Below are 72,089 nucleotides of genomic sequence, written 5' to 3'. Positions count from 1 at the left end.
AGTATAGGATCTCTTAAACGTGTTAAACTGCTCATAAAGCCACGAGTTGAGGGAGGGCCAGGCGGTTCAGGAACACGTGTGTATTTTACTCACGAGAGAGGGAAGGGAAACTTTTACTGCTTCTTGAAAGCAAGGAAGGGAAACCTCATCTTTTTCTAGGTCTGGGTTCCAAAACTTGTGCAAAATACAGGACTTGTCTCTAAAGGTCTCTTGTCCACATGCCTAGTACCACTTCCGCTGCCCTCAAGTCTCCTGAAATGAAAGATCCTCGAGTGTAGATAAATGCAGAGCAGGCGGATCCTGAAGGTAATGTCAGATCCTTCGAAGTCTGTAGCTCCCTGCTCGACATTAACAGTCAGCAGGGGTTAGAACAACACCTGCTGGAGAGCCATGGGCAGTGCCTGGCAGTGTCAAACTCTTAGTCTCCCCTCCCCACATCCCCCTTTGAAACATTCTTAACCTAAGCTTGATCAGAGAGCATATTAATCAGGGTTCTCTAAGCAGAACCAAGACAGTGAGTATTGTTAAAAGTATCTTTAAAAGGAAAGTTTTGTTGGTTTGTTTTATAAAGACAGTTTCTACATAGTCCTGGCTGTCTTTATTATGTACATCAAGCTTGCCTTGAACTCACAGAGATCCCCTCCAGCTCTGCCTCTCAAGTGCTGGGATCAAAGTCATATGCCACCACAACTGGAAAAAAAAAAGGTTTCTCAGACTGGTTTACAGGATGTGATTCAGGCCAGGTAGTCCAAGAATGACTGACTGTCCCGCGACAAAAAGACAGAGAAAATGGTAGTTCCTGCCCATATGGTTATATCTTTTGCAGTCCCGCTCTGGAGTTGGAGACCTGAGGATTCCTGGAGAGCTGCAGGTCTTCACTCTAAGTTGACTCCAACACTGGCCAAAGCAACAGGAGCCACTTGCCAGCCAGAGTGAGGCAAGCAGGCAAAAAACAGTTTCCTTCTCCCCTGTCCTTTGTATCTGGGCTGCCAGCAGAGGCTGTGTCCAGGTATAGGGTGGCTCTCCCTCCTTCAAATAATCAGATTAAGAAAAATCCTTATGAGCTGGAGAGATGGCTCAGTGGAGGCAGAAGCAGGCAGATTTCTGAGTTCAAGGCCAGCCTGGTCTACAAAGTGAGTTCCAGGACAGCCAGGGCTACACAGAGAAACCCTGTCTTGAAAACAGAACAAAACAAAACAAAACAAACAAACAAACCAAAGAACACTGATTACTTTTCCAGAGGTCCTGAGTTCAATTCCCAGCAACCACATAGTGTCTCACAACCATCTGTAATGGGATCCAATGCCCTCTTCTGGTGTGTCTGAAGACAGCAACAATGTACTCATATGCATAAAATAAATGATAGAAAAACCCTTACAGGAGTGGCTAGCCTCTTGGGTTTTACTGAATTCCAAATACAGTCAAATTGACAACAAAGATCAATCATCACAGATAGCATAGCAACTTTTCTACATTGTCTTTGAGGTGGATGGCTCATTGGGTAAAGGTGCTCGCTACCAAGCAAGCCCTGAAACCTGTGTTTGATTTCCAGGCCCCACGTGGTAAAAGAGGAGAACTGACTCCTACGAGGTTTTCTCCATCTTCCACATGTGCTCTGTGACACACATAGTCACACATAGTTAGACACACACACAAGCAAATAGACATAAAAACAATTAAATAAAGATAGCAAATTTTGCTTTATAAACATTTAACACATATTTATTTATTTTGGTGGTGGTGGTTTTTTGTTCTGCTTTTTTTTTTTTGGTCGGGGTCTCTCTATGTGGTCCTAGCTCTCCTGGAACTTTCTGTGTAAACCAGGCTGGCTTCGAACTCATAGAGATCCACCTGCCTCTGCCTCCCAAATGCTGGGATTAAAAGCATGCAATACTACACCCTACCTTTACTTTATATACATTTTAGAAAGAACTAATGTTAGTGGACATGGTATCTGCGGTAGTTTGGATGAAATATCCTACATAGCCTTGGGCTTTTTTTTTTTTAAAGATTTATTTATTATATGTAAGTACACTGTAGCTGTCTTCAGACACTCCAGAAGAGGGACTCAGATCTCGTTAAGGATGGTTGTGAGCCACCATGTGGTTGCTGGGAATCAAACTCAGGACCTTCGGAAGAGCATTCAGTGCTCTTAACCGCTGAGCCCTCTCTCTCCAGCCCAGCCTTGGGCTTTTAACAACATAGTCTTTCCAGTTGGTGGTACTTTTTTTTTTTTTTTAGTTTTTCGAGACAGGGTTTCTCTGTGTAGCCCTAGCTGTCCTGGAACTCACTCTGTAGACCAGGCTGGCCTCGAACTCAGAAATCCGCCTACCTCTGCCTCCCAAGTGCTGGGATTAAAGGCGAGCGCCACCACTGCCCGGCTTGGTGGTACTTTTGGGGAATGTTTAGAAGGTATGGCTTTGTTAAAGGAAGTATGTCACTAGTGGGGGAGGGGGCTCTGAAGTAGACTCTAGACATCCCCCATATCACTGTCTCGGCTTTGTGCTTGCAGTTCAAGATGTGAGCCCATGCCTGCTGCCTGCTGCCTGCTGCCTCTGATCCACCGTGATGGACCCTAACCCTCTGAAACCAAATAAACTCCCTTCTATCAGTTGCCTTCCTCGTGGCATTATCACAGCAATAGAAAAGTAACTCGTAAGCCGGGCGTGGTGGCGCACGCCTTTAATCCCAGCACTCGGGAGGCAGAGGCAGGCGGATTTCTGAATTCGAGGCCAGCCTGGTCTACAAAGTGAGTTCCAGGACAGCCAAGGCTATACAGAGAAACCCTGTCTCGAAAAACCAAAAAAAAAAAAAAAAAAAAAAAAAGAAAAGTAACTCGTGCCGTGTCATGCACGTATACTGTTGGCACTTAGAGACTGAGTCAGAAGGGGTAGCAAGTTCCAGGACAGCCTTGCCTAGGTAGTAAGCTCAAGGCAAACCTGGGCTACATACTGAGACCCTGACTCCAAAAAACTTAAAATCATGTTACACTTCAAAAGAAAATGAATTGGCCAGGTGTAGTGGTCCATCCCTTTAAATCCCAGCACCCAGGCAGGAGGCAGATGGATCTCTGTGAGTTCAAGGCCAGCCAGGGCTTCACAGCAAGACCCTGTCTGGAAAAAAACAAAAACAAAAACAACTTCTTCTAAACTTTTGGTGGGGCTGAGAAATTGTTCCTGTTGTTTAATAGACTTAGTCACTTTTCCTTCCCAATGAATTACTGTGTATATCAAGTACAATAGAATCACCAGTGGCTGAAGGTTTGTAATAATACATCAGAGATTAATGCAAAGGAAATGCAACTCCATAAAACTAAGCATGGCGCGATGGTATGTACCTTAGAAGACAGAGGCAATAGAATCACAAGCTCAAGGTCATCACCAGCTACACAGCAGGTTTAAGGACAGCCTCCGCTCTACCAGACCTTGTCTCAGCCAAACACAAACAAACGAGAGGAGACAAACATCTGTTACAATTTTGATATAAAGTATCCAGGTGTTTAATATTAGTTATCTGTCTAGTGGCAGGAGAGACAAACATCTGTTACGATTTTGACATAAAGTAGCCAAGTATTTAATATTAGGATTCTATCTGCCATTATTGAAAGGTAACTGGGTCATGAGAGCACTAATTTCATTGAAGAGATTGCAGCTGTGGTGGTTTGAATGAGAATGGCCCGCATAGTCTCATAGACTCGAAAAATTGGTCACCAGGGAATGACATTGTTTGACAGGTTAAGAGGTATGTATGGTCTTGCTGGAAGAACTGTTTCACTGGGGGTGGGCTTTCAGCTTTCAAAAAGCCCATCCCAAGCCAGAGTTGCCATGGCTGCCTGCACCATGGCTGCCTGCATGCTACACTGCTTCCCACCATGATAATGGACCAAATGTCTGAAACTACAGTTTAGAATAATGCTAAACTACAGTTTAAAATAAATGCTTTCCTTTGTGAGAGTTGCCATGATCGTGATGTCTCTTCAGAACAGTAGAACACTGAGACAGTAGCTATATGGACTATAGGGAGATGGGAGCCTAGTTGGAGGAAGCAGTCACTGAGCTATTCCCTTTAAAGGACATATCATGGCTCTAGTCCCTTACCCTCACCTCTCCTGCTCCCTCCTCCTGTCTGCCATGAAGTAAAACACACTGTACTCTCTTGTACGATAGTCTTATGTCTCACATACACGAGCCCAGAAACAACAGAGCCAAGTAACCTCCAAGGACTGCAACCTTTAAACCCGTGAGCCAAAGCAAACCCTTCCTCCCTTAAGTAGTTCATCTTAGACAAAACACCAAGTGACACAAGATCCTTACCTAGAATGTGGCAGTGTGGCCAGACCAAAGTGAAAAATCACCAGGCGAAAAGGAAAGCCGGGCAGTGGGGGCATACGCCTTTAATCCCAGCTCTCGGGAGGCAGAGGCAGGTGGATTTCTGAGTTGGAGGCCAGTCTGGTCTACAAAGCGAGTTCCAGGACATCCAGGGCTATACAGAGAAACCCTGTCTCGAAAAAACAAAACAAAAGCTGGGCGTGGTGGAGGAGATGAGAGTTCTGCATCCAGATCAGGAGACAACTGGAAGAGAGAGTGACACTGGACCTGACATGAGCTTCTGAAACTTCAAAGCTCACACTCCAGTGACAGTGTTTTTTTTTTTTTTTTTCCAACAAGGCCACACCTTCTAATAGTGCCACTTCCTCAGAGCCTAGGGGGTCGATTTTCATTCAAACCACCATATGTAGCCTGACATGGTTGGTGGCACATACCTTTAGTCCTAGCATAAGGGAGGCAGAGGCAGGTGGATCTCTGAGTTGGAGGCCAGCCTGATCTACAGAGTGAATTCCAGGACAGTCAGGATTACAGAGAAACCATGTCTCAAAAACGTAAATAAATAAATTACTTAATTAATAAGAAAAGAAAAGATAAATAAAGTGAAGAGGATTGGAAAGATGTTGGTTAAGTGCACTGGCTACTCTTCCAGACAACGTAAGTTCAAGTCCCTATACCCACATAGCAGTTCACAGCAATCTATAACTCCAGTCCCTGGGAATCTGACTTCCTCTTCTGGTACCAGCGATGTTGCAGTGTACTTATATGCATGTAAGAAACACACACACATACACACACACACATCTCTGTGTGTGTATGTGTGTGTGTATAATTATAGCACTCTGGAGGCTGGGACAGGAAGATCACCAAGAGTTCAAAGTCAGCCTAGAGAATCTAACAAGTCCAAGGCCAGCCTGGGCTACATGGTGAGACCTTATCCCTGTCTCACAATTCAGGAAAAAAAAAAAAAAAAAAAACATTAAAAATGAGTAAATTAAAAGGCTACAGTGCATCAAGGGGCTAGAATTGGAGTTAAACACTTCCAGAATCGGAGAAAATCTTTTCAGCTATTTGTCAGACAGAGGGTGAATATCCAGAATACAGAAACAGCTCCAAAAATTAAATACTGGAAAGAAATAAAAATTCTTTTTAAAAAATTTTAGAGCCGGGCATGGTGGCGCACGCCTTTAATCCCAGCACTCGGGAGGCAGAGGCAGGCAGATTTCTGAGTTCGAGGCCAGCCTGGTCTACAAAGTGAGTGCCAGGACAGCCAGGGCTACACAGAGAAACCCTGTCTCGAAAAACCAAAAAAAAAAAAAAAAAATTTTTAAAAACATGGGATGAAGTATTCCTTAGCCATCAGAGGAACGTAGACTTCACTGAGAGCCCACCCTGGTCAGAAAGGCTATCATCAAGAAAATAACAAGCCGGGCGTGGTGGCGCACGCCTTTAATCCCAGCACTCGGGAGGCAGAGGCAGGCGGATTTCTGAGTTCGAGGCCAGCCTGGTCTACAAAGTGAGTTCCAGGACAGCCAGGGCTACACAGAGAAACCCTGTCTCGAAAAACCAAAAAAAAAAAAAAAAAAAAAAAAAGAAAATAACAAATCCTGGAGAGAATGAGAGGGATTCTGACATGGTTGGTGGGATGTAGGTTAGTGTAGCCACTTAGGAGTCAGTATGGTGATTCCTCAATAAACTAAGTACAAAAATACCATATGACCCAGCTACACCACTCCTGAGTACATACCTGAAGGAACCCAAGCCAATAAGCAGTAGTGAGTGATACCTTCACACCGTATTATCAAGGCCCTGTTCACCACTGACAAAAGGAATTAGCTTGGGTCCCATCAACCAGTAAACTAATGGCTAAAGAAGAAACCTGGGCTATGCAGAAAGTTCCAGAGCATCCTGAACTAGAGTTACACCCTGTCTCAACCAATCAATGGCTAAAGCAAATACAGACAGCTTTACTCAGCTCTGAAGGAGGGGGAAATCACTTTGTCTGAAGGAGAAAAGCTGGAAGTGAAAACCACACACATTAAGAAAGACAAATGAGGGCTGGTGAGATGGCTCAGTGGGTAAGAGCACCCGACTGCTCTTCCAAAGGTCCAGAGTTCAAATCCCAGCAACCACATGGTGGCTAACAACCATCCGTAACGAGATCTGGTGCCCTCTTCTGGAGTGTCTGAAGACAGCTACAGTGTACTTACATATAATAAATAAATAAATCTTTAAAAAAAAAAAAAAGACAAATGAGACTCAGAATGACAATATCCTAAGTTTTCTCTCACATGTGACTCTAGGACACAGGGGTAAGAAGGCATAAAGAAGAAGAAGTGGTCCATGCCTATGATCCTACGATCTGGGATGCTGAGGCCAGAGAATCAGAAGCCTTAGCTGCCTAGCAAGGTCAAGACCAGCCTGGGTTACACGCTCAAATAAGCAAACAGAAAAACTGGAGCAACAAAGAAAGAGAGGGGAGAACAACGGAGAGGGGAGAGAGATACACACACAGAGATTGACAGATAGATAGATGTTCATTGAGAAAGAGAAAACAAACACATTGTAAAAACAAAAGAACACTGGGCTATAGAGTGAGTTCTAGTATAGTCAGGGCTACACAGAGAAATCCTGTCTTAAAAACAAAACAAAACAAAACAAAACAACAAACAACAAGGAAAACAACTGGGGAGAAGAATTAAGAGAAGTTAAGAGGTGAGTAGAACCCAGCCATGCCATATGCATATATACATACATGTACAACGAAGCCAATTATTTTGTACAATTAATATATACTAATAAAAAGTTTAATTTTTTTCAGTCTGGAGTAAAGAATTCTAGGAGTCTCACAAATATTAAGTCCTTGAGAAAGGAGAAACTGCTTTCTATGTTCTCAGGGAGTGAAGAAACTTTATCACCTCAGACAGGCTCATCTCAGCCTTCCTGGTCTGCATCTCGGAGCTGCTTCGGCAGACATTAGGAGCCCAGGCAGCTGGTCTGGGACAGCCCTCTTCCTGCTGATGCCTTGTGAGACTTGTGACACAGCAGGTGTGCTGACCCCTTCTGCATTCCTGAGAGAGAATTTCCAGTCTGTCCAGTGACTCCTGAAAGTTGTTCTCTGACCTCCATATATGGACAATGGCATGTGTGTAACCGCCCCCTCCCATCCCCCACTCACACTTAGAGAAAGAAGGAAAAAAGACCAGCGTGCACTATGCAGAAAGTTCCAGAGCATCCTGGAGTACAGAGTTAGACCCTGTCTCAAAACAAACAGGAAATAAAGGGGGAAAAAAGGAAGCTAAGGAATTTACAGAGAAATGTTAGGACTGTTAACCTAGAGATTTCTTTCTGTTTGGGGTCTGGGTTGAGGAAAATCCATCCACTTCTCAGGAGACTACGAACTGTCACTAGAAGGCCATTCACCTTTTTTCTTTTTTCTTTTTAAGATTTACTTTATTATTTTATGTGTATGCGTGTTCGCACATATGTTTGTGCACTACGTGTGTGCCTGATGCCCTCAGAGGTCAGAAGAGGAGAGTCCTATTCCCTGCAATTGGAATTATTAGCCACCGTGTGGGTTCCAGGACTCAAACCCGGGTCCTTCACTCTTAACCACGGAGCCAGCTGCCTAGCCCCATCGTACAACATGAGTCAAATGACTCACCTTGGACTTAGTCATCAAACATGAACGCTCTTGCCTACCTATGCAGGAAGTAAAAGTCCTAAGTCACTGTGTGCCAGTGAGGTTAAAACAAACAAAACTTAAATAGAAGGAAACGGAGCAAAACCATTCCTAGAGCAGGCGGTGTCCTGTCTTGCCATAGTTCATGCTACAACAGCTCTGGTCTCGTAGGCTCTGGGGGAAGGTACTAGATGCTTGGTGCCCAGACTGGAGCAGGCAGCATCCTTTAAGTCCCTAATTCTAAAGTTCAGTTGAAAACAACCTTTCAGTTTTGCCTGATGTTCAGAGTTCGTCTTCAATTGAACTGGACTCTCAGCAACCTCCCTGCTGGCTGCTTTTTCAGAGTCTCTGTCATGAACGTTCCTACACTCCCCCAGCCCACTCCCAGAAGCAGCAGCGCTGGTCACTGGCACCTGAAAGTCTCCATCAGAGGATAGATGAGCATCAGGGACGTCTCTTATGGTCCTGTACTGGCTGGTTTTCTGTGTCAACTTGACACAAGCTAGAGTCATCACAGAGAAAGGAACCTCAACTGAGAAAATGTTTCCATTAGACCCAACTGTAGGACATTTTCTCAATTAGTGATCAATGGGGAAGGCCCAGCCCGTTGTGGGTGGTTCCGCCCCTGAACTGACTGTCAAAGGTTATATAAGAAAACAGGCTAAGCAAGCTATGGAAAACATGCCAGTAAACAGCACCCTCAGTGGCATCAGCTCCTGCCTCCAGGTTCCAGCCTGCTTGAGTTCCTGTCCTGACTTCCTCCATGATGGACTATGATTTGGAAGTGTGAACTAAATAAACCCTTGCCTCCCCAACTTGCTGTTTTGGTCACGGTGTTGCAGCAATAAAACCCTAAGACCAACAAAATGATCTAAAACTGAGGGCCTGTTGGGTACACTGATAGTGGAGATTTGGATGAGTCTGTAGCTAATCCTGTCACTGAATTCCACCCTCCCACTAACTTTTTGTTTACAAGAGCTTATAAGAACTTATAATTGTTTATAAGAACTCTGAAGAGAGAGTCTTGCCTAGCCTTGCTAGCCAAGAACTCACAAAGTAGACCAGCCTGACCTTAACCCCAAGCAGAGCTCTGCCTGTCCCTGCCTCCCTGATTAAAGGCATGCACCACCAGCCTAGCTCACTTTGAACTTTTGGTCCTTCCTCGACCCTCTCTCAGTACTGAGACTGTAAGCCTGCACCACTACATCTGGTTTCTATGGTGCTTTGTCTCAAATGCACACTTGTTAGGCAAGCACTCCACCAACTGAGCCGTCTCTCCTGCACCTTGTAAAAGGATTCTTATAAGGCCACGCTCTTCCTGTTCTGAGAGTTTCAAGCATCCCTTAGAGGTCCTTGAGACAATTCCAGTAAGTGAGTCTCACTGTCGGCTGAAATAGACAATCCCACTGTCCTGAAACAGTCCCTGAGAGTTTGGTACAATCAATCCTTGCATCTCTCACGTCCAGTGTCATGTCTGCTGTTCAGAGAGTCAATAAATATTTGTCAAATCAACATATCTTCTGTATTTTCCTACAAAATTTTTGTTCTCAGAGACAATGAAAGTCATGTTGACTTAAACTTTTAAATGTGACCCAAAACTGATCAAATTCATGTATGGAGAAGAGGCTTAAAGTCTGTCTCAGGAGGCTGGGAAGACAGCTCCGTTCACACAGTAATTTCTACACAATCGTGACAAGAGTTCGATGCCCCAGGAGCCATGTAAAAATTAAGGGCAGTGGTGTGACTCTGTAACCCCAGCTCTGAGGAGGTGAAGTTAGATATATTCTAGTAAAAGTGGAGAAAGCTTGCCAGCCAGCCAGTCTCATCTAGTCTAATCAATGGACTCTAGGTGCTGTGAGAGAACCTGTCTCAAAAACAACAATACTAACCAAGGTGGTGAATGACTGAGTTAGGCAGGTGGTGTCAGCCTCCATACAAGAGTACACATACACTATTGTGTGCACACACACACACACACACACAAAGTATATCTTAACATGGCATGTGGTAGATACTTGTAATTTCCATATATCCATGGTGGATATAAGAGGATTCATAGTAGTTGGAGGCCTCCCTAGCCTCCATGAGACATGAGCTCCTGTCCCAAGGAAGAAAACAAAAACAAACAAAACAAACAAAGGGCCACCTTAATACATATCTATCAAATTCAAGAAAATGTACTGTGTTGGGCTGGTGAGATGGCTCAGTGGGTAAGAGCACCCGACTGCTCTTCCAAAGGTCAGGAGTTCAAATTCCAGCAACCACATGGTGGCTCACAACCATCCGTAATGAGATCTGGCGCCCTCTTCTGGAGTGTCTGAAGATAGCTACAGTGTACTTACATATAATAAATAAATAAATCTTAAAAAAAAAAAAAAAAGAAAATGAACTGTGTTCAGCAAGCACACAAAAGTGTCAAATATAACTTGAATATAAAGAACCTTCGGTTACACTGTGAGAACTGAACAAGAAATCACAGCAAACAAACACGATGCAAAAACAAAACAAAACAAAAGCCAAAAACTTCAGGGGCTTTGTGCTTACAACCAGGAATGTATCCCCAAAGGAGAGGAAAAATTCACCCAGTAAGTTTCAGGAAGATGCCCTGAGCATGGGACTCTCGGATCTGAGGAGGGAGCCCTTGGATCTCGATGACTGCCCCTAACAGGACTCTAAGACACTTTATTCTTTTCAGTTGGTTAATGAGTCAAACCAAAACTGTCATGCAGTCTACCAGGGTTTCCCCTCTTTCTTTCTGTAACTAAGACAAGATCCTCTGTCTATTAAAGGGAGGTCAGATTATACCACAACAAACTTTACCATAAAGAATATTTTGAACTAAAGACCATTTAAAACAAAAACCAAAAAAAACAGGAAATGTCACCCATGTTCCTTCTGCCCCAAAGTAGGGCACAAACACCCCCTTGTGAACATACTCCCCTCATCTTTACTAGGAAGAAAAGACTGACTCTTGCATGCAAGGCACTTACTAAGCACCAGAATCTACTATGCTTTTTTTTTTTTTTTTTTTTTTTGGTTTTTTTTTTTTGGTTTTTCGAGACAGGGTTTCTCTGTGTAGCCCTGGCTGTCCTGGAACTCACTTTGTAGACCAGGCTGGCCTCGAACTCAGAAATCCACCTGCCTCTGCCTCCCAAGTGCTGGGATTAAAGGCGTGCACCACCACACCCGGTCCGTCTACTATGCATTTTTATGCACTTCCCTATACACAACAGCTTCTAGAAGCCCAGGCCCCTTTCCTCTTTGTTAAAATAATACATAAACTCCTGGATCTAACCAGCTCTTTCAATGTCTACTTCTTTTGCTTGAGGCCCATATGCACATAAAATGCTAACGTTGTCTTAGTCTCTTGTCTATTGCTATAACAATATCTGAGAATGGCATGTTATTTTTGGCACATGGATCTACAGTCTGGAAAGGCCAAGAGTTTAGCACCAGCATCTGGAGAGGGCTTTGTGCTGTTCCAAACCTGTGACAGGAACTCATGGTACAGTGAGCCATCCCTGCTGGAAAGGCATGATGTCACACTTGAGGGTTTGCTGCCACCATGCAAACAACGCCCACAGGAACCCACCTCTCACTACTGCTGTGCTAGGGATTTGGAATTCCACACATAAACTAGGGGTGGGGAGTGGATGAAGATGAGGATGTGACCACTCCTAGGTATGGTTCAGAAGACGGGTTGTTTCCTTTTGTGTTTTTAAAAACAGGGTTTCTCTGTGTAGTACTGGATATCCTGGAACTCACTCTGAGACCAGGCTGGCCTTGAAACTCACAGAGATGTGCCAGTCTGGGATTAGTGATGTGTGCCAACACTGTCTGGAAAAAAAAAGATTTTTTTTTTTTAATTGTAGGTATGAGGGAGAGAACAACCAGAAGCCCCTGGAAGGGTCCCAGTCTGAACCAAACCATGAGAGAAGTAAGAGAGAATGTTAGAGCAAGTGAAGAGAGAGGGGGCCAAGTGTGCAAAAGGCAGAGATGGTGCATAGCTAAAAAGATTGAGTTCTATAGAAAACAAAGCTCGGAGAAGGGAAGGCTAGCCCAGCCTCTGGGCTGGAGACAGTTACAGGGTAGGGTAAGAAGTGCTGGGAGGAGCAGCCAGTACTGAGTGAGGTTTGTCTTTGCTTACTATGAGGCCTGACATTCCTGAGTGCTGGGATTGAAGGCATGGGCCACCATGGTCAATGACACAGGCATCATATTAATTAACTTTCCAGAAGTTCAACCCTGACAGGATTGAAGTTGGGGTGGGGTGGCAGGGTATAGCACTTAAACCAGCGGTTCTCAAAGGTTTTCAACCTGTGCATCTCAACCATAAAGAAAAAAAAATAGATATGGAGCTGGCCAGATAGCTCAGTGGTTAAGAGCACTGACTACTCCTGAGTTCAAATCCCAGCAACCACATGGTGGCTCACAACCACCTGTAATGAGATCTGACCCCCTCTTCTGGGGTGTCTGAAGACAGCTACAGTGTATTTATGTGTAATAATAAATAAATCTAAAAAAAAAAACCCAGACATTTGCTTTATGATTCATAACAATAGCAAAATTACATAACAATTAATTCATAACAACTAGCAAAAGTTATGAAGCAGTAACAAAAATGATTTTAGGGTCACCACAACATGAGGAACTGTACTAAAGGGTTGCAACATTGAAAAAGTTGAGAATCACTGACTTATACCATAGCCAACATCAATCAAAGAGCAGGCTTTTGTCCTGACTCCTTCCACCGTCCTTCCTTCCTTCCCTCTCTCTTCTCTCATTTTGCCTTAGTGTTGGAAACTGAACTCTGTAAGCCTTGTGCTTCGAAGCTGAAGCCTCAGCTCGGCAGTCTGTAAACCTATAGATCCCAGACGACCTGGCTGGCAGCCAACAGGGGAAACCAACAGAAATCCAATCTCAGAAAACAGAAAAACAGTGCGGTTGGAGGAGTGACTTACTTGCTGTCTTTGGGAGTGGTCACTGAGGGGTTAACTCAGTTCCTCTTCTCCCCCAGGACCCTCTGGGAAGGGAGAGGGAGCTATGGGCATCCCTGCTTCACAGACTTCCTTGCATCATGCTCTGAAAATAACTCTTTATCTGGGACTCACATGGGAAAGGGGCCAATGGAATTTTACATGTAAGAGTGTGGCAGTTGTAATATGGAAACAGCTAGAATGGCAAGTGTTACCGAAATGTATACTTTAATTATGCTTTTTTTATTTGTTTGTTTGTTTATTGGTGTTTTAAGGCAGTTTATGTAGCAAAGGATAGCAATGAGTTCCTGGTACTCTTCATCCATCTCCCAAGTGCTATTTTATTTTATTTTTAAAGATTTATTCATTATATTAGTTAGATAATTATTAGTACACTGTAGTTGTTTTCAGGCACACCAGAAAAGGGGTCAGATCTCATTATGGATGGTTGTGAGCCACCATGTGGTTGCTGGGATTTGAACTCAGGACCTCTGGAAGAGCAGGTAGTGCTCTTTTTTTTTTTTTTTTTTTAAAGATTTATTTATTTATTACATGTAAGTACACTGTAGCTGTCTTCAGACACACCAGATGAGGGAGTCAGATCTTGTTCAGGATGGTTGGGAGCCACCATGTGGTTGCTGGGATTTGAACTAAGGACCTTTGGAAGAGCAGTCGGGTGCTCTTACCTGCTGAGCCATCTCACCAGCCCAGCAGGTAGTGCTCTTAACCATTGAGCCATCTCTCCAGCCCTTATTTTATTTTGTTTTTTGTTTTTTTTTTGTTTTTTTTTTTGAGACAGGGTTTCTTTGTGTAGCCCTGGCTGTCCTGGAATTCACTCTGTAGACCAGGCTGGCTTCGAACTCAGAAATCCACCTGCCTCTGCCTCCCAAGTGCTGGGATTAAAGGTATGTACTACCATGTCCATATCATTTGTATTACTGGTGCATGTGTGTGTGTGTGTGTGTGTGTGTGTGTGTGTGTGTGAGTGTGTGTGAGTGTGTGTGTGTGTGTGTGTGTGTGTGTGTGTGTGTAGATGACCAAGGAGAACAGTAGAGAATGTCTGATCCTCTGGAACTGGAGCTATAGGCTATTGTAAACTGCCCCATGTACGTGCCCAAACAAAACTCTGGTCTTCTGCAAGAACATCAGGTGCCCCTTATCGCTGAGCCATTTTTCCACACAAACACACACCACACTCCTGTAATTTAGTTTTTGACTTGATATAGACTTTCACTATGCAGACAGACTAGCCTAGAATTCACTAGCTAGACCAGGCTAGCCTTGAACTGATAGAGTTCAGCTCATCTTTGCCTCCTGGCTGCTGGGATAGAAGTTGTGCCTCATCCAGACCCACTGAAATGTATATTTTAAAATGATTAATTGATTTTATGGTGTGATAATTTTACACGAAGAAAACTTGACAAGCAATGAAGTGGCTGTCTCTGGAAGTCATACCTTAGTCATGAGATATGTCCATATCGCTTCGTGATTGTGAGTTGCTGGATAAAGCCTAGAGGGTTGAGAGCTCAAAGGAAAGGGTAAGCAGGGTCTGGGATTCACTCTTAACAATGCTACATCTTGCGAGTGCTATAATTTTTTTGTTTGCTTGTTTGTTTTTAAAGAGGACCAACCCCTTCTTCTTCTTCCTCTTCTCCTTCTTCCTATTCCTCCTCTTTTTTTTTCTTTTGTTTTGTTTTTTTTTTCAAGACAGGGTTTCTCTTTATAGCTCTGGCTGTCCTGGAGCTCACTTTGTAGACCAGGCTGGCCTCGAACTCAGAAATCCGCCTGCCTCTGCCTCCCGAGTGCTGGGATTAAAGGCGTGAGCCACCACGCCCGGCTCCTATTCCTCCTCTTATTCCTCTTCTTCATCTTCTTCCTCTTCCTTTTCTTCCTCCTCCTCCTCCTCCCCTTCTTCTTCTTCTTCTTCTTCTTCTTCTTCTTCTTCTTCTTCTTCTTCTTCTTCTTCTTCTTCTTCTTCTTCTTCTTCTTCTTCTTCTTCTTCTTCTTCTTCCTCTTTTCCGAGACAGGGTTTCTCTGTATCGCCTTGGCTGTCCTAAAACTCACTCTGTAGACCAGGCTGACCTCGAACTCAGAAATTCGCCTGCCTCTGCCTCCTGAGTACTGGGATTAAAGGTATGTGTCACCTCACCCGGCCCTCTTCCTCTTCTTCTTCCTCTTCCTTCTCTTTCTCTTCCTCTTCTTTCTCTTCCTCTTCTTCTTCATCTTCTTCCTCTTTTTCCTCTTCTTCCTCTTCCTCTTCAGATTTATTTATTCATTTCATGTATGTGGTTATACTGTTGCTGTCTGGTGTCAGACGCACCAGAAGACTGCATCGGATCCCATTACAGATGGTTGTGAGCCACCATGTGGTTGCTGGGAATTCAACTCAGGACCTCTGGAAGAGCAGCCAATGCTCTTAACAGATGAGCCATCTCTCCAGCCAGAGATTGCTATAATTTTAATTCCTGTTTGCATGTACTTATTCATTCACTTTCTTGTTTGGAAGGACCCATGATATCCACCCCTCCCCCCTTCCATATTCACATGCCTACAGTGCTGGACTTGTATAGACCTTGCTTAGGCAGCCATACTGTTGAGGTGTCTTGCATAAAGCTTTCTTGTCATTTCTTTCTTTAAAAAAAATAAACAAACAAAAAACCAAAAAAAAAAAAAAACCCTATTTTTATTTTATGTGCACTGTGTTTTGCTTGATTGTATGTATGTCTTTGTGAGGGTGTCAGATCCCCTGGAACTGGAGTCACAGGCAGTTATGAGCTGCCATGTGGGAACTGGGAATTGAACCCAGGTTCTCTGGAAGACTAGACAGTGCTCTTAGCCACTGAGCCATCCCTCTAGATCCCTTTTTGTCAATTCTTTTTTGTTTTTGTTTTTCGAGACAGAGTTTCTCTGTGTAACCCTGGCTATCCTGGAACTCACCTTGTAGACCAGGCTGGCCTTGAACTCAGAAATCTGCGTGCCTCTGCCTCCCAAGTGCTGGGATTAAAGGCATGTGCCACCACACCTGGCTCCATTGATGCTTTAAAGTGTAGGTTTAAAGTTTCATCTAAGTATATTAAAACCTTTTAATTAATTTCTTTAAAGATGTATTTATTTATTTTATGTATATGAGTACACCATTGCTCTCTTCAGACACACCAGAAGAGGGCATCAGATCCTATTACAGATTGTTGTGAGCTACCATGTGGTTGCTGGGAATTGAACTCAGGACCTCTGGAAGAGCATTCGGTGCTCTTAACCTTTGAACCATCTCTCCACCACCACCCCCTTTTAAAAAAGATTTATGAGCCGGGCGTGGTGGCGCACGCCTTTAATCCCAGCACTCGGGAGGCAGAGGCAGGCGGATTTCTGAGTTCGAGGCCAGCCTGGTCTACAAAGTGAGTGCCAGGACAGCCAGGGCTACACAGAGAAACCCTGTCTCGAAAAACCAAAATAAATAAATAAATAAATAAATAAATAAATAAATAAATAAATAAGATTTATAATTAAATCTTTAATTAATTTTTTTGAGACAAGGTCTCATGTAGGCCAGGCAGGCTTTAAATTGTCTATGTAGCCAAGGTTGGTCTTGAACTTTTGGCCCTCCTGCCTCCATCTCCCAGTTCCTGGAATTACAGATAGATTTGTTTGTTTGTTTTGTTTTGTTTTTTGAGTCAGGGTTTCTCTGTATAGCCCTGGCTGTCCTGGAACTCACTTTGTAGACTAGGCTGGCCTCGAACTCAGAAATCTGCCTGTCTCTGCCTCCCGAGTGCTGGGATTAAAGGTATGTGCCACCACCGCCCGGCTAGATTTTTTTTTTTTAATAATAATCTCTCTCTCTTAATACAAAATAAGTCATTTTAAAGAAATTTCAAGAGCAAAGGAAGATTCAGGAGACCCGGGACCTGCACCCTGTACCGCTCTGACCTCTTCTAAGCATCACCCCAAACGTGGGATTCTATGGCTCTTGGGAAGGTGACTCCTTCTTTCTGACTCCAGCATTTCATATTTCTCCCTGTCAGAAGGTTCTGCTTAGTGCCGGGCGTGGTGGCGCACGCCCTTGGGAGGCAGAGGCAGGCAGGCGAATTTCTGAGTTTGAGGCCAGCCTGGTCTACAAAGTGAGTTCCAGGACAGCCAGAGAAACCCTGTCTTGAAAAACCAAAAAAAAAAAAAAAAAAAAAAAAAAAGAAAAGAAAGAAAGAAAAAGAATACTATTTTGTTACATAGGCATGCTATGTTAGTAAGGGTTCTCTAAAAAAAATTCAGAATGACTAGAATGAATATATCATATTCATCATATATATGAATGATTTATTAGAGTGGTTTACAGGCTGTCTGAGTAGTGCAACAATGGTTGTCTCATGACAGAAAAGCCTAAAATCATGTAGTTGTTGAGGGGACTGGATGTCCTACCAGTCCCCTGGTGCTGGAGTCCCTGAGGATTCCTAGAGACCTGGTCCTCTACAGTCTATGTTGAAGTTCTGAAGAAGTCGGTTCTAATACCAGAGAAAGAATGCCTTAGCTACAGCATAGATAAGTTTGCTAGACAGAACAGGGCCAAGCAGGCAACAAGCAAGTGCTTTCTTCTTCCCTATGAGCCACCACCAGACTCTGTTACCTAGATTTATGGCGGGTCTTCCCAACTCAAATATCCAATCCAAAAACCCTTCACAGGTGCGCCCAGACGCTTGGGTTATAGTTGATTCTTGACTCAGTCAAGTTGACAGCCAAGATTAGCCATCACATGTGGCCTATATTTTCCCCATGAAAGAAAAATAAACTCTGGGCAGGGTATAGTGGCTCATGTCTGTAATCCTATCACTTGGGAGGCTGACCAGATTTGCTGGGAGTTTAAGGCCAGCCAGCTCGGGCTACCTGCTGGCTTCCAAACAAGTGTGCATCAAATACACACCACACACAAAATCACATACATGCGCTTGCGATGGATGTGCCAACAAGAGAGAGGGCCAGAGTGTGTGTGTGAGGGTGGAGGTTGGGGGAGAGGAGGCATAAAACCTGAGTCACTTTCCCTGAGAGCCCAAAGGGTGTAATTATGAACCCTGGAGCTGTAATGGCTCCATCCTCCACAGAAAAAAACCTAGGAGAAGTGGAGAACTGAAGGCATCTGGGTAGCCCCCCAGGGGGGGGGACGGTCATTAAGTACTGGAGATTCTCCCTAGCTAGCTGTGGGTAGATAGAAGCCTACACGTACGCACAGCAGGAGCCAGAGAGGTGTGCTCCAAACCAGCTGCTAAATCGCCTCAAGCGGGTGTTGGGAGATAGCGCGAAGGCAATGGAGTCAGGCTGCCGGAGGATAAGAGTGAGGAATGTCCGGATCGTGGGGCTCCGAGGCTCTGGGGGTAGAGCTTTTACAGTGTTCAGGAGGAACTGGGGTCAGCCCCCAGTAGGAGGAGTGAAGGGAAAAGACGTGAGTCGGTTTTAGATTCCCGGTAATTACCTAAAGCTAAGCTTTATATCCTGCTGATTTCAGAATATTTCGCAGTGGAACCTACAAGTTTAAGGTTGGGGACCAGATAAATTTAAGTCCGAGCATCTGGGAGAGCCCACAGAGTCAGTATTTGCCCAGTATAAAGTTCTTCAATTCCACCTGTTTGCTGGAATACCAAATCAAGGCAGTGTAGGGCAGGGGCCTTGACTGGGTTCATTTTCTCACCAGTTAAAGAATTAAAAGGAGTCCGGCAGTGGTGGCCCACGCCTTTAATCCCAGCACTCGGGAGGCAGAGGCAGGCGGATTTCTGAGTTCGAGGCCAGCCTGGTCTACAAAGTGAGTTCCAGAACAGCCAGGGCTATACAGAGAAACCCTGTCTTGAAACAAACAAAAAAGAATTAAAAGGAAGGAAAAATCTCTGGCTCAACAGGTAGCAGCTTGAAACACAGCAGACAGAATTAGCATGTTTGTGGTTTTTGGTTTGTTTATTTATTTATTTATTTAAATTGGGGTTGAGGAAACATACCCACAGAGCAGACACTGAGCAAGCCAAAACCACAGTCACTTCTTGAAGGCTGAGTTTTTTTTTTTAAACTTGCTGAAGGATCCTCCCACCCTAATTTATACAGTTGGTCAGTTTGAAGACAGGCCCAACGAGTACTGATCCGACTGGAACTTGTCCAGCCAGTCCACCAGCCGGGGCATTTCCGGGTAGAAGAAAAAAAAGCCCACTAGACCTTTGTTTTATGCTGCCTGGCTTTTGGCTCAGATCAGGAGGGGAGAGTCAGCCATTTTGGAAGTTTGTAATCTTTATTGCTTAGCCACCGCCCCTCTGTCTGTCTGCCTATCAGGGCATCTAAGGCATAGTCCTCCTGTGTGATAAATCCACGGGCACCTGGAATCACAGTACTTAGGCCTAGGGGAGAGGATTCCAGGTCTCACTGCCTGGTGAGACTCTGTCTCAGAAAAACAGAAAGCCGCCTGTGGAGACCTGAAATCCTGATTCTTTGGATCAGGCAAGAGGCAGGAGAATTGGGAGTTGAGGCCCGGCGGTGGTGGTGCACGCCTTTAATCCCAGCACTCCCAGCACTCGGGAGGCAGAGGCAGGCGGATTTCTGAGTTCGAGGCCAGCCTGGTCTACAAAGTGAGTTCCAGGACAGCCAGGGCTATACAGAGAAACCCTGTCTCGAAAAACAAAACAAAACAAAAAAAGAATCGGGAGTTGAAAGCCACCCTCAGCCTCTAAGCTAATTAAAGGCCAAGCTAGGAGTGGGTGAAGAAATGAATTTAACTAGGGATAAATAATATAGTATTTGTATTCTTTTAAAAAATATTTCTAGGCCGGGCGTGGTAGCGCTCGCCTTTAATCCCAGCACTTGGGTGGCAGACGCAGGCAGATTTCTGAGTTTGAGATCAGCCTGGTCTACAAAGTGAGTTCCAGGACAGCCGGGGCTACACAGAGAAACCCTGTCTCGAAACCCGCCCCCCCCCCAAAAAAGAGGGGTGTGTGTGGGGTGTTTTATAAAAAAGCCAGGATATGTATTGTAGGGCACAGTATGGTAAGGTGGGAGGGGTGCCTCGGAGGGCCCATGCTGAGGCATCCCTTCCCCATGAGGTACCAGCCATACAGCGGGTATAGCATAGAATAGAGTTTATTTGTGGGCATGGGAAAGGAAGTTGAGAAAGGAGTAGAGACAGAGAAAGAGAGGAGGACAGAGAAGGACGGGGAGAGAAAGAGGAAAGAGAGAGAGGAGAGGCCGGCTAGGAACACGTGGAGAAGGGGTGGGGGTGGGGACAAAGGGTCCGGGAGAGCAAAGGAAGTCAGAGAGAGAAAAGGAGCATAGAGATCGAGGAGGGGCCAAACAGCCCCTTGTATAGCAAGCCAGGCCTACCTATGGCCAGGTAACTGCTGGGCGGAGCCTAAGAAGGAATGCCTACATGGGGTACCTGGAGGGCTCATGCCAAGGGACCCCTGAGAAATCTCACCATGCAACAAATTTGGTATAAAGAGATTTAATTGCGGGGAAGGCTGGGGAGTGAGAGCCTGGAGAAGGGGTAGAAGCAGACAGATAGGAGCAGAGAGATGAGGGCGGTGAACCGGGAGGGAGGGGCAGAGAAGGCAGAAAAAGGGAGAGAAAGACCAGCCAGAAACACGTGGGAACAGAGAGCGCCAACTGAAGTGCTGGGCGATTGCTTTTATATGCTCGCACCTGGTGGCCAGCAATGGCGGCAGGTGATGATGATGATGATGTAACCATTGCTAGGATCCTGGGAGGAACCTAGTGGAATCGCCTGCAAGCTAAGATGTATGAATGAATAAAAGCCATGTGTGTGGGTGCTCGTGGGAGTCAAAAGAGAGCTGTTATAGGAATTAGAGGAGTTTGTGACCTGTCTGATGTGGGTCCTGGGAATTGAGTTCAGGCTGTGAGACGAAATCCGTAAAAGCATACCTTGAAAGTTAAGAGTTCTGTTTGCAGTTAAGACAGTTAAAAAAGAACTTCCTGTTTGTCCTACGTTAAGTCTTAGGACGTTAAGCTTTCTAATTATAATTAAGTTCCTGTGTGTCCTGGGCTAAATCCTACTTAAAGAATACATTTTTGTTTGTTCTGTGTTAAGTTCTTGCAGAGTAAGGCTTTGTTAATCCCACCAGGCAGGAATAAGACCACGACCTCAATTCTGAGCCAAATTTGAAGCAAGCTGTAATTACATACTGGCTAGGATGATGAACTCTGGCCAGGTCCACTCCTTGGGTTCCCAGAAAATGGCGACGGGCCACATTTTTGCAGAAGCTTAAAAAAGACAACCCCATAAGGCCACTGTATTTCCTGTCAGGTCCAATCAGGGACAAGCATACATCCTGACGTGTTTCCTGCTCATGTGCCCGCCCCTGCCCCCACCCCCACCCCTGCCACCTACATGTGACCAAGCACGTCCTGTGCAATTGAGTCAAACCAACTTGTGTGTGTGGGGGGAAGTGAAAATGGATGGCTTGTTATTTCCCATAAACTCCAGCATTTCAGGGAATATCTGTCCTTGGGGAAGGGGCTTACAGGTGAGGGGCATTCTTGTTTCACGGATCTCTTAGCACAGTAATTGAAATTAAAACAGAACTTCAGTTCTCACTGTTTTTATTTGTAATTACACGAAGCTCCTGTTGGCTCCATGTTAAGTCCTCACTAAGGGACAAATCGCTGTTAAGTCCTTGCAAAATAATGTTTCTATATGTAATTAACAGTAAATTCCTGTTTCTTGGGTGTGATGTAAACTGCTTGTAACTCCATTTACATGCTGTATATTCCTGCCTCAGTGCCTTCTCTTTTCACCGTCTCTTTGTAACCTTGTATAACTTTAACCCCTCTCGGTCCCGTGAACACCTCTTCTCTCCTATAAGAGGGACTTCAAGAGGCCTGACTTGAGGTGTGGCAGTTGGGGGGCCAGACATGGGTGTACCCCAGAATACAGCTTGCCTTAACTGGACAATTGTGGACTTGGTCTTTTTTACTTGAGAATCTCGTGTTTTACAAGATGCCCAATAATTTTGTTTGCATAAGAAATTTATTTTAGAGCTGGAGAAATGGCTCAGCAGTTAAGAGCACTGACTGCTCTTGCAAAGGTCCTGAGTTCAATTCCCAGCAACCACATGGTAGCTCACAAACATCTGTAATGGGATCTAATGCCCTCTTCTGGTGTATCTGAAGATGGTGATGGTGTACTCATATATAAAATAAATAAATAAATGAAATTTATTGTATTTGACATGGGGGCAGGGTAGGTAGAGGGCAAAGACAGCTTTCAGGAATCAATTCTTTCTTCTACAGTGGGATCCAGATATCAGACTCAGGACATCAGGCATGCATAATGTCTTAACACAATTTTATGCTTTTATATGATTAGCCATTAATACTTTAAAAAATTTTTTTAAAAGATCACCGTGGTGGTTTGAATGAAAATGCGCCCCCACCCCCAACCAGGCTCATAGGGAGTGGCACTTTAAGAGGTGTGGCCTCGTTAGAGTGGGTGTGGCCTTGGAGATACTGTGTTTCTGGGGGTGGGCTTTGAGGTCTTAGAAACTCAAGCTAGCTAAGTGGCTTACTCTCCCTTCCTTCTGCCTGCTGATCCAGGTGTAGGACTCTTAGCTCCCCCAGCACCACATCTGCCTATGCACCAACATGCTTCCTGCCATGACAAGAATGAACTAAACCTCTGAACTGTAAGCCAGCCTCAACTAAACATTTTTCTCTATAAGTAGCCGTGGTCATGGTGTCTCTTCACAGCAATAAAACCCTAAGACATGATCTTATAATGTAATATTCTTAAATATTTAAAAATGTGCGCATTCCTCTTTTGTGAAGGCATCCCTAGCTCTGCAAAACCCTCTGTAGGAAGACTTGTCCTTTTCGTTTCTCAGTTTACATTGCTGGTGGGAGTGCCTGCTACACCATTCCAAAGGTACTCAATTCATCTGGCAGATGTAAAGAGAGAAGTAAGGTGAGGGAAAGAACGGAGAAGTCGGATGAACCAACCGTGGTCTCTGGGCTTGCCAAAACCTCCCGGGTGTGTCTCACTTCTGGTTGTTTTAACACTTCACGCTGGCAAATTGGAACTTGTAACATTTCCATAACAAACAATTATGACTGATTGTTTCTCAACCACATAAAGGGTATTGAAATGATCTCCCACAGCCGGATTCCTCTCTCTCTCTCTCTCTCTCTCTCTCCTATGTCAGTGTGCTTATACTGGGATGGCATCCACAGAAAAATCTCTCAAATAGACCCATTTGTATTATCTGCTTATATAATCATCCTGGTCCAGGCTAGCTTTGAACTCCTGGCCTCAAAGGATCCTCCTGGCCCAATTCAGCTACACTCAACTTTTTATGAAGAGGTAGGACCCGTTCCGTAAGCATCAAGGGCCTACCGCGTGGACCATTGCAGCTAGGATGCTTGTACTGGATGTATGTTTCACACATCTAAATGTTTCTTCTAGTTATTTGATCAAATCACACTATTAGATCCCTGTGATATCTAAAAGTTTGGGAGGCAACAGGATGGCTCACCAGGTAACAGTGCTTACCATATAAATGTGATGGCCTGAGTTCAATTTCTGGAACCCACCATGGAAGAAAAGAATGGACTCCTGAAAGTTGTTCTCTTATCTCTACATGGGCACCACAACAGCATGCACACACAGACACACAGACTCACATAATACTAATACTAATAATAGTATTAGTAATAAATGAGGTCAAAGGTTTTAACCCAAAGATACAGAAAGACAAAAATAAAAACAAGCTATTTAGCAGAAATATCATTTTTTTTAAAGATTTTATTTATTTATTATATGTAAGTACACTGTAGCTGTCTTCAGACACTCCAGAAGAGGGCGCCAGATCTCGTTGCGGATGGTTGTGAGCCACCATGTGGTTGCTGGGATTTGAACTCTGGACCTTCGGAAGAGCAGTCGGGTGCTCTTACCCACTGAGCCATCTCACCAGCCCCGAAATATCATTTTTTAAAAAGATTTATTTGGGGCTGGAGAGATGTAGCCTCCCCCAGCCTTGAGTGCTGGCTTTGACCTTGCTGCCACTGAGAATGAGATCACTTGGGGTGGAGCCTTCCAACCTAGTAGGCTCTATTGTTCTATCACCTGCTGCTGCTCTTCTCCAAGACACTGCTACCTGCTGAGAGGCCCTGGAGATATTCTGGAGACAGCATCAGGCAGATCACCTACAGGCTGGCAACAGGCATCAAGAATGGATTGGCAGGGGATAGGCTCCCCCCTTTATAAGCACAGACTCTTAGTAAACTTGGGGCCTTGAACAGAAACATGTCTTGGCCTCCATTATTTCTCTCGCCATTTCCTTCCATACAGCTCCGGCCTCCCACTCAGGAACCCAGTTGGTGTGGTCGCAGGCGGCTTACAGAGAGATGGCTCAGCGGTTAAGAGCACTGACTGCTCTTTCAGCGGTCCTGAGTTCAAATTCCAGTAACCACATGGTGGCTCACAACCATCCGTAATGAGATCTGATGCCCTCTTCTGGGGTGTCTGAAGACAGCTACAGTGTACTTACATAAAATTAATTAATTAAAAAAATATTTATTTTATTTATATGAGTACACTGTAGCTGTCTTCAGACACCCCAGAAGAGGGCATCAGATCCCATTACGGATGGTTGTGAGCCACCATATAGCTGCTGGGAATTGAACTCAGGACCCTTGGAACAGCAAGTCAGTGCTCTTAACCACTGAGCCATCTCTCCAGCCCCAGAAATATCACTTATTAAAATATCTTATAAATAGATGACTGGGAAAATCATAAAGAACTGAGACTCAGCTAAAGTAGAGCTTGCCAACTACTCGTTTGTTGTTGTTGTTTGCCTGTTTGATTTTGCCAATTTGACACATGCTGGGGTCATCTGGGAGGAAGGAACCTCAGCTGAGAAAATGCGGCAATAGACTGGTTTGTATGGAAGTGTGTGGGACATTTTTCTTTTTTTTTTTAATATTTATTTATTTATTATATGTAAGTACACTGTAGCTGTCTTCAGACACTCTAGAAGAGGGAGTCAGATCTCGTTACGGATGGTTGTGAGCCACCATGTGGTTGCTGGGATTTGAACTCTAGACCTTCAGAAGAGCAGTCGGGTGCTCTTACCCACTGAGCCATCTCACCAGCCCGGGGACATTTTTCTGATTAATGATGGATGTGGGAGTGCAAAGTCCACTGTGAGCAGGGCCACGCTAGGCAGATGTGCCTGGGTTGTATAAGAAAGCAGACTGAGCCGGGCAGTGGTGGCGCATGCCTTTGATCCCAGTGTTTGGGAGGCAGAGGCAGGTGGATTTCTGAGTTCAAGGCCAGCCTGGTCTACAGAGTGAGTTCCAGGACAGCCAGGGCTACACAGAGAAACCCTGTCTCGAAAAACCAAAAAAAAAAAAAAAAAAAAAAAAAAAAAAAAAAGCAGACTGAGTAAGCCTTGAGGAGCAGTGGTCTCCTATGGCCTCTGCTTCAGTTCTTGCCTCCTGCCTCTAGGCTTCTGCCTTGGGTTCTTGCTCCAATTTTGCTTCGTGATGAACTATAAACAGTAAGCTAAAAGAAACCCTCTCCTCCCCAAGTTGCTGAAGGTCATGGTGTTTGTCAGAGGAACAGAAATGTAACTAAGACCTTGGTACACAAAGAGTAAAAATTGTAGGAAGTCTTCTATTCTGTTGTAGGAATGTCCAGAAAGGCTGAGCTGGACTTCATGCAAGTAGCAGTTTCACATCTTCTGGGACGATCGTAGTAAAGTTTATCATTTGTTTCTCTGTATAGTCCTGGCTGTCCTGGGACTCACTAGGTAGACCAGGCTGACCTCGAACTCAGAAATCCCCCTGCCTCCCAAGTGCTGGAATTAAAGGCATGCACAACCACTGCCCGGACATTTTATTTTATTTTATTTTTGAGACAGGGTTTCTCTGTGTAGCTCTGGGCTGTCCTGGAACTCACTCTATAATCCAATCCTACCTATGCTGATGCTGAGATTAAAGGCAAGCCCTGTGCCCTTCTCCCAGCCGTGAGCAGCCTAAACAGACCTTAATTGTTTGCCACAGTTGGTCTTCAGCTGACCTCGCCCACCTAGGGTGGAGTCTCCCCACCAAGGTGGAAGTCTTTAGTCTTGCAGTCTCCTGCTGGAGCTGACTGTCTGTTTAGCTTGTTTTGTATCATTGTCCAGCTAAAACAAAACAACCTAATCTAGCAGAAACAAAAGGATGGGTCTTTGGGTTTTCCCTATATAAACGTGGAGCTGACAATTAAACTTTGAGCCTTGATCAGAAACCTTTGAATTGTCTTCATCCTTCTCTCTCAGGCCAGTCCTTTTTCATTTCCAGCCACCCTTTCAGGCCCAGTTCTCTGTGGCTGCTAGACCGCTACAACGTACCACTACCATCTGGCAAATTTATACTTCTTAGCCTTAACTGAAAATACTTAAATTTGCATGATATGTGAATTGGCTATAGGGGACAAAAGTGAAGACTCCGAGAAAACCTACTTGCTTTCTTCTTCAGCAAAGTCAGTCTTCAAAAATGTTAGCAACACAGAAAACCACAACAATTCCAGGGAATCTGCTACTCCACCAGTCGGATATAGGAGGCCAGGAAACTCACTTCACACTGGGATTTATATCCCACTGGAAACCACACCACAAACCGCTGTGCTTAGTGCAGGCAGGCAGGATTCTCTCCCAGCACAAACATCTCAGAAACACACACCTAAGCCAGCCTCGGCCAGGAGCCAAAATAATACAATAATCTACTGGGACAGCTGAGAAGGTAAAGTTCGGTCAGAGATAAGCAGCGCCCTGCATGTTCCAAGTACATCTACCACCTGACAAGCCCAGGCACCACTGGCTGTAAGGCACAGCAGGTGTGCCCACGTTCATGACCCAGGCTTAAAGATGCCATGATCCAGCCTCTGATACTGTAGCTACATGCTCCCCTGGCAGGGAACATGTGCCGAAGAGAATAAATTTCCTAAATTCATGAATCGATGCTGAAATAAAGTCCTCAGGTTTGTTTTTGTTTTCAATACTGTAATTTTACATCTCTCCTGGGTTTTCATTTCATCCGTTCAATAAATATTTATTGAGTGCCTCCTGTGGCAGGATTTTCCCTATGATTGAGTCAAACAGAAGACAGATACATACACTGGCCTTGGTCAGTTTCCCCTAAGTCAACAAATTCCCCAAGGAGTCAGGGTTTGGCTTGGATACTGTGGCAGCTCCCAGCTTCAGGGGAGCAAAAGCATCATGGCTTACTAACGACAGATGGGAGTAACAGCTTGGGTTGGAAACCCAAAGAAAGCCAAGTGTCTGGACCAACAGGATAAGAAAGTCAAATTTCTTTAATTATACACATCTAAGTTCAGCAGCAGTAGAACAATCTAATTGAGACGAAGCGTCTCTATGTTGTCATAACACTAATAGATTTGAGAATTAAAATATCATGCTTATGAAGTAGATTAATACCCTCTGTATACTCCCAGTTTCTCCTACAGTAGCCAGCACATGTTCCTTTGCAAGTGAGAGAAACCCAACTCGAAACAGCCTGGGTGTGAGGCGGTTTATTGGTTTGTGTCATTGCTGTGTGCAAAGAGGGGCTGGTTTCAAGATGACAGACAGGGTTAACGTCTCAGATGAGTTTTTTTTTTTTTTTTTTTTTTGGTTTTTCAAGACAGGGTTTCTCTGTGTAGCCCTGGCTGTCCTGGCACTCACTTTGTAGACCAGGCTGGCCTCGAACTCAGAAATCCGCCTGCCTCTGCCTCCCGAGTGCTGGGATTAAAGGCGTGCGCCACCACGCCCGGCTTCAGATGAGTTTTGTAAGAGTTTTCTCTCTGTTTAGGTTTGGGGTGCTTGTTTGTGTGCCTCTGTGTTTTGTTAGCCCTAAGACATGGCTTCACTTTGTAGCGGACGTGGGCTTTCAACCTTGTAATCCTACTGCCTCAGCCTTGGGGGGCAGGGGTACTGGGTTGTAGAGTATGCAGCACACAGCGGATAATTGAAGATGTGGTTGCTGTTGGTGCCAGGTTTCCATTGTTCTACAGAGAGTCTCTCACAGGTGGGCTTTCCCCAACATCACTAAGGAGCACCCTCAGAAGCTGTGCCCTAGGTCATATCTGCTCTACCTCCAAAGTACAAAAGAGAAGGCACTTTCTCCCCAGCTTTGGTTACATACCCTGGCCTGGCCTGGAACAATTGGGAAGGCAGTTAGGATGTCAGCAATGTCTGGAACATCAGGAGCCCACTGGTAAGCAGGATCCCCGTTTACTTGTCCCACTCTAAAACCACAGCATTGCTGTGGAGGATAGATTCCCCAAAGGACGAAGAGATTTGCACAGCAAACGAAACCAAAGACACTTCAGAGGATTCCATTCCAAAACTTAAACCCATTCGTTCTTCCCTTCCGTTTCAGCCGTATTCCACTGAGTTACTGAGTAGCGTGGCGATGCTTCTATCTCCACGGGTCTTAAACTTTAACACAGAACAGAATTGTGTCCGTTATCAAAGCACAAACGACTGGGATCAATCCCAGAGTTCTGGAGCTGGGGTCACAGATGCTGCTGGTCTAGCGTCTTTGTGAACTACTGCTTGAGGACCTATGAGTCGCATCCTGGGTGTCTGCAGGCCAACGCGTTTGCATCTTTTGAGAACCTGTGGTGTGGCGCTCTCACACTGATTAACTCCGGCACGCTGGACATTACCCAATCACTGAAGCAGTTCCCTTCTTGTTTAAAACAGTGCTTATTTCAAATGGATCGTGCTCATTTCAAGTGTTCATGGCAGCAATTAAACGAGTTATGTATAATACACCTAGAAAGGTTCCCAGCGTGCAGTCTGCAACAGGATAATGTTTGAAAGTATGGAAGCTGCTGCAGAAATAGTCACGGAACACAATCTTTCACAGTGCTTAGAGTGGAATCAAATTATGTGCTAGAGTCCAAAGATTCTGACCAAGCAATGAAGAATCCCAAATTGTATGCAGCTGAGCATTAAATGCAGCTACCCAACTGTGTTGGTTGCTTTTGTCACTGCTATAGCAAAATACCTGGCAAAAGCAATTAGGAAGGGAAGATTTATTTTGGCCAACACCTTTTTTTTTTTTTTTTAAACAGATCTTGCCTGAGTTTATTGGTAAAAACAGCATAGGACACTGGTCATCTGCAAATAGTGTGTGGGTAGGTGTGTCACAGCCGTCCATCTGTCTTCACACTGGCAGGAGCCTTTTCTATGGGGCCTTCACAGGGGCCTGGGCACCTTTGGAAGCCTGGGATGGAGCTGAAGCCTGGGCCTTAGCTGGAGCTTTGGCTTCTGCCTTGGTTTGAACCTTAAGCTTTGATTGACAGAGTGTCTGAACCATGTAGCTTTGAATCTCCTTCCTAAGCTTGGGGTGAGCGATGAAAGCCAGACGGCTGAGTTTGGAACAGGGACCCTTTGGCATCTTGGGCTTGATGGCCTGAGGCTTCACCGGGGCCTTGATGGCCTCTGCGCGTGCACTCACTGCCTTTGCATTGTTGACCTGCATCTTCTTCAGGCCTTTCTTGTTGTGCTTCTTGGCAAAGCGCATGTTCCTCAGGAACTTGGGGGTCAACCCCCTTAAGAGATTCGTATCTTTGCGACCGGGGTTTCTTGATGCCATTTCTGTGCCATTTGCGAGACTGGTTGTGTGTGATGTGGTTCTTGGATTTAGCCACTTCTGCACAGTAACCTGTTGCTCCCACAGCGCCTGGGACTGGAAGAGCTGGCCAACACTTTTAGGGATATTTCATCATGGCAGGAAAGTCCTAGCAGCAAGAGGGTGAGGTGTACCCCAGTCAAGGAACACAGCTCAGCTCCCTTCCTGTGTGAGTGTGTGTGTGTCCACTCAAGCATGCATGTGAAAGACTCCGAGAGGAGCCCCTCGCTCAGGCCTCAGGACAATAGCGGACACCCAAGAACTCACATTAGACCGAGCTTGTTGCAAACCACATGAGGCTTTATTCAGGGGAAAGCCAGAGCTCTGGGGACGACTCATATCCCATGCAGGGGTAGAGGAGTTGACCTTGAGGGGAAAGAAGTCCCAGTTTTTATAGGCCCTCAGGGGGGAAAGGAGAAGGAGGGGGGAGTAGGGGATTTCCAGATCTAAACAATGTCTATTCTCAAGAAATGGGTATGGGAGGGGTATAAGGAAAGAGTCTGGTGCAGGTGTAGCAACTCAGGATTGGCGGGCTGTGGTTGCTGGGGAGATTTTCTGACTCTTTCTCAGCAATCAATATCACAAACACCTGGCAATGGGCTTCATCAGTGGGCACACACATGAGTCAAGGAATGGTCAAAACATTGGCAGACACACAGGTTCAAGGAGTGGCCAGAGCATTGTGCACCTCTATTTTTCTAAATCAGTGAAGTTAGTTCTGCTAACACTGAAGTCTATTTTGCCAATTTCAGGGCTTCTGTGTTCTTTTACATTCTCTCAGGATCTTTCACATGCATTTATGTGTTTGTGTATGAGCATACATGTCACCATAGAAAAAGATGAATGCTGGCACTCAGAATGCTCTTGTATATGTTATATGCATCTGTGTGCTGACATATGTTGGCCTCATCTTGAAGAGGGGTTCTGAGGAAGGGGTGTCTGGGAGCAAAACAAATATATTGAAGTCAAATTATGGATTACAAACTGACGGTCAATGATCAGTTCAAGATAGCTTTCCAAATCGTTCTATGTTCGGCTTGAGGCAGCTTTCTTTCTTTTTTTTCTTTTTTAGTTTTTCAAGACAGGGTTTCTCTATGTAGCCCCGGCTGTCCTGGAACTCACTTTGTAGACCAGGCTGGCCTTGAACTCAGAAATCTGCCTGCCTCTGCTTCCCAAGTGCTGGGATTAAAGGCGTGCACCACCACTGCCGGGTTTGAGACTGCTTTGTCTTGCTATTCTAAAAACTCTCAGGATGGCTAATCTCTTTTATTTACATATCAATTCAGTGATTACCACAGGTTGCCTTCTGATTATCTCATTAATCAGTATCCTAGGACCCTAACCCCTTCATTCTTAGAAAGAGACTGCAAGCACATTTCTTTTTTAACATCGCAAAAGAATTCAGAGATCTGCCTGCCTTTGTTAAATACAGACCATAAGGTAGCTGGGTGAGATCCCACCCTGAAATTACCATTCATACCACACCTGGGTCTGAACCTAAACTCCCTCTGTATCAGGATATCCTTGAACTCAGGAATCTGCCTGCCTTTGTAAGCACAACCAAAGACTTAGCTGCGAGAATCACGTCCTGCGATCTCCACTCCCTAAATCTCTTTATCTCTTCTCTTTGTACTTTTCTGACAAAATAGCTCATGGTGCAGCTGCTGTTATTCTTTTAGATCTATGAAGCTCCTTATACAGTTCATACTGTATCCTTATATTTTGCATGTTAAGAACCTATATATTTTTGAACTCATGTTTTCAGAGTTCTTTCCCAGAGCCCGAGAGGCTGTCCTGAAGGTCTCAGCTTTTACTATTTTGCTGAGACGTTAGGCACACCCTCAAATCCTGGACTCATGCTGTTTCTAATTATCATGGAGTCAATAACCTTGGCAGGGGGAGCATTCTCTGAAGGAGGAACATAAACATATGTACATTATTATACAATGTTCACAGCTACCATCAACACTCAAGGAGGTCCACGTCCTGTTGGCTCGGTTCCAGTGGTGGGAACCATGTTAATTTTGTCCCTTGCACAACCTAGCCAGACTCGGCAATGTGTGGAGGCCAGAGTTCAACTCAAGATATCTTTACCATTATCCCACTTTCCCCTACCCAAGACAAAGTCGTCATACTTATATATCAAGCAATTTGCCCACAATGAAATCATGTACCCCGGCGCCCCCCAGCCCCCTTGGTTTTTGGAGACAGAATTTATCTATATTGTCTATAGACTATATACTTGTACTTTCACTATGTAGACCAGGCTGGCCTTGGACTCAGAGATTTGCCTGCCACCGTCTTCCAAGTGCTGGAATTAAAGGCTTGCACAACTCTGCCTGGTTCAGTTTCTCTTTTCTCATTTGGTCTGGAACTCTAACTCACGGAACGGTGTTGTCTACATTTGGGGCAGTCTGCCACGTTCAAATAAACCTTTCCAGATCACCTGGATACGTGTTTACACAGTGATTCCAAATCCTACCAAGTTGCCAATGACGACTAACCATCAAAAACCAGCTGGGTTAACGTCACACAGTGAGGCTTTTTGGTTCATTTGCATGCTGTGAGCTTTCTGATGAATGCTCTGTTACATGAAGTTCTACATACAACTTCATGCACCTTACACTCCCCTCAGTCCACCCCCCCCCCCTTTTCAGAGATGTGTGTTCCACTGTCACCTTCAGACTCTCTGGAGGATCTGGAACCATGCCAGTGGCTTTAGCCAGCTCTAGTTGGCCTTGGCCTGAGGTTTCCAGCCCCGTTGTCTTTGCTGTTGTTTTAAAAACTAAGTTGTGGCGAATCATATTTTACCATAGAAGACTCAGGAGCCAGATGCTGGGGTGAACACCTGCTAGTTCAGAAAGGCAGAGAAAGCACCCAGCTGACCTTCCTACTCACTGCCATCCCAGAAGAAGAAAGCTCCTTTGCTTCGTGCGATGTCTTAAATACGTTTTCCTCAGCGTCCCTCCTTTCTGTTTACTTATGTTCACTCCCGTCAGCTTGGTACTGGCTCTGCCTCTTGACCTAGGGTTGACTTTATTTAGCTCTTGAATGAAAGGTGTGTGCTAGGGCTGAATCACACCTCAAGTACTTGTTTACAGTATACAGAAGACTCTAGGCTCAAAGGCTGAGGATGCCACCTTAGAAACAGGTTTTTACAGTTCACAACTTCAGCCAGTTCGATTAACGCTGAAAACTGAACTGTCTTCTTGCATCCTAGGTAAGCATGCTACCAACTGAGCTAGTCCCAAGATGAAGAACGTGGCTTTTAAAAGAGTGCATCTCAAATCCAAAGCCAACAGGATGTGTGTGTGTGTGTGTGTGTATGTCCATCTGTCTGTCTGTGTGCATACAAATACAGTGATGTGCATGTGTGGGGTGTGTTTAAGCATACAGGCAGAAAAAGCTATCAGATCCCCTCTTTCTCCACTAATCTCTTGAGGCAGAGATTTTCATGTGTCAGCTAAAATCAAGCAAACCCCAGCAATCCTCTCGTCCCTGCTTGCTCTCTACCCTACTCATCTTCATCCCTGGAGTTACAGATGTGTGTGGTGTGGTCATGGCTACCTTTCACTGTGTAGACCAGGCCAGCCTTGAACTCACAGCCTGCCTCTGCCTCCAGAGTGCTGGGATCAAAGGTGCATAGCACCTGGCTTTTTTGTTTCTTTGTTTGTTTCTTTGGGGTGCTGAGGATCAAACCTCAGGTCCTCATGCTTGCACAGCAGAGCCTTTTCCCACTGAGCCATCTCCCGAGCCCTGGACAGTATATTTACTCGTGAAAACAATGAGTTTTCCATTAGGACCAGCACCAGACACGGATGCTCTCAGTGCTCATCTCTAGGGAGTGTGCCGTCATTTTCGTTTCTAGGGAGGATCTGGAAAGGGACAACTTTTATTCATCCAAGCCTGGTATGGGCGAGGTGAATAAAACACCCAGAAATTCATGGGGGGCTTTCCATAGACCAAGCCAAAGGGGCACCTAACTATACCTAACACTTCATGCTCCTCCCTGGTCGGCCGCTTCTGGGATCCAGCCTAAGAAAACAATCAGGGCTGAGAACAAAGGTGTGTGTGTGTGTGTGTGTGTGTGTGTGTGTGTGTGTGTGTGTGTGAAGCTAAAAAAATCTGCACCTGGCCTCCACCGTTGACAAGCAGCCTCACTGGGGAAGAAGAAATGACTTTCTGTTTCTTTTCCTTTCTCCTCTTTTTCTTTAATTAATCTTTAAATTGCATTATTATTACATTTCTAGTATGTGTGTGTGTGTGTGTGTTTGTGTGTGTGTATGTGACTGTGTGACTATATACATGTGGAGATTAGGGACAACTTTCAGAGTCCCTTCTCTTCTACTTTGTGGGCCCTAGGAATTGGACTCCACTCGTTAGATTTGGTGGCAGGGTCCTTTTCCCAGCTGAGCCCAATCATCAGTCCAGTGCCTTGTGTTTTAAAGAACGAAACCGCTTTCTCTTTCTTCTCCCTCTCCCTGTTCTCATCTTCCTCTTCCATTTTGCTTTTTTTCTCTTTAATTTTATTCATTCCTTACTTTCCATCTCACATAGAGGAGCTGGATGTGTGGCTCAAGGCTTTAAGTTCAGCTTAAACTTAACTTGGGAGGCTGATTCAGGAGAAGTGCCACAAGATTGAGGCTAGCCTAGGCTACATAGTTTCAGGCTAATATGTACAACACTGTAAGCCCTGTTTTGAAAGAAGGGAGGGAGGGAGGGAGGGAGGGAGGGAGGGAGGGAGAGAGGGAGGAAGGGAGGGAGGGATAGATACACATATAGACAGAGAAAGAAACAAGAGAAAGTATCTTTGGGTTGGTCTAAACTGATACACTGGGAGAAAGGATGGGGACTGCTTCTAAGTAATGAGAGTTCTGTGGGCTTTGAAGCCCCAAAGAGTGGGCCTTGAATTAGGGATAAACAGAGTCTGTGCAGGATGTGTGTGTGTGTGTGGGGGGGCAGTGGTAGAGATATGTCTCAGGATGAGGAGTGGTCCCTAGCATCGTAGTAAGAGCTGAGAGCGTATCATTCCCGTAGCAGAGAAGGCTGAACGGACCCGAAGGCCAGAGATGTCTGTGATTTATTTTTTGGCAACTAATTACATTCTAGTATGCTGAGAGTGGTACTGAAGACCCACAGCACAGAAAAAGTGGCTTGTGTTGGTGGAGGGCTGAGGGGGACACACAGCAGCACGGGATGTATCTGTACCTGTATCTGTAGGATGGAGCTGGGGCTGAGGAGAACTCTAATTCCACCACCTTCCAGGAGTTTTGTTCTCACAACTGCTAGGGCAAAACTAGGCTTTGAGAAATAAGGAGTTTCACAGCACTGGAAAAAGTAACAGAGAGGGCAGCGGAACCTAGGGGCGTCCTGATATGTGTGTGTGTGTTTATACACATGTGTGTGGACACATGCCAAAGGACGTGTGTGGAGCTCAGAAGATAATATGCTGGAAGGAATTTGTTATCTTCCTCCATAGGGGTCCGGGGATTAGAATTCAGGTTGTCAGGCTGGGTGACAAAGTCCTTTACCTGATGTCCTGGTTTTTTTTTTTTTTTTTTTTTTTAGATTTATTTATTTATTATTATATGTAAGTACACTGTAGCTGTCTTCAGACACACCAGAAGAGGGCGTCATGTCTCATTACGGATGGTTGTGAGCCACCATGTGGTTGCTGGGATTTGAACTCTGGACCTTCGGAAGAGCAGTCGGGTGCTCTTACCCACTGAGCCATCTCACCAGCCCCCGATGTCCTGGTTTTTGTTGTTGTTTGGTTGGTAGGTCAACTTGAAAGGAGCTGGAGTTAGTTGAGAGGAAGGGACCTCAATTGAGAAAATACCCCCATCAAATTGGCCTGTGGAAGGACCCATTTCACTGTGGCTGGTGGTATTCCTCAGATGTGGTCCTGGGTTCTGTAAGGAAGCAGGTTGAGCAAGCCAGTGAACAGCACCCTTCCATGGCCTCTGCTTTAGTTCCGGCCTCCATGTTTCTGCTCAGCTTGGTTTTAGTGTGTGTGTGTGTGTGTGTGTGCTGTTGGTGGTGGTTGGTTGGTTTTTGGAGATAGGGATTCTCTGTGTAGACCTGCTATCCTGGAACTCATTCTGTAGACCAGGTTGGCCTCAAACTCAGAGATCTGCTTGCTTCTGCCTCCCTAGTTCTGGGACAAAGGGCAAGCGCCACTAGCACCCAGCCCTGCTTGAGTTTCTGTCCTGACTTCTTTAATGGTTGTTGGGCTGTGGGTGTGGGGGAAAACCTGACTCCCACCAGAGTTCCGGTGCTCTGGTCAGGCAGACACGGAAGATTGCAGCACGCTTTCCACACAGCCCCAGGTGGATGTTTGGCTGCGGGAAGCCACTGGACCCCTAGCTCGGTGGGTGGTGGACAAGGGGCAGCTCCAGGTACCAGGTTCCCAGTCTCAGGCATCCCAGATACCGATGGACACTACATTAGAGCTGAGAACAAATGGGGGCCCATGGGGGTGGCTTGGTCAGCCCCAGGCTAAAGGGAGGAGGGGGCAGGGGGAAAAGGGGCACTGGGTGATCCTCATGCAGGCGAGAGTCCTTAGTCGGGTCTGTGGCTGGCGCATAGGAAGGCCTTCTGGCAGGAGGTTAAACTCAGCTCCTTAGGGGAAAACCTATCCCATCGTTCAAGCACAGCGGGCCTTGAAGAGCAGAGACGGTCTAGGGTCTTAGAGCTTTATTGTAGAAAGGCAGGGGGAAAGAGAGAAGGTAGAAAGAGGGAGAGGGACCGGCCATGGCCACATGGAGAGAGGGTGGAAGGGAAACAGAGGAAGGCTAGAGAGGAGAGTAAGAGCGGGGCGGTGGTGGCGGGGCACGCCTTTAATCTCAGCACTGTGAGGGTGGAGTCTAGCAAGAATGCCAGAAGCTTGGAACATTTTCTGTGTGACTTATAGTCACAGAATTATGGAGTTGGGGGCTCTGTGGTTTCAGGCACCTGTCTTTGGGAACGTGGCTCGGTGTTCTGTCCCTTGTAGAGCAAGCCTCATTCGATAAAAATAGGCTGCCTATCATGGCCCCACAAATGGTGAACTGTTATCTATCAGTAGAAGATGAAATAAACACTTACCTTCTCTCATTGCTGTAAGTCATGGTGTTTTATCACAGCAGCAGAAACCCTAAGGCTGAGGCATTTCCCCTGCCTTTTTCCTTCCTTTCTGCCTCCCTCCCTTTCCCCTTCCTTCCTTTCTGTGTGTTTTTGTTTTTTGCTGTTGTTTTCACATAGAGTCTCATGATATAGTCCAAGCTGACCTCAAACTTGAGACCATCTAGATTCAGGTAGGATTATAGGCAAGCACCACTCCATCTCACTTGGCTGCCAGCTTAGAATTATCAAACCCACTGTCAACTCCAGCCAGCCCTGCCCAGCCCTGAGCCCTATAGCCTGCCCTCTGTATCCTCTCACTATGGGCCATTTGTGTGCAGCCGTGGGAAGGCCTTATCCCAGATACAAACTCCATCCACAATCTTGTCTACCCCTTGGATCTAGGATCAAGCATACAGCACTTCTGAACAAAATGCATCAAGGCAGGACTCAAAGAAGGTCCAAAGTGAGCTTTCACAATTACATGGGCAGGGAATGAATTTCAGCGTACCCACGATGAGCATCTGACTTACAGGCCTGGCACAGGCTTTGCTCTTTGGGACAGGGTGTGTTCAGGGGAACATTGAATCAAAGTAAAAAGAATTTCACTTGAAGATGACCTTAACTTTTTTTTTTTCTGTGATTTCATAAGTCTTTGTAAGTAGGGTTCAAGCATATCTGCAGACATGTGTACTACAGATAAGTATGAAAAAATACTGTATAGCAGATGTTAATAAAAGAAAAGGAAGCCGGGCGTGGTGGTGCACGCCTTTAATCCCAGCACTCGGGAGGCAGAGGCAGGCGGATTTCTGAGTTCGAGGCCAGCCTGGTCTACAAAGTGAGTGCCAGGACAGCCAGGGCTACACAGAGAAACCCTGTCTCGAAAAACCAAAAAAAAAAAAAAAAAAAAAAAAGAAAAGGAAACCCCATTAAAAATGGGGCTCAGAGCTAAACAAAGAATTTTCAACTGTGGAATACCGAATGGCTGAGAAGCACCTGAAAAATGTTCAGCATCATTAATCATCAGGGAAATGCAAATCAAAACAACCTTGAGATTCCACCTCAAACCAGTCAGAATGGCTAAGGTCAAAAATTCAGGTGACAGCAGATGCTGGCGAGGATGTGGAGAAAGAGGAACACTCCTCCATTGTTGGTGGGATTGCAAGCTTGTACAACCACTCTGGAAATCAGTCTGGCGGTTCCTCAGAAAATTGGACATAGTACTACTGGAGGATCCAGCAATACCTCTCCTGGGCATATACCCAGAAGATGTCCCAACTGGTAATAAGAACACATGTTCCACTATGTTCATAGCAGCCTTATTATTTATAATAGCCAGAAGCTGGAAAGAACCTGTAGCCACCTGCGGCCAAACTAACTGGGTTCCTGAGTGGGAGGCCGGAGCTGTACGGAAGGAAACAGCGAGAGAAATAATGGAGGCCAAGACATGTTTCTGTTCAAGGCCCCCAAAGTTTACTAAGAGTCTGTGCTTATAAAGGGGGGAGGCCCCTCCCCTGCAGATCTATTCTTGATGCCTGTTGCCAGCCTGTAGGCGGATCTGCTAGATGCTGTCTCTGATCTGTGATCTGTGATCTGGCACTGAGTGCTGTCTCTGGAATATCTCCAGGGCCTCTCAGCAGGTAGCAGTGTTTTGGAGAAGAGCAGCGTCACATGACAACAATAGAGTCATCTAAGTTGGAAGGCTCCACCTCAGGTGGTCTCATTCTCAGTGGTCAAAGTCTGAATCAGCCTGCTTCAAGGCTGGGGGAGGCTACTAGAACCCAGATGTCCCTCAACAGAAGAATGGATACAGAAAAAGTGGTACATTTACACAATGGAGTACTACTCAGCTATTAAAAACAATGGATTTCTGAAATTCTTGGACAAATAGATGTATCTGGAAGATATTATCCTTAGTGAGGTAACCCAATCACAAAAGAAGTCATTAGATATGCACTCACTGATAAGTGGATATTAGCCCAGAAACATAGAACACCCAAGATAGAATTTGCAAAACACAAGAAAATCAAGAAGAGGGAAGACCAATGTGTGGATACTTCATTCCTCCTTAGAATAGGGAACAAAATACCCATCGAAGGAGTTACAGAGACAAAGTTTGGAGCTAAGATGAAAGGATGGAGTATCCAGAGACTATCCCACCCAGGGATCCATCCCATAATCAGCCACCAAACCCAGACACTATTGAGTATGCCAGAAAGATTTTGCTGAAGGGACCCTGTTATAGCTGTCTCGTATGAGGCTATGCCAGTGCCTGGCAAATACAGAAGTGGATGCTCACGGTCATCTATAAGATGGAACACAGGGCCCCCAATGGATAAGCTAGAGAAAGCACCCAAGGAGCTGAAGGGGTCTGCAACTCTATAGATGGAACAACAATATGAATTAACCAGTACCCCCCAGAGCTCATATCTCTAGCTGCATATGTAGCAGAAGATGGCCTGGTCGGCCATCACTGGGAAGAGAGGCCCCTTGGAATTGCAAACTTTATATGCCCCAGTACAGGGGAATGCCAGGGCCAAGAAGTAGGAGTGGGTGGGTAGGGGACCAGGGTGGAGGGAGGGTATAGGGAACTTTCAGGATAGCATTTGAAATGTATATAAAGAAAATATCTAATAATAAATAAATTAATTAATTAAAAAAAGAAAGAAAAAGAAAGGGAGATTATTGGATAGTGTTTAAGACAAATGCCTAAATTACTAATGGGTTTTGTGCAAGGCTTTCTGCTCTGGTATTCCAGATTGGAGGTAGGTATTAGCGTGGATTTTCTTGGTATAATTGGTTAACCACTAAGGGACAATTTTCCAAGTTGTCTTTCTAGAAAATTCCCAAGGAGGTGATAACCCCAAACCAAAACCAAAATTTGAAAACTAGTTATTTGGGTAAAACATGGCTCTCCTTTGTGTAACTTGGCTTGGTGATGTAACAAAAGCATCACTACCCCCCCCTACCCCACCCCCGCCCCCAGCATCCTTCATGGGACACATCATGCCTTTCCACGTTTCTTGGAAATATCTTTCTCCTGGCGGCTCAGTGCATTGTAGAGTAAGCTCAGGGAGAAGTAGAACAGAACTTAATTGGCTCCTTTCCCACTGCTATGACAAATACCTGACGAGAGGCAACCCAAGGACGCAGGGTTCCTTTGTCTCACAGTCTTAGGGATACAGTCCTTCAAGGCAGAGAAGTCATGGTGGCAGGTTACTCCATAACAGAGGGAGTAGGCATCTATGGATTCTCAACTCTCAGCAGCATCTCTGTGAAACAGGAAGCAGAGACTGGCTAGTGTCTCAGTTACTTTCCAATTGTTATGGCTAAGCACCATGACCAAGGCGACTTAAAGAAGAACCTGTATCACGGCAGCAGGCAGCATGGCGGCAGGCAGCCCTCACGCTGCTGGCAATTTTGAAACTGTTTCATCAGCTCAGGAAAGCAGGACAACTTGAAACACACACAAGGTCTGTATACTTCTGCACTAAGGGACAGGGTTCTGGGAAGGAAATGTACAGTATCTTTTTTTTTTGGTTTTTCGAGACAGGGTTTCTCTGTGTAGTCCTGGCTGTCCTGGAACTCACTTTGTAGACCAGGCTGGCCTCGAACTCAGAAATCCGCCTGCCTCTGCCTCCTGAGTGCTGGGATTAAAGGCATGCGCCACCACGCCCGGCTGCGCCACCACGCCCGGCGAACAGTATCTTTTTAAAGAGCTAATGTTTCTGCCTTCTTTCCCCTTCCAAGGGGTGGTCCTTAGCCTGTGATTGAACCAGCTCAGCTGGAATGTTAGGATCCACCCAGGCCAGAGATTCCATTCTCTTCACCAGCAGTTTGGTTGTTTTGTATTTTTGTTTGTTTTTTTTTTTCCTATGTTAACCGTGGACAAATGGGCTGGAGAGATGGCTCAGCCGTTACAAGGTTACAGGCACTGACCACTCTTCCAAAGGTCCTGAGTTCAATCCCCAGCAACCACATGGTGGCTCACAACCATCTGTAATAGGATCTAATGCCCTTGTCTGGTGTTTCTGAGTCAGCTACAGTGTACTCACATACATAAAATAAATAAAGAAATCTTAAAAAAAAAAAAAACAGTGGACAAAAGGAACTTACTCAAGTTGTGTACACTGTGATACACAAATACATCTATCTATCTATCTATCTATCTATCTATCTATCTATCTATCTATCTATCTATCTGTCATCTGTCTGTCTGCCTGTCTATCTAATAAAGCCTTCCTTTTAACAAATCTCAAGGTTATGTATCTCAAAGTCCAGTCCGTGATTGACAAGATCGAAGTCTCTATGTAGTAGAAGTGAAGTTTCAGCCATCTTGCCTTGGAGCTGACAGACAAGCGCTCAGCAGTGCTAGCAGGCCTCCCTCGTCTGCAGCAGAGTGGCACGCTAGCACCTTCTGTGCTAGAGTAACCATCTTCACATGGGGATGTCTCTAAGGTGGGGGTGCCAGGCATACGGCACGGGCATCTGGGTTGACACAGTGGTAAGACGTAGCAAGCAGGACCAGTCATTGAAGTGAGCAAGTGTGTTTGGGAATTTCCCAACGTATTAGGGAAGAAGGGCTGAGGACGGGAGCTGAACATGCTAATGATCTGACTGAGGCTATGTAAGTGGCAGGCAATTCTGTACCTCAGGTTATAATATGGGATGATGCCTTGCTTCATCCATTTTCTGAGACATTTCATCACACTGTCTAAGTGGCTCTGCAATTTGCAGACTCACGAATGTCTCAGCTTCTAGCTAGCTCAACTGTACCCCAGCCCCCAAGCCTGGGGGCTTTTGTGTTTTTTTTCCAATGTTGGGAATTAAACCCCAAGTCTTGTGCTTACTAGACAAGTGCTCTACCACCGAGTTACAACCCCAGCGCTAGTTATACCTTGAAGAGAATTTACACTATTGTTTTAATTCATTTATTAAGAGTATATGTCTTTGTGTGTACCAATATGCTTGTGGCTGCTTAAGGAAGTCAGAGGAGGATGCCAGATTCCCTAGAGCTGAAGTTTCAGGCTGTAGTGAGCACAGGCTTGATGTGGTTTCTGGAAAGGAAACTCGGGTCCTCTGTGAGAGCGGCAAGGTCTCTCAACCTCAAGCCATCTCTCCAGGTCCTGACTATTGCTCTGGAATTCCACGGTCCTCACCTTGGATATGGGGGCAACTTTAAACTTTATCTCATTAAGCATACACCCAATGTTTAGATCTCTTTGCTTAATGTTATCCAGCCTTTCCCACCAGATCTGGATGGAAACCTGGACTCAGTGTCTTCTTCCCTCTATCTACAGAAAATATAAAGAATGTTTTTTTTTTTTTTTTTTGAACACTGACCCTAAAAGCTGGGCTTGGTGGCTCCTGGTTGTAATCTCAGGCACCAGGGAGTCTGAGGCAGGAAGATTCCTGACAGATAAAGGTCTATGTCGACTATGTAGCAAATTCAGCCTGGGTTACAGAAAGAGACCCTATCGCAAAAAAAAAAAAAAAAAAAAAAAAAACCAAAAAAACAAAAAACCCACAAACAAACAAAAACAGAAATTAAACTGAAATGTGTCCTTCTGTTTAAGGCAATACACCCTGGGTGTAATCCATCTTCCATAAAACACCTTCTGTTTTATGTCTGAGACTTTCTGTTTTCAAAGCCAAACCTCCTCAAGTTCTAGGGGCTCTGTCTCCTGCTTTATCTCCACAAACAGGTTTTCCTTGTAAGAACTGACTGCCATGCGTCTGGGTAGAAAGAGTAGCCAGCGGTCCCTTAGGCCTTTTATGAACACAGGCTGGGATCATACTGTCCTACGGGAGGGCTCTTTGTAGGGCGAGGGGAGAAACCTCAAAGTGGGTTTGGCTGGTGCAAGTGCTGGCTGCCTTCACCCGGTCCCTTTTGTGTTAGGAATTGCTTTTGTTTCCAGGCAATTGCTGGGCTGGAAGTCCCTAGCGGGTCACAGTCCAACAACCTAGACAGAGCTAACCTAGGATCCAGGTTTCCAGATTCTGGGCAAGCCAAAGCTTTCTGTTACAGGTTGTAGCTCTCTATACAGGAGTGACTAAGTAGTTTCCAAACATTAGTGAGGATGCCAATGGCAGTAAATACCTATTGCTGTCTAGATAAGAGAGCAGGGATCATGAGCATGTTTGGATTTTCATATAAAGTTTTCATTCGGTTTCACAATACCTTTACTATCCCAGTCCTGAAAAATTAATATTGCAGATTTTTTAGGGGAAAAAAAAAAACCAGTAGTGGAGTCTTTGAAGAGAGAGAGTATACTGAAGATTGAACCCAGGGCCTCACTGGGCAGCTCTTCAAGGCTTGCTAGTGGCCAGGCCCCGCCCTTGAGACCTCTGACCCCTTCCCCAGGCTCCACCCACAGAACCCTGTAACACTCAGCCCCTGCAGATGAATGTGGCTAAGCTCCACCCTACTGAGTAAAAAACCCAAGCTCAGGGATTTGAAATCCTCACTAATCCTCACACTGTAAATCTCTACCCCGGAAAGCTATCTGCCCATCCCCACCCATCCCCGCCTTCACCAAAGAAGCCGTTTATAAACCTTGTCTTGCGTACAGCTCACTGCTGCTTCTCTGTTGAGCAGATGCAGCCACCCTCCTGAGGTTTTCCCCTCTCAATAAGTCTCTTGTAGGAGGTTTGTTGTGCGCTGTGACTTTGTGGTATTCCTTGGCTTCTGACTGCTTCCGTTGGGGCAGACTTTTCCCTCAGAGCTGTAACACGCTCTTCAATGTTAAGTTTAACGAATGCTCTACTGAGTTATACCCCAGGCTCTGTAGACTATTCTGTGAAGCTTCGGTTTTTTTTTTTTTTTTTTTTTTTTTGGTTTTTCGAGACAGGGTTTCTCTTTATAGCTCTGGCTGTCCTGGAGCTCACTTTGTAGACCAGGCTGGCCTCGAACTCAGAAATCCACCTGCCTCTGCCTCCCGAGTGCTGGGATTAAAGGCCGTTTTAAAGCCTCGTTTTGGAAGACTTGTGACTGAAATAACACCGCATATGTCACCACAAGGCCTAGGTCCTCTCCTGGGAGCCAACACTGGTGGTGCATGCTGGTTCAACCCGCTACTTGGGAGGGGGAGCAGAAGATCAGAAGTTCCAGGGTAGTTAGTATAGATAGTATAGCGCTCTGTCTCTGTCTCTCTCTTTGTCTCTCTGTCTGTCTGTGTGTGTGTGTGTGTGTGTGTGTGTGTGTGTGTGTGTGTGTGTGTGTGAGAGAGAGAGAGAGAGAGAGAGAGAGAGAGAGAGAGAGAGAGAGAGAGAGATTCACCTAGATTCACCTTTTAGTCTCCAAGGGTTTTGAGAAAGAAAAAACAGTAAGTGTTTCGTTTTAAATTTATTTTTGTTTTATGTTCACTGGTGTTTTGCCTGCATGTATGTCTCCGCGAAGGTATCGGAACCCCTGAAACTGGAGTGACAGACAATTATGAGCTGCCATGTGGATTCTGGGAGTTGAACCAGGGTCCTCTGGAGGAGCAGACAGTGCTCTTAACCCGTTCGCCATCACTCCAGCCCTGTGGTTTTTGTTTGTTTGTTTTTATTTTAAGAAAATAGCATAGGGGGCTGGTGAGATGGCTCAGTTGGTAAGAGCACCTGACTGCTCTTCCAAAGGTCCGGAGTTCAAATCCCAGCAAACACATGGTGGCTCACAACCATCCTTAACGAGATCTGAGTCCCTCTTCTGGAGTGTCTGAAGACAGCTACAGTGTACTTACATATAATAAATAAATAAATCTTAAAAAAAAAAGAAAAAGAAAATAGCATAGGACTTTTCAAAAGTTGCCGTTTTGTCTTGGTATCAAGTCCAAATTTACAGAGCTTAGAAACGTCAATTCTTAAAGATACTTGGCCCAGAGCAAGGAATCTGTCTAATTCTTAGGAGATTTCAGGTTCATAGGAGGTTTTGTTTTGTTTTGTTTTGTTTTTTGTTGTTCTTTTTTTCTACTTTCCTTTTTCTCTTTTCTCTTGGTTCGGGGGATTGAACGTAGGGTCTTGAGCAAGCCTAAGCTCTTAAGTTTCTTTTTTTCTTTTTCTTTTCTTTTTTTTTTTTTTAAGCTTCATATCTGGGTTGTTTTAAAAAGCCTAGTAAAAATTCAGCTGCGGCTAACTTATCAGCCCCAAACAGATGACTTCATACTTCATGATGCAAGTGACAGAATTTTAAATCACATCTGGACTTACGTTATTGTAACCTAACCCAGGCACACACTGCTGAGGGAGGACAGTGAGCAATGCTGCGCCACAGACTCAGAATTAAACTGCCTTACTTTTCCTATGGGAATTACAGAGGTGGCCACCAAGGCAGGCTGATATTTCACTCTCCAAAAGTAAAGAAATAAAATAAGTTGGTTTTTTCCCCCCTTAAAGCAAATACTGAAGAAGAGCCAAAACCTACTGCTGCGAATCTCCTCCTCCCCCTCCCCTCCCCCCCATCCCCGTGGTCCTCTGCTTGCACATGCGCACCTAAATGGAGATTTAGAACTGGCCCTTCCTCTCCTTACCCGGAGGCCCTTTCCTGGGTGGAATTTCTGCAGGCGGAGGTGGCAGACATAAGCAGTACTTACTGTGTGTTGTGTGAGCTCAGAGTACCACCCGTTCCCCTCCACGTGTTCTAGCCCTTCTTCTGCCTACTACTGGGGCTTAACGCAGTTATGAACGCAAGGGAAGGCGCTGACCCACTTCTCCCCAGTGGTGGATCACATGGCTCTCTGATACCTTCTTCCTCAGGTGCGAGCTACCGCGCCGGGGGATGGTGGTCGTGGGCAAGGCTTTGTTGAGAAAAGCGCCTGTATTCCTCATTGGCAAGCAGTGTCTGGTATGTGGATCACTCTGGGTGTCTGCTGGGAGCACGACTATTACCAGACTAGGATGGTTAGCAAGACAACCCAGCAGACCAGGAACCACCTCACACACTGGATGACCTTTGGTTGTCGCTGACATTTGGCTTCCATGGTCCAGTCCAATGCTGAGGCTCTTCCTCAGCACATCCAAGGGGGCTCTTTCCTTCCTTTGTTTTAGTGGGGTATATACAACGTTTGTTTGTTTTTATGTGCATTTGTGTGTGCTTGCGCGACTTGATGTGCAAACGGTGCGCCGAGGAAGAGAGATGAGTAAGTACCCCAGACCTCTGCCACTGGAGTCATTAATGTTATAAGCTGTCTGCTGAGAGAACCAATTGCAAGGCCTCTGCGAGGGCAGTAAGTGCTCCTAACTGCCGAGCCATCTCTCTGGACCCTCTTAGTGGTTTCTTCATTTGGTCTGAAGGTAGGGGTACGGTACTGTAAATATTTATCTCAATTCTCGTCTTTACTTAGACTAGCGGCTTTGCGCCTCCGCTGTACAGATAATGGAATGTTTGGCCTAGATCCAAGCTTGACTCAGATTTAGCTCACTGGGCGAAGCTTTTGAGGTACAAGGAAAGAAACTCGGTGAAATGTGGTGTGTTTCAAAGGCATGACGATCACACATTTATTCTTGGAGTTTCTTATGACTAAATGTTCTTAGAGAGAACTGTCCCTTAGAGGAAACTGATAACTTATAATTCATAATTAAAAAAAAACCAAAAAACTAAAAATACTTTTAGGAGTAGTGCCTCTAGATTCTATAGAGAAAAAATGAAGGAAAATTTGGAAATATCAAAGGTACTGTAGTTTATGGAGGAAACATTAAATTCCTGGGTAGGAAGGTGAATCTTTGTTTTGTTTTGTTTTTCTTTTTTCTTTTTTTTTTTTTTAAGATTTATTTATTTATTATATGTAAGTACACTAGCTGTCTTCAGACACTCCAGAAGAGGGCGCCAGATCTCATTACGGATGGTTGTGAGCCACCATGTGGTTGCTGGGACTTGAACTCTGGACCTTCGGAAGAGCAGTCGGGTGCTCTTACCCACTGAGCCATCTCACCAGCCCTTGTTTTGTTTTTCGAGACAGGGTTTCTCTGTATAGCCCTGGAACTCACTTTGTTCACCAGGCTGGCCTTGAACTCAGAAATGGGAGGGTGAATCATAGTAGTGACCCTGAGTGTTAACATTTGTGGCTGGCTTCCCCCCCTCCCCCAAAGGTTCATCACTGGGTCTTCTGAACCTCTTAGCAGCACTCATTGAATTATTTTTTTTGTTTTTACGATTGATTTATGTAAATATACACTGTTCTGCCTGCATATATGCCTGCATGCCAGAAGGGGGCGCCAGATCTCATTACAGATGGCTGTGAGCCACCACGTGGTTGCTGGGAATTGAACTCAGGGCCTCTGGAAGTGCTCTCAACCTCTGAGCCATCTCTCCAGCCCCTATTGAATGGGTCTTATAAGCAGTTTGCCACAGATATCCTTATTTTTTGACAATTCCACATATGTCTATCATGTGTTCAGATATTTTTGTTTGTTTGTTTGTTTGTTTTGGTTTTTTGGTTTTTGGTTTTTTGGTTTTTTGAGACAGGGTTTCTCTGTGTATCCCTGGCTGACCTAGAACTCACTTTGTAGACCAGGCTGGCCTTGACTAAGAAATCCGCCTGCCTCTGCCTCCTGAGTGCTGGGATTAAAGGCATGTGCCACCATGCCCAGCAAGATATCTATTTTTAATTTAGTTTTGGATGTGTGTCACAGCACACTTGTGGAGGTGAGATGACAATTTGAGGAGAGAGTCAGTTTTCTTCTCCTACTATTCAGGTCCTGGGATCAAACTCAGTTTGTGAGGGTTGGCCATCTCGCTGACACTGTGTAGTGTATTTTGATCTTATATATACTAATTAGTCTCTCTGATTCCCCTCCCACTTCTTCCGAAGCCCTTCTCAATGAATTCACCTACTTTCATGTATATGTGTATATGTCTCCCTGAGTTTTATCAGGGTAGTTTGCTGAAGCATGGGAAACTTACCAATAGTTATACCACTGAAGAACTCCCCGCCCCGCCCCGCCCCACCCCCACCCCCCGCAGCCATTAACTGGACATTTTTCAAACAAAAATTACATGCACACAATTTTTTCTTTTTCCCTTTTTGTTTTTTGCTTTTTGAGACAAGGCCTATCTATGTAGTCCTGATGTCCTGGAACTTGCTATGTAGATAGACCAGGCTAGCCTTAAACTCACAGAGATCTTCCTGCCTCTGTCTCCCCACTGCTGGGATTAAACTTGTGTACCATCTGACCAGTTTGTCCACAGTTTTAAAATCTCAGACAATTGTACAGGGTGGTGGTGCAGTCCATCAATTCCAGCACTTGGGAGGCAGAGGCAGGCGGATTTCTGAGTTCAAGGCCAGCCTGGTCTACAAAGTGAGTTCCAGGACAGCCAGGGCTATACAGAGAAACCCTGTCTCGGAAAGAAAGAAAGAAAGAAAGAAAGAAAGAAAGAAAGAAAGAAAGAAAGAAAGAAAGAAAGAAAGAAAGAAAGAAAGGAAAGAGAAATCCATAACCCACTTTTGACTTTTATCTCCTAGATCAGTGCTTTATCTGTACTTGCTCATCCTTTTGACATTTCCATGTCTTTCTTTCTTTCCTTCTTCCTTTCTTTCTTTCTTTCTTTTCTTTTTTTTTTTTTTTTTTTTTTTTTTTGGTTTTTCGAGACAGGGTTTCTCTGTATAGCCTTGGCTGTCCTGGAATTCACTCTGTAGACCAGGCTGGCCTCAAACTCAGAAATCTGCCTGCTTCTGCCTCCCAAGTGCTGGGATTAAAGGTGTGCGCCACCATGCCTGGCCCATGTCTTTCAACAATATATTTATAGTATCATTATTTGAACTTCCCCTTTTAGGTGTCACCTATTGACTTAACATTATTGGAATTGAGAAATTAGCATGAATCTTCTCCCATGGTGCTCATGCAGGCATACACACATACACACTCATATGCAGACACACACACACACACACACATACCCCTTGGCTCACAAACACATTTCTCTTCCCTTTTTCCCTACACAAAGTCACATTGTAAACATGTTCTAGACCCTGGGTAGCCTCTACAAAACAGCAACCACAGAGTGTAGTAAAACTGTTACTTTGCAAGAAGGAGAGTAAGAAACCAAGTCAGTTAATCCATTTACCTAAAGTGGCAGTGGCAATAAGAAGCAGAGGCAGGCTCGTTGTTTTTTTTTCTTTTTCTTTTTCTTTTTTTTAATATTTTTTTTTATTACGTATTTTCCTCAATTACATTTCCAATGCTATCCCAAAAGTCTCCCATACCCACCCACCCCCCCCCACTCCCCTACCCACCCATTCCCACTTTTTGGCCCTGGCGTTCCCCTGTACTGGGGCATATAAAGTTTGCATATCCAATGGGCCTCTCTTTCCAGTGATGGCCGAAAAAATATGGAATGCTTCACGAATTTGCGTGTCATCCTTGCGCAGGGGCCATGCTAATCTTCTCTGTATCGTTCCAGTTTTAGTATATGTGCTGCTGAAGCGAGCACTTCTTTTTCTTTTTATGTTATTAGTTTTATAAGCTAATTTTTTATTCTTTCCGTAGTCAAAGTTAAATGCACTGGTGCTCGGAATGCGTGATATGCTCCTCTTCCAATGTGAGCATTGCAGATAACTATTCAGTCACTTCACTACTTTTGTTATGTGCACAGCTTATTCCATGCTGAACCGGTGTATGATGGAATATTCCCACTTTCTGATGAGATTCCCTATGTAGGTGCTTCTGGGGCAGTGGACTGTGCCCCCATACAGAAGAACTGGTAAGGTTGTAGCAAGTTCAAAATCTCGATAAAGGAGTTCAAACTAGGGGGCTGGTGAGATGGCTCAGTGGGTAAGAGCACCCGACTGCTCTTCCAAAGGTCCAGAGTTCAAATCCCAGCAACCACATGGTGGCTAACAACCATCCGTAATGAGATCTGGCGCCCTCTTCTGGGGTGTCTGAAGACAGCTACAGTGTACTTACATAAAATAAATAAATAAATAAATAAAAAAGGAGTTCAAACTAGCTTTTGAACTAGCTCCTGACCAGGATCCTGTCCTGGAGCTGTAACTGTCAAGTATTGACGTTAAAGGTATTCACCAGCATGCCTGGCTTATTCTGTTATCTTAACTTAATCTGATTTTTATTTATTAGCATGTGTGTGTCAGTATAAATGTGTGCTGCATGTGTGTGGATGCCTCAGAGACCTGAAGAGTGAGCTGGATCTCTCCTAGGCTGGAGTTATATGTGGTCATGAGTCTTCTGATGTGGGTTCTGGGAATGACTTCCAATCCTCAGACTGAGCCGTCTCTTTAGCTAATTCTATGATTGGGCTGAGTGTTGGAGGTTTGGTCCATTTAATAGATTTTGGGATTGTTCTAATGGGACACTATTTCCACATTTTGAAATTCCCTGTATAGACATCACTTACTGCTTTCACATCATAGATTAAGAGTGAGTCTGGACTCTCTCTGCCCCTGGTTAAAATCCTACAGCATGTCCTTAGATAACTTGTGTATAAACTTCTTTTCTTCTTGAGACAGGGTCCCCTTATGTAGCTCATACTAGCTTTAGACTCCTGGCTCGAATAACCATGCCCCGGCTTCCAAATAGCTGGGACTGTAAACAAATACCAGTATACCCATCTGTAAAAAGGTTTTGTTGGTTGTGTACTTTCTTTTTTTTTTTTTTTTTTTTTTTGGTTTTTCAAGACAGGGTTTCTCTGTGTAGCCCTGGCTGTCCTGGAACTCACTTTGTAGACCAGGCTGGCCTCGATCTCAGAAATCCGCCTGTCTCTGCCTCCCGAGTGCTGGGATTAAAGGCGTGCGCCACCATGCCCGGCTCTCGGTTGTGTACTTTCAAGTGAATTTTTTTGATATATAATATACAGTCAGATTGATAGATTTGACATTTGATAAATATTGCTAAAAGTGTTTGCATTCCTATTTTGGTCTAAATTACAATGTGATCAAGAATAGATGTGGATGTCAGTTTCAGTATAGTGTAACTAATTAGTATCTTCTGCCTTGTTTCTCTATTTAAAAGTTATATAACTTTTTAAAATATTTATTTATTATTATTATTTATTTATTATTTTTAAGTACATTGTAGCTGTCTTCAGATGCACCAGAAGAGGGCGTCAGATCTCATTACTGATGGTTGTGAGCCACAATGTGGTTGCTGGGATTTTGAACTCAGGACCTTTGGAAGAGCAGTCGGTGCTCTTAACCACTGAGCCATCTCTCCAGCCCCCTTTTTTAATGGTTTTTCGAGACAGGGTTCCTCTGTACAGCCCTGGCTGTACTTTGTAGATCAGGCTGGTCTCGAACTCAGAAATCCGCCTGCCTCTGCCTCCCAAGTGCTGGGATTAAAGACGTGTGCCACCACCGCCCGGTGCTTTTTAATTATTTTTATTTCTAGGAAAAACAGGGGCTGGTGAGATGGCTCAGTGGGTAAGAGCACCCGACTGCTCTTCCGAAGGTCCAGAGTTCAACTCCCAGCAACCACATGGTGGCTCACAACCATCCGTAAAGAGATCTGGCACCCTCTTCTGGAGTGTCTGAAGACAGCTACAGTGTACTTAAATAATTTTATTTATTTAAATAAATCTTAAAAAAAAAAACATAATGTTTTTCTCTTGGGGTTTTAACAGTTTTACTGAAAGATGTTTAACTTATAAATTATACCAGATTAGGACTTACTTTTTTGTTTTTTAAAGATTTATTTATTTATTATATCTAAGTACACTGTAGCTGTCTTCAGACACACCAGAAGAGGGCATCAGATCTCATTACAGATGGTTGTGAGCCACCATGTGGTTGTTGGGAATTGAACTCTGGACCTCTGAAAGAGCAGTCAGTGCTCTTAAGCCCTGAGCCATCTCTCCAGTACCAGGACTTACTTTCGCATGCATGTTTACTTTGAGGTAGAGTGAAACCCTGGCTGACCTGGAGTGTGCTATGTAGGCTAGCCTGGCCTTGAACTCACAGAGATCCACCGGCTTCTGCTTCCTATGTGCCAGGATTAAAGACACTTACCAACACCCCTATCAAGACCTCACTTAAAGAACTTATTTATTATTATTGTTTGTGAGCATGGGCGTGTGTGTGTGTGTGTGTGTGTGTGTGTGTTTGCACGCGCGCGCGCGCGCGTGCGCTGTGTCACTGAAGTGTGCTGAGGTCGGAAGACAACCTTATTGAGTTGGTTCTCTTTGCACCTTTACATACATACTGGTGATCAAACCCAGATGTCCGGGCCTTTGCAGATGTGCCTTTACCCACCGAGCCACCTCGTTAGCCCAAGACTTTTTGTTTTGTTTTGGTTTTGGGTTTTTTTTGTTGTTGTTGGTGGTGGTTTTGGTTTTGGTGGTTTTTTGGTTTTTTGAGACAGGGTTACTCTGTGTAGCCCTGGCTGTCCTGGAACGCACTTTGTAGACCAGGCTGGCCTCGAACTCAGAAATCCACCTGCCTCTGCCTCCCGAGTGCTGGGATTAAAGGCGTGCGCCACCACGCCCAGCAAGACTTTTAAAATATCACTTATTTACACACTTTCAGAAAATCATCCTGTTCATCCCTGGTCTTGCTTCCTTCTCCTCCTGTCTCTCTCTGTCTCTGCAACTCTTAACTCCGCCTCCCTTTTTCCTGTCCAATCACAGGAAATTCTGCTACATTAAACATAAGGTTAAAAGTTGATTTATGAGCCTGGCGTGGTGGCACACGCCTTTAATCCCAGCACTCGGGAAGCAGAGGCCGGCAGATTTCTGAGTTCGAGGCCAGCCTGATCTACAGCCTGAGTTCCAGGACAGCCAGGGCTACACAGAGAAACCCTTTCTCGAAAAACCTAAAAAAAAGAAAAAAGAAAAAGAAAAAAAAAACAAAACAAAAAGTTGATTTAATTCTGTATTGTTCCCTATGGCATTTATCTCTAATCATGTCCCAAGCTAAAGATTAACTTGGGTTTTTTGTTGTTTTGTTTTTAATCTTTTTAGTTGCTCTTCCTCTATAACCTTGTGATTTACACTTCATAAATTGCTTCTATTGTTTCATGTGCCCCCACGCCCAGCAGCATAATTTATTTTAATTTATATTTGGAGCACAATGTAAGACTTAGAACCAAAACTAACCTGAGACAGGTTACCAGGTAGAAGCATGTTACTCCCTGAAAATGTGGCTGCAAGGGTCGGAGCCTACAGAGAGCTAACTGGGATGTTCTCCCTACAGAAGGCACAGCTGGAGACAGCACCCCAGCCCATAGCTGGGACATACCATGGTGCCTATGCCACAAGACAGTTGGGGCTACTAGTGCCAGGGAGAGAAACTAGGCAGTCTGGGGCCGCTGCTGCCTGATACACAGCCTCTGAAACTGAGAATCAGCAGCTGAAACACATCAACTCTTTCCAACACATTTCTCACTGGCACAGAGGACCAATCTGGGCATCTCCACATCAGCCTGTTGTGTTTCCAGCCTGCCCACCCATGTTTACCTTCTTGCCCTGCTGCAACCTCACACACATTTTCCCAAGTCCTCATATCTAGACTCAAGCCATGAAGCCAAGCCCCACTTCCCCAGATGCAGGCACTGAGGTAGCTGAAGCCTAGGATCAGTGCACATGCTGCCGGCTGCTTTCCATGTCCTCGTCTTCGAGCCAGCTGCACCGTAGGAGTGGAAATGGACTGCTGCCATTTTTCCAATAAAGGCACACATGGGACACAGAGGACAGCACTGGTCAGAAGCACAGAATTTGTGACTTTTTTTCTATAATCAACACCTCCCTAAAGATAGAAGAATCAGGTTGTTCAAGTTTCAAAAGAAACACCCACTGACTTTCTGCAAAGATTAACCTCAGCTGTAGATAGGCCAATTTAGAATTCTTAGTGATTTTTAAAAATTACTGGGATATATTAACTGGCTCCAGTCTTAATTTGGTTTGATTACTCAAAAACTGAGTAATTTTTTTTCAAATCTTACAAGGTGATAAAGAATTAAATAGTCCAAGAAGATTATCAGCTGAAGCTGAAAATGAATTGGTTTTGGTAGAAAAAAAAAAACATTAAACTACAAAATGATCATATAGATCCAAAGATGGCTTGTATTTTAGTTATCTTGCCTTCTACTATGGAGAGCTTTTGGCACCACTTATAGAAATTTGGCAAGTACTTGTCACTAGGTTCAAGGAAGTAAGCTCAGACAAGAATATTCACATCTGAGCTGATGCAAGGATCAAGGTAAACACAGCCAAGGGATGTGTGACTTTGCTTTTGTCTTGGTGATCCTGATAAGCCCCCCAGACCCAGCGATTCTGGGGACTTTGCTTACTGCTTTGATTACTATCTGGTGTGATCTCTTTGTTTATTGCCTTGTTTAATCACTTTGTCTTTGATCTAAGAACTGACCCTATTTTCTGCTAGTACCTAGAATTGTATAAAAAACTTACTGGGAAAAATTAAAGGTGCTTCAGCCTCAGAATTGGCTGGAGTCCTGTTGTAATGTTTGCCTAATTGTCTTGTTCTTTTCCATCCTCACTCCTGCCCTCGAGACCCTGTTGACTGACTGAGCTGACTTGGTCATTCTACTTATTCTCCCACAGGAATTCTTATGCAGAGGGAAGATTATACCTTAGAATGGATATATTTAGCACACAAACAGAGTTAAAAAAAATTAAAGACCTCTATAGAAAAGGTTTCTGAACTAAAGGGGAAAATAAGAGTTCATCAATCAGCTGGAATGGATCCATCTGAGAGTGTGGCACCATTTACTAGTGCTCAGATCGCCTCATTATGGACACACGATGAACACTGGGAAAGAGCTTGCAGTAATTTTTTGGGGAGAAATTAACAACAAATACCCAAAGCCAACGACTTCAGTTTATAAAAGAACTAATTGGACTCGCCCTTCTATTAAAAAGGGACGCCACCGGAGTCCCTACATTTTATACTGATGCTCATAAACCAGGAGAGGCAGCGTATAAGTCGGAAAATATAAGTAAGGTCGTTGAGAGTCAGGCCCTCAAGCACAAGGGCATGATGAAATTGATCAGCTATTGATAAAAAAATGTGCTAGTGGAATCAGAAATTTATAAAATCCACCACATTGACAGCAAAGGTATAAAGAAAGAATTTCGGCTGGGCTGTGGTGGCGCACACCTATAATCCCAGCACTTGGGAGGCAGAGGCAGGCGGATTTCTGAGTTCGAGGCCAGCCTGGTCTACAGAGTGAGTTCCAGGACAGCCCCAGGGCTACACAGAGAAACCGTGTCTCGAAAAACAAAACAACAAAACAAAAAACAAAAAGAGATCCATCCCATAATCAGCTTCCAAACGCTGACACCATTGCATACACTAGGAAGATTTTGCTGAAAGGACCCCTGATATAGCTGTCTCTTGTGAGACTATGCCGGGGCCTAGCAAACACAGAAGTGGATGCTCACAGTCAGCTATTGGATGGATCACAGGGCTCCCAATGGAGAAGCTAGAGAAAGTACCCAAGGAGCTAAAGGGATCTGCAACCCTATAGGGGGAACAACATGATGTACTAACCAGTACCCTGGAGCTCTTGTCTCTAGCTGCATATGTATCGAAAGATGGCCTAGTCGGCCACCACTGGAAAGAGAGGCACATTGGACTTGCAAACTTTATATGCCCCAATACAGGGGAATGCCAGGGCCAAAAGAATGGGAATGGGTGGGTAGGGAAGTGGGGGGGGGGTATGGGGGACTTTTAGGATAGCATTGGAAATGTAATTGAGGAAAATACCTAATTAAAAAAAAAAAAGAAAGAAAGAATTTCTAGCACTTGGCAATAAGCCAAGGAGATTATAAAGAAATTTCCTACTTGGTTATATATATATATATATATATATATATATATATATATATAAATCAAACTTCATTACCTGCAGGAAGTAACCCTAAAGGTACCCATAGAAATAAAATTTGGCAAAGAGCTATATTCCATTTGTACAGAGTTTGCTAAACTGAACTATGAACACCATATTTTCGACACATATTCAGGATTTCAATAGGCTACTGCTTTAACTTCTGAAGAGGCAGATTCTGTCATTGCACATTTATTAGAAGCGAGGGCCATTATGAGAATATCTTTGCAAATTAAGAATGATGATAACTCCCAGCATACATCTCTAATAAAATAAAGCAATATTTTTACATATTATAATATAAAACATACAACAAATATAACACACAGTCCCACAGGACAAGAAATTGTGAAAAGATTCAACTGTACATTTTAAAAATGCTTAACAAACAGAAAGGGGGTAACAAAGAACTCTCTAGAGATAGAACACATAATGTTTTATTAACTTTGAATTTTAAAAATACTAATGAGCAAAAAAACCCAAAAAACAAAAATAAAACCAAACCATAACCATCCAAAAACTACAGCCGCTGAGAGACATTGTGATATAGAAAAAAATAAACTGTCCTGATTATTTTGAAAGATGACCTAAGGTCAGAATGGAAAACAGGGAATGAGTTATGCTAGAAGAGAGAGAGGTTTTGTCTATGTTTCCACAAGAAAGAAGAAACTATAGGTTCCTTCCAATTCATTAAAATCAGAAATGAAGCCGGGCGTGGTGGTGCACGCCTTTAATCCCAGCACTCGGGAGTCAGAGGCAGGCGGATTTCTGAGTTCGAGGCCAGCCTGGTCTACAAAGTGAGCTCCAGGTCAGCCAGAGCTATAAAGAGAAACCCTGTCTCGAAAAACCAAAAAAAAAAAAAAAAAAAAAAAAAAAAAAAAAAAAAAAAAAAAAAAAAAAAAAAAAAATCAGAAATGATATGGGGAGACCTCCTGAAAATCTTGGCTGTAGACAGGAAGGAGGAAATAAAAATGTCCAAACAGAGCAGGTAACATGATTTACTGATCCCTCCATATGGAAACAGCTTTGAAACTGGCTGAGACATAAAAATGTCTCCATCCAAAACTTTAGCTTGTGTAGTCACAAAATTTTTTGGCTATAAAGTCCTATGGCATGAATAGAAATCTATATTCCAGTTTGATTATATGATCCACACTAACTTATAAAATTAATAATCTCTTTTACCTACTCAAACAAGGAGGAGGAAAAAAAAAGCCACCTTTATCTGATCTGTGTACCTTGCACATTCCATACATATGTTAATGCAAAACTGTATATTTCATGTAAAAGCTTGTATGTTCACAGAAAATAACATCCAGAAAGCAGATCTGACAACACCCATCCTTGGGGGTGCGGAGATGCCTGATCCTACCTCACACTACCTCAATGATGTCTCCTCAAAAGATCAGCCTCCAAAACAGCTTCAAAGGAAGGTGATGACATCAATCAACCTCAATTTATCCAGCCATACAGACTGATCTAGTCAGTGCTGAATTCTCTCGGTATACAGAAACTGGATACCAATGTCACAGCTAGCTTTCTTTCTTTTTTTTTTTTTTTTGGTTTTTCGAGACAGGGTTTCTCTGTATAGCCCTGGCTGTCCTGGAACTCACTTTGTAGACCAGGCTGGCCTCGAACTCAGAAATCCGCCTGCCTCTGCCTCCCGAGTGCTGGGATTAAAGGCATGCGCCACCACGCCCAGCTCACAGCTAGCTTTCTTAAGACTAACTATTTTCCAATTCTCCTTGCCCTCCCCCAAAATAAATACTTCACCCCAAATTAGCAAGAAGCGATTTTAAGAGAACTATGCTCCATTCCCAGGAGGGGAAGTAAATGATTTTTGGTTGTTCAATGGGAGATAGGTGTTTGCTGTCATTTAAAAAGGGACAGTTAGTTATAAGTACTTATGATCTAAGTACTTATGACGGGGAGGAAACGAGATAGGGAGGTTAGATTTGGGGGTCTCTTTCTCTTTCCTCTACCCTTCTTTCTCTCCTCTCTAGTATTAGGTTGAAAAGAAAGGGGAGAAGGTTGAAAAGAAAAAGGTGGAATATAAGAACATTAGAGAAATATCATATAGAAATGACAAAAGGATAGATGAATAAATCTACTCTTAAACCAAAGAATATTTTATAGCCAATAATGACGCATTGGTAGAGACCTTTGTATATTAAAATTATATTTTGTTACATTGGTATATATCTTTGAGTATTGTTGCAATTTTGAGGTTATATTTTCTTATATTGGTACAGATCTTTGTATAGTGACACGAAATTTGAGGTTAGTTTTGTTACCACGTGCTGTTTATTATGTTTCAACTCTTGTATAAGGTGTTGGATCTGAGTAACTCATTTGTAGGTGTAATGTAAAGTTCTCGTTTCTTTTAAGGTTGCCATTACAAACTGTTTAGGATAATTAAGAAATACAAGTTGAGGCATTAGTTAGGGAAGCAGAAACCGGCCTGAGTAGGGCCACAGGCCTCATCCGGCCGGATCAGCACCAGGGGAGCTAGAGCGCAGGGTCGGCTGACACCCGCCAGCTACCCACGACCCCCGCCACAGGATTTTGAGACTGCTGGTGAGTGGAACACAGCTTCTGCTCCAGTCCAATCACGCGGGACCCGAGACTGCTCTGGTTGGGGAGGCAGAAATCCAGCCTACATAGGGCCACAAGCCTCTTCCGGTCAGAAAAGCACCTGGGAAGCTAGGGCGCAGGGTCGGCAGACACTCGCCAGCTACCCACATCACCCGCCACAGGATCTTAAGACTTCTGGTGAGTAGAACACAGCTTCTGCTCCAATCCAATTGCGCGCGGGACCTGAGACTGCATTAGTTAGGGAAGCAGAAACCGGCTTGAGTAGGGCCACAGGCCTCATCCGGCCGGATCAGCACCAGGGGAGCTAGAGCGCAGGGTCGGCTGACACCCGCCAGCTACCCACGACCCCCGCCACAGGATTTTGAGACTGCTGGTGAGTGGAACACAGCTTCTGCTCCAATCCAATTGCGCGCGGGACCTGAGACTGCATTAGTTAGGGAAGCAGAAACCGGCCTGTGTAGGGCCACAGGCCTCATCCGGCCGGATCAGCACCAGGGGAGCTAGAGCGCAGGGTCGGCAGACACTCACCAGCTACCCACAACACCCACCACAGGATCTTAAGACTTCTGGAGAGTGGAACACAGCTTCTGCTCCAATCCAATTGCGCGCGGGACCTGAGACTGCATTAGTTAGGGAAGCAGAAAACCGGCCTGAGTAGGACCACAGGCCTCTTCCAGCTGGACCAGCACCGGGGTACCGCCAGCTACCCACGACCCCAGCCACAGGATTTTGAGACTGCTGGTGAGTGGAACACAGCTTCTGCTCCAATCTTTAAACAGTGACAACGACAACAACTAACCCCAGAGATTACCAGATGGCGAAAGGTAAACGTAATAATCTTACTAACAGAAACCAAGACCACTCACCATCATCAGAACCCAGCACTACCACTTCGCCCAGTCCAGGGCACCCCAACACACCGGAAAAGCTAGACACGGATCTAAAAGCATATCTCCTGATGATGATAGAGGACTTCAAGAAGGACTTTAATAACACACTTAAAGAAATACAAAGGAACGCTGGTAAACAGGCAGAAGACAATAAAGAGGAAGCACAAAAATCCCTTAAAGAATTGCAGGAGAACACTGCTAAAGAGTTACAAATCCTTAAAGAAAAACATGATAACATAATCAAACAGGTAGAAGTCCTTACAGAAAAACAGGAAAACACATCCAAACAGATGATGGAAATGAACAAAACCATACTAGACCTAAAAAGGGAAGTAGACACAATAAAGAAAACCCAAAATGAGGCAACACTGGAGATAGAAACCCTAGGAAAGAAATCTGGAACCATAGATACGAGCATCAGCAACAGAATACAAGAGATGGAAGAGAGAATCTCAGGTGCAGAAGATTCCATAGAGAACATCGGCACAACAATCAAGGAAAATGTAAAATGCAAAAAGATCCTAACTCAAAACATCCAAGAAATACAGGACATAATGAGAAGACCAAACCTACGGATAATAGGAGTGGATGAGAATGAAGATTTTCAACTCAAAGGACCAGCAAACATCTTCAACAAAATTATAGAAGAAAACTTCCCAAATCTAAAGAAAGAGATGCCCATGAACATACAAGAAGCCTACAGAACTCCAAATAGACTGGACCAGAAAAGAAATACCTCCCGACACATAATAATCAGAGCAACAAATGCTCTAAATAAAGATAGAATACTAAAAGCAGTAAGAGAAAAAGGCCAAGTAACATATAAAGGCAAGCCTATCAGAATTACACCAGACTTTTCACCAGAGACTATGAAAGCCAGAAGATCCTGGACGGATGTTATACAGACACTAAAAGAACACAAATTCCAGCCCAGGCTACTATACCCAGCCAAACTCTCAATTAACATAGATGGAGAAACCAAAGTATTCCACGACAAAACCAAATTCACACATTATCTCTCCACGAATCCAGCCCTTCAAAGGATAATAACAGAAAAAAACCAATACAAGGACAGGAACCACGCCCTAGAAACAACAAGAAGGTAATCCCTCAACAAACCTAAAAGAAGACAGCCACAAGAACAAAATGCCAACTTTAACATCAAAAATAACAGGAAACAACAATTACTTTTCCTTAATATCTCTTAATATCAATGGACTCAACTCCCCGATAAAAAGACATAGACTAACAAACTGGCTACACAAACAAGACCCAACATTTTGCTGCTTACAGGAAACTCATCTCAGAGAAAAGGATAGACACTACCTCAGAATGAAAGGCTGGAAAACAATTTTCCAAGCAAATGGCATGAAGAAACAAGCTGGAGTAGCCATTCTAATATCTGATAAGATTGACTTCCAATCCAAAGTCATTAAAAAAGACAGGGAGGGACACTTCATACTCATCAAAGGTAAAATCCTCCAAGAGGAACTATCAATCCTGAATATCTATGCTCCAAATACAAAGGCAGCCACATTCATTAAAGAAACTTTAGTAAAGCTCAAAGCACACATTGCACCTCATACAATAATAGTGGGAGACTTCAACACACCACTTTCACCAATGGACAGATCATGGAAACAGAAACTAAACAGGGACACAGTGAAACTAACAGAAATTATGAATCAAATGGATCTGGAAGATATCTACAGAACATTCTATCCTAAAACAAAAGGATATACCTTCTTCTCAGCACCTCATGGTACCTTCTCCAAAATTGACCACATAATTGGTCACAAAGCAGGCCTCAACAGATATAAAAATATTGAAATTGTCCCATGCATCCTATCAGATCACCATGGACTAAGGCTGATCTTCAATAACAAAATAAATAATAGAAAGCCAACCTTCACGTGGAAACTGAACAACACTCTTCTCAATGATACCTTGGTCAAGGAAGGAATAAAGAAAGAAATTAAGGACTTTCTAGAGTTCAATGAAAATGAAGCCACAACATACCCAAACTTATGGGACGCAATGAAAGCATTTTTAAGAGGAAAACTCATAGCTCTGAGTGCCTCCAAAAGGAAACTAGAGAGAGCACACATTAGCAGCTTGACAACACACCTAAAAGCACTAGAACAAAAGGAAGCAAATTCACCCAAGAGGAGTAGACGGCAGGAAATAATCAAACTCAGGGGTGAAATCAACCAAGTGGAAACAAGAAAAACTATTCAAAGAATCAACCAATCAAGGAGCTGGTTCTTTGAGAAAATCAACAAGATAGATAAACCCTTAGCCAGACTCACTAGAGGGCACAGGGAAAGCATCCTAATTAACAAAATCAGAAATGAAAAAGGAGACATAACAACAGATCCTGAAGACATCCAAAACACCATCAGATCCTTCTACCAAAGGCTATACTCAACAAAACTGGAGAACCTGGATGAAATGGACAAGTTCCTAGACAGATACCAGGTACCAAAGCTGAATCAAGATCAGGTTAATGATCTAAACAGCCCTATATCCCCCAAAGAAATAGAAGCAGTCATTAATAGTCTCCCAACTAAAAAAAGCCCAGGACCAGATGGGTTTAGTGCAGAGTTCTATCAGACCTTCAAAGAAGATCTAATCCCAGTTCTTCACAAACTATTCCACAAAATAGAAACAGAAGGTACTTTACCCAATCATTCTATGAAGCCACAATTACTCTGATACCTAAACCACAAAAAGACCCAACAAAGATAGAAAACTTCAGACCAATATCCCTTATGAATATTGATGCAAAAATCCTCAATAAAGTTCTTGCTAACCGAATCCAAGAACACATCAAAACAATCATCCATCCTGACCAAGTAGGTTTCATCCCAGGGATGCAGGGATGGTTCAATATACGGAAATCCATCAACGTAATCCAGTATATAAACAAACTCAAAGACAAAAACCACATGGTCATCTCCTTAGATGCGGAAAAAGCATTTGACAAGATCCAACACCCATTAATGATAAAAGTCTTGGAAAGATCAGGAATTCAAGGCCCATACCTAAACATGATAAAAGCAATCTACAGCAAACCAGTAGCCAACATCAAAGTAAATGGTCAGAAGCTTGAAGCAATCCCTCTAAAATCAGGGACTAGACAAGGCTGTCCACTTTCTCCATACCTATTCAACATTGTACTTGAAGTCCTAGCCAGAGCAATTCGACAACAAAAGGAGATCAAAGGGATACAAATTGGAAAAGATGAAGTCAAAATATCACTTTTTGCAGATGATATGATAGTATATATAAGTGACCCTAAAAATTCCACCAGAGAACTCCTAAGCCTGATAAACAGCTTCGGTGAAGTAGCTGGATATAAAATTAACTCAAACAAATCAATGGCCTTTCTCTACACAAAGAATAAACAGGCTGAGAAAGAAATTAGGGAAACAACACCCTTCTCAATAGTCACAAATAATATAAAATATCTTGGCGTGACTCTAACTAAGGAAGTGAAAGATCTGTATAATAAAAACTTCAAGTCTCTGAAGAAAGAAATTATAGAAGATCTCAGAAGATGGAAAGATCTCCCATGCTCATGGATTGGCAGGATCAACATTGTAAAAATGGCTATCTTGCCAAAAGCAATCTACAGATTCAATGCAATCCCCATCAAAATTCCAACTCAATTCTTCAACGAATTAGAAAGTGCAATCTGCAAATTCATCTGGAATAACAAAAAACCTAGGATAGCAAAAACTCTCCTCAAGGATAAAAGAACCTCTGGTGGAATCACCATGCCGGACCTAAAGCTCTACTACAGAGCAATTGTGATAAAAACTGCATGGTACTGGTATAGTGACAGACAAATAGACCAATGGAATAGAATTGAAGACCCAGAAATGAATCCACACACCTATGGTCACTTGATCTTCGACAAGGGAGCTAAAAACATCCAGTGGAAGAAAGACAGCATTTTCAACAAATGGTGCTGGCACAACTGGTTGTTAACATGTAGAAGAATGCGAATCGATCCATTCCTATCTCCTTGTACTAAGGTCAAGTCTAAGTGGATCAAGGAACTTCACATAAAACCAGAGACACTGAAACTTATAGAGGAGAAAGTGGGGAAAAGCCTTGAAGATATGGGCACAGGGGAAAAATTCCTGAATCGAACAGTAATGGCTTGTGCTGTAAGATCGAGAATTGACAAGTGGGACCTCATGAAACTACAAAGCTTCTGCAAGGCTAAAGACACCATCAATAAGACAAAAAAACCACCAACAGATTGGGAAAGGATCTTCACCTATCCTAAATCAGATAAGGGACTAATATCCAATATATATAAAGAACTCAAGAAGGTGGACTCCAGAAAGTCAAATAACCCCATTAAAAAATGGGGCTCAGAACTGAACAAAGAATTCTCACCTGAGGAATACCGAATGGCAGAGAAGCACCTGAAAAAATGCTCAACATCCTTAATCATCAGGGAAATGCAAATCAAAACAACCCTGAGATTCCACCTCACACCAGTCAGAATGGCTAAGATCAAAAATTCAGGTGACAGCAGATGCTGGCGAGGATGTGGAGAAAGAGGAACACTCCTCCATTGTTGGTGGGATTGCAAGCTTGTACAACCACTCTGGAAATCAGTCTGGCGGTTCCTCAGAAAATTGGACATAGTACTACCGGAGGATCCAGCAATTCCTCTCCTGGGCATATATCCAGAAGATGTCCCAACCGGTAAAAAGGACACATGCTCCACTATGTTCATAGCAGCCCTATTTATAATAGCCAGAAGCTGGAAAGAACCCAGATGTCCCTCAACAGAGGAATGGATACAGAAATTATGGTACATTTACACAATGGAGTACTACTCAGCTATTAAAAAGAATGAATTTATGAAATTCCTAGCCAAATGGATGGACCTGGAGGGCATCATCTTGAGTGAAGTAACACAATCACAAAAGATCTCACACAATATGTATTCATTGATAAGTGGATATTAGCCCAAAACTTAGGATACCCAAGATATAAGATACAATTTGATAAACGCATGAAACTCAAGAAGAATGAAGACCAAAGTGTGGACATTGTGCACCTTCTTAGAATTGGGAACAAAACACCCAGGGAAGGAGTACAGAGACAAAGTTCGTAGCTGTGATGAAAGGATGGACCATTTAGAGACTGCTGTATCCAGGGATCCGTCCCATAATCAGCTTCTAAACGCTGACACCATTGCATACACTAGTAAGATCTTGCTGAAAGGACCCAAATATAGCTGTCTCTTGTGAGACGATGCCGGGGCCTAGCAAACACAGGAGTGGATGTTCACAATCAGCTATTGGATGTATCACAGGGCTCCCAATGGAGAAGCTAGAGAAAGTACCCAAGGAGCTAAAGGGATCTGCAACCCTATTGTTGGAACAACATGATGTACTAACCAGAACCCTGGAGCTCTTGTCTCTAGCTGCATATGTATGGAAAGATGGCCTAGTCGGCCATCAATGGAAAGAGAGGCCCATTGGACTTGCAAACTTTATATGCCCCAATATAGGGGAATGCCAGGGCCAAAAGAATGGGAATGGGTGGGTAGGGAAGTGGGGGGCGCTATGGGGGACTTTTGGGATAGTATTGGAAATGTAATTGAGGAAAATATGTAATAAAAATATTAAAAAAAAAACAAAAACAAAAAAAAATTATTTTTAAATTTTAATTTATGTGTATGTATGTGTACCTGCTTTTTTGGGATGTGTATCATGTATATGCAGAAGCCTGTGGAGTCCATAAAAGGGCATTAGGATTTATGGGACAGGAGTTGTGAAATGCCTGATGTGGGTGAAAGGTATTGAACCCAAGCCCTATGAAAGAATAACAAGTACTCTTGACCACTGAGATCTCTCCAGCTCTTCCCTTTCCTTTCCCCTTCCTCCTTTTCATCCATCTTTTCCTCCTCTTCCTCCTCCTCCTCCATTTATTTTGGTGCCAATGATTAAATCCAGGAACCCCTGCATGTGAACACATGGGATGCTTTTTAAAAAAATAAGTATATCTGTTCTTTCTTTTCTTCTTCTTCTTCTTCTTCTTCTTCTTCTTCTTCTCCTCCTCCTCCTCCTCCTCCTCCTTTCTTCTTCTTCTTCTTCTTCTTCTTCTTCTTCTTCTTCTTCTTCTTCTTCTTCTTCTTCTTCTTCTTCTTCTTCTTCTTCTCCTCCTCCTCCTCCTTTCTTCTTTTTCTTCTTCTTCTTCTTCTCCTTCTCCTTTCTTCTTCTCCTTCTTCTCCTTCTTCTCCTTCTTCTTCTCCTTCTTCTCCTTCTTCTTCTTCTTCTTCTTCTTCTTCTTCTTCTTCTTCTTCTTCTTCTTCTTCTTCTTCTCCTTCTCCTTCTCCTTCTCCTTCTCCTTCTCCTTCTCCTTCTCCTCCTCCTCCTCCTCCTCCTCCTCCTTCCTCCTCCTCCTCCTCCTCCTTCTTCTTCTTCTTCTCTCTCTCTCTCTCCCTCTCTCTCTCTCCCTCTCTCTCTCTCTCTCTCTCTCTCTCTCTCTCTCTCTCTCTCTCTCTGTATCTGTGCATGTGTGGTGCATATGTGGAGGTTAGAGGACAATTATTGGAAGTCAGTTCTCTTCTACCATGTGGTTTCCAGGGATTGAACTCATGTTGGAAGGGTTGGCAGAAAGAGTTTAATCTGATGAACCATATCATTGGCCCTACATCAGTGATTTTTGAGAATATAAATTGCTCTAAGCTGGGCATGGTAGCACAGGCCTGAGATCCATCCACTTAGAAAGGAAGATAACAAGTACAAGCCTGTCTGTGCCAGCTAAGTGAGAGATTCTCTCTCTCTCTCTCTCTCTCTCTCTCTCTCTCTCTCTCTCTCTCTCTCTCTCTCTCAAAAAAAAAAAAAAAAGCTTGAGAAGTATGCCATGCATGGCAGTCACATGTCTGTAATCTTATTACTCCAAAGACAAGGCAGTATTATACGTTCTAGGTCGGCCTGCAAAATTCTGACTCAAAGCTCAACCCAACCCAACCCAACCCAACCCAAACAACAAAGTACCAAGGGCACTTGGGTTGTAACTCAATGGTAGAACACTTGCTTAAGCATCCCCAAGGCCCTGGGTTCAGTCTTCTACAACACACACATACAAATCTGTGAAGCAATGTCTACTAGTATAATCTACCTGAACTTGGGAGGCCTGAAGAGCTCCTATGTGAATGTGATTATTAGAAGGGACTTAGAAATGAGTGTTAGGCACTGTTTTGTTTTGATCATAGGAGGAACAAATCAAGGAATAATAAGAGGACATTTCTCCATCTCCAACCTATCCAGATGCTTGGTTCATTATAGGCTTATTCATGGGGGGGGGGTAAGTTTATATGACAATAAATGAGACTCTGCCACCAAAAATAAAAAGAATATACTATGTCCTCACTCTGAAACATACTGAGTAGCACTGGGCTTTCTTTTTCATGGCTACAGTTAATGGTCTAGTCTGTCATCTATGAAATGCTATGTGTGGGAAATTACAAGGTAGAAGTATCAACTGATGTAATAGTAATGTTGCCATTAAAACACAAGACAGTTGATGCCTGGTGTTCCCATCAATTATGTAAATATAGAGGAGTATTTTAACTTGGCAGATGTTGGGCTTTTGTTTGTTTATTTGTCTCTGTGTGTGTGTGTGTGTTTTAAGATTTATTGTATCTGTGTGTGTGGATGGGAGCGAGAGGATACAGGCATTGAGGGAATGGAAGGATCTTTGGGATGTGACAGGACCAGAGTTCTGATCAGCCAGAGCAGATAATCAAAAAAGAGCACTACACCCCTCGAAGGACTGTTTCAAATGCGGGGAGGGGCTCTCAGGGTCTGCTTTTTGTGATTCCACAGGAGAGTCCTGGCTCCTTACCCACCCCACTAAAGCTATTCTAATTTGTTATTTTTCAACAATTTTAAAGGTACCTGCCCAGATCTTGTTGAGGGCTCAGGAACCAATGCTGATGCCAGGGAGCTGGCTTTCTGCAGCCTGCTGGGAGTTAGCCCTAGGCCAATGGCTGGCTGGCTGCCTGAAGGAACTGGGATATAAAATTCTGTTTGCTTCTCAGTTTGGGACAGTGCTGAAAGACTATCCTAACTTGTGAACCCACCACGAGCCTGCAATGCCATCCACAGACATCTGCTTCTCTCCCAGACAAGGTTTCCTCTCTTGCTTCTGTAAGTGTGTCTCCTGAAGCCACTTGGCAATAGACACCCTCGCTTAGTTTTTTTGTCTCAGAGTTTGTTTTCTACAACTTTCACCTGGTATAAATAGGCTCCTCCCACTTTTATTCCCTTGTGGCCCCATCCCCCAGTTTCTTCCTAGTGTCAATCATATTTATCAGCCTGTGATATGCCCTTACCATACAGGTATAAACAGATGCATATATCCCATCTCTCTTAATTTTTACCCAAATGATAGTTTAGTTTACAAACTACTCTGTCTTTTGCTTTTTTTTTTTTTGCCCCTTTGAATCATATATATTTATCTCTTAATAATACATCTTGCAAAGCTGTCTTATTATTTTTAATGGATGTTTATAGTGGTTAGATCATGCTTTATCTAACAATCACTCTATTATTATTGTATTATTGTGTGTGTGTATATATATATATATATATGCTGTTTCCATCCTGTGTGTATTTGTCTTCTTAGACATACATGATTATATCTCCAGAGTACAGATCTAGAAGTTGAATTGCCCGTGTTTGTACTATTATAATGATAGAGAGACTGGGGGTGGGGTGTGCCTAGAATGCAGACTAGCCCCGGGTTCAATTTCCAGAGTCCAAAACAGTAATAATGATGATGACAGATGCTGCCAAATTACTCTCTATAGAAGCTGAAAAATGAGAATACCTCAGCCAACGCCCCGAGTGACTAACGTCTTTGATCTTTATCAATCTGATGAGGAAGAAGCTGCCTCAACATAGCTTTATCTCGCCACTGGGGCAACACCGAGATGCTTATGTTTAAAAAGCATCATAATCATTCCATGTACATGTATGCATGTACGAACTGTGTTTTCAAATCCATTGCCTGTGTTTATAATTGAGTGGTTGCTATTATTTATAGCAACTATTTTATTAGAATTATATATTATAAACTACAATGCTTTTAAAAGTTTATGGAGACTTCTGCTATGATTTATAGTTTACATATTATGTAATATTCTACTGAGAGGCTCACCCAGTATTGCCCAGACTATCTTTTTTTTTTAAGATTTATTTATGTATGTATGTGAGTACACTGTAGCTGTGCAAATGGTTGTGAGCCACTGTGTGGTTGCTGGGATCTGAACTCAGGACTTTTGGAAGAGCAGTCAGTGTTCTTACCCACTGAGCCATCTTACCAGCCCTGCCCAGACTATCTTAAACTTATGATCCCTGCCCCACCTCTTGAGCCACTGGGGTTACAAAGCATGTACCACTCCACCTGGCGATCTGTTGTTGTTTTGTTTTCCCTTCTGAGATGAGGACTCACTGTGTAGCTCATACTGGCCTTGAACTCCTTGATTCTTCTAATTCAGCCGCCCAAGTGTGAAAACCCTCAGCAAGCTTGTCATGCTAATGTGTAAGGTGCGACTTCTCAATCCTCTGTGGTTGCTGGGATTTGAGCTATAACAGTACAGAAGCAAGAAGCGTTGAGATAAATTTCAAGATGTACTGGAAAGGACGATGCTAACTAACACTTTGGGTAGATTAGAATTGACTTAGCACTGGGAACCTCACTCCTGTCTCCTTCCATCCCATCTTCTAGAAGCTTTCTCTCCTACATCTCTTCCCTTTGCTAAAGAATGACCTCTATCCTTTGCAATCCCTGCTGCAGCCCTCACAACCCACATTCAATGCAGAATAGAGGGGTTTTGTTTTGTTTTTTGTTTTTTGATGCTTGGGGTTGAACCCAAGACCTGTGCACACTAACCATGTGCTGTACCACTAAGCAAGGCCTGCTGCACAGCTCTACTCTTATAATATATATGTAACTGGATTTCTGCATGGTATCCTACGGCATGGCTTTTCCCAGAGAGACACAAGGGAACAAGTGCCTAGTCACTGCACATAGGATCCCGACAAGAGATCATTGAATATGGCAGTCTCCCTCATAGCTCCCCAGCTTCTATCCTGACTTGCAGCGTCAAATCCAGGCAGAGAGTCCTCTTGATAAAAGACTCAGGTCACCCTACTCCTCTACTAAATATTCTGGCTTACAGGAAAAGCAAACGTTCAAGTCCTCACAGTGCCTTTCGGTCCGTGCCCCTCCAGCTGCGTTCTTCACCATACACTCTCTGCCTCACTCTGGTCCCTTTGTTATTTGATGTTTGAATATAGCAAACTCCTCTTTCTGGGCCTTTGTGAGATACTTTCTGGAATGCTCATTCCTGAATGACCAAATCTCTTGCTTCCTCCGTGCTGGGTATTGTTCAAAGAAGTTAAACACTCTGTAATCAGTCTGTCTACTGTTTCATGTCCAGCTCCAACTGGGTCTGGCACTCCTGTTTTGTTTCCCATCATATTTCGTTGTTGTTGATTGATTTGTTTTTTGAGTCAAGGTCTCACGTAGCCCAAGCTGGCCTCCAAAACACAGGGATGTTTTGTTTTTCAAGTGTTGGAATTATACACATGTCCTGATATGCCCATTTGATTCACTCTATATTTCTTCCTTCTTCCTTCCTTCCTTCCTTCAGATTTATTTATTTATTAATTATATGTAAGTACACTGTAGCTGTCTTCAGTCACTCCAGAAGAGGGCGTCAGATCTCATTACAGATGGTTGTGAGTCACCATGTGGTTGCTGGGATTTGAACTCAGGACCTCTGAAAGAGCAGTTAGTGCTCTTATCTCTCCAGCCCCACTCTATACTTCTTTTACAAACCTAAGGCAACCGAAAGCCTTGCTTCACACACAAAAACAAACCTGTGATTCAGAGAAGCAGATTATCCGTGCCACTGCGTGGAGAGTTCTCTTTACTAATTGTAGGCTTTCTACAGTGGTTTCTTTTTTTTTTTTTTTTTTTTTTTAATATTTTTATTACATATTTTCCTCAATTACATTTCCAATACTATCCCAAAAGTCCCCCATAGCGCCCCCCACTTCCCTACCCACCCATTCCCATTCTTTTGGCCCTGGCATTCCCCTATATTGGGGCATATAAAGTTTGCAAGTCCAATGGGCCTCTCTTTCCATTGATGGCCGACTAGGCCATCTTTCGATACATATGCAGCTAGAGACAAGAGCTCCAGGGATCTGGTTAGTACATCATGTTGTTCCAACAATAGGGTTGCAGATCCCTTTAGCTCCTTGGGTACTTTCTCTAGCTTCTCCATTGGGAGCCCTGTGATACATCCAATAGCTGACTGTGAACATCCACTCCTGTGTTTGCTAGGCCCCGGCATCGTCTCACAAGAGACAGCTATATTTGGGTCCTTTCAGCAAAATCTTGCTAGTGTATGCAATGGTGTCAGCGTTTAGAAGCTGATTATGGGACGGATCCCTGGATACAGCAGTCTCTAAATGGTCCATCCTTTCATCACAGCTACGAACTTTGTCTCTGTAACTCCTTCCCTGGGTGTTTTGTTCCCAATTCTAAGAAGGTGCACATTGTCCACACTTTGGTCTTCATTCTTCTTGAGTTTCATGCGTTTATCAAATTGTATCTTATATGTTGGGTATCCTAAGTTTTGGGCTAATATCCACTTATCAATGAATACATATTGTGTGAGTTCTTTTGTGATTGTGTTACTTCACTCAAGATGATGCCCTCCAGGTCCATCCATTTGGCTAGGAATTTCATAAATTCATTCTTTTTAATAGCTGAGTAGTACTCCATTGTGTAAATGTACCATAATTTCTGTATCCATTCCTCTGTTGAGGGACATCTGGGTTCTTTCCAGCTTCTGGCTATTATAAATAGGGCTGCTATGAACATAGTGGAGCATGTGTCCTTTTTACCGGTTGGGACATCTTCTGGATATATGCCCAGGAGAGGTATTGCTGGATCCTCCGGTAGTACTATGTCCAATTTTCTGAGGAACCGCCAGACTGATTTCCAGAGTGGTTGTACAAGCTTGCAATCCCACCAACAATGGAGGAGTGTTCCTCTTTCTCCACATCCTCGCCAGCATCTGCTGTCACCTGAATTTTTGATCTTAGCCATTCTGACTGGTGTGAGGTGGAATCTCAGGGTTGTTTTGATTTGCATTTCCCTGATGATTAAGGATGTTGAACATTTTTTCAGGTGCTTCTCTGCCATTCGGTATTCCTCAGGTGAGAATTCTTTGTTCAGTTCTGAGCCCCATTTTTCAATGGGGTTATTTGACTTTCTGGAGTCCACCTTCTTGAGTTCTTTATATATATTGGATATTAGTCCCTTATCTGATTTAGGATAGGTGAAGATCCTTTCCCAATCTGTTAGTGGTTTTTTTGTCTTATTGATGGTGTCTTTAGCCTTGCAGAAGCTTTGTAGTTTCATGAGGTCCCACTTGTCAATTCTCGATCTTACAGCACAAGCCATTACTGTTCTATTCAGGAATTTTTCCCCTGTGCCCATATCTTCAAGGCTTTTCCCCACTTTCTCCTCTATAAGTTTCAGTGTCTCTGGTTTTATGTGAAGTTCCTTGATCCACTTAGACTTGACCTTAGTACAAGGAGATAGGAATGGATCGATTCGCATTCTTCTACATGTTAACAACCAGTTGTGCCAGCACCATTTGTTGAAAATGCTGTCTTTCTTCCACTGGATGTTTTTAGCTCCCTTGTCGAAGATCAAGTGACCATAGGTGTGTGGGTTCATTTCTGGGTCTTCAATTCTATTCCATTGGTCTATTTGTCTGTCACTATACCAGTACCATGCAGTTTTTATCACAATTGCTCTGTAGTAGAGCTTTAGGTCAGGCATGGTGATTCCACCAGAGGTTCTTTTATCCTTGAGAAGAGTTTTTGCTATCCTAGGTTTTTTGTTATTCCAGATGAATTTGCAGATTGCACTTTCTAATTCGTTGAAGAATTGATTTGGAATTTTGATGGGGATTGCATTGAATCTGTAGATTGCTTTTGGCAAGATAGCCATTTTTACAATGTTGATCCTGCCA

General features: G+C 43.9%; 1 non-coding gene and 1 pseudogene across 1 annotated transcript; both read right to left on the bottom strand.

The window, feature by feature from the left end:
* Window positions 1-29,169: 29,169 nt before the first annotated feature.
* Window positions 29,170-36,729, bottom strand: LOC110284538 (large ribosomal subunit protein eL29 pseudogene; annotated as a pseudogene).
* Window positions 36,730-49,036: 12,307 nt separating this feature from the next.
* On the bottom strand, window positions 49,037-49,143 carry LOC147000298 (U6 spliceosomal RNA). Its single transcript, XR_015046125.1, has one exon. It is a non-coding gene; the product is annotated as a U6 spliceosomal RNA (small nuclear RNA).
* Between the last annotated feature and the right edge of the window lie 22,946 nt (window positions 49,144-72,089).

This window comes from Mus caroli, unplaced genomic scaffold (assembly GCF_978045245.1).
Source record: "Mus caroli unplaced genomic scaffold, Mus_caroli_1 scaffold_19, whole genome shotgun sequence".
Taxonomy (NCBI): Eukaryota; Metazoa; Chordata; class Mammalia; order Rodentia; family Muridae; genus Mus; species Mus caroli.
The sequence above is the reverse complement of the archived record's forward strand: the minus strand, read 5'-3'. Positions and strand labels throughout refer to the sequence as shown.